Raw genomic sequence first — 72,089 nt, 5'->3', positions numbered from 1 at the left:
CTCTTACCTGTCGGTGCCACTTAATGCGATTGTGTGCCACAACTCCATTGCTTCAATATCTTGCACCTTTTGAGCTTTCAGCAATCTGGGGCTGTCTGGGACCTCTACTGGAAAGGCTGCCAGTTAACAATCAGTGCTTTACTGGTGGAGCACCTCTTGGGCCACTGCAGCTCTCAGGGAGCTTGTGATTTCGCAGAGGGACCACGAGTGCTGTGTCCCTACCCCTTTGTGTGCCCCTCCATCCCTTTGAAGGTGCCGTGCACTTCTTGGGGCCACTCATACCCTCCTACTATGCAATGACAGCAATCATCCTAGAGTCTGGCTGCTCTGTCACTGCACGTCTGCCTGTCAAAGGAGGAGAGCTGCTCCCTCTGCTCACCAGCACCCCCAGGATATCAAAGAGGGTAGTTTTCATAAACTTCAGGGCATCCATCTTGAGGGATGCTGAGGGATTCCGAGTATGTGAACTTGAGCCTTTTAAAATGTGGCCATCTTTCTTGCAACTCACCACGGCTCCACACAGGCTGGGACTATAAAGACACAAGCCGCTATTCCACACTGAGCAAACTTGTGTCAGTTCTGTGATTCTCTGGTCGCACACAGACATCTGCAATGATCGCATTAGCCAAGTGAGGTTTCATAAGGTAAAGGGGCACATTTCCCACTGATTAGTTTGACTTGCATTTATTTTTCATTTAACACATGAAAGTTATTTTGTATGCAGTTACCTGAAGATGAAAAAATAACAAATTAGTTGCAGAATATTTTTCTATTTAGCCATACCTTTGACCTTGGCACGCACTCACTGACCCTAATCACAGGATGGCAGTTCATGCACTTTTTTGGTTTGGGCACTTCAACTGCTGTTTGTAAATGAGGACAGCCTGGATACGCCAAATAAACAAAGTTGTGCTTCTGGGCCATCTTTGCACTGACCAGGAAATGAAGCTATGGACCGCCTCGGAGGGCACACGCCACAGTTTGAAGATCTTTGGGATAATTATTGTTGTAACCTATTGTCAAATTGCAAATGAGTGACATATTTCACTTTTTTTTGTAATAAGTATAATTCTTCTACAAGACATATTTGGAAGTAGGACAAGTTCATTCATTTTAAAGCATTTTGGGCCAAAGACATTGATCAAAAGATGAAAACATTACCATAGAAAAAGAATCTCATTACAAATTTCTTTAAAGATTCTGAAAAATCATGTCCTTTGAAGGACTTTGACAAGCAGCATTGCTGAAAGCAGGAAAACATTTAAATACAGGTTTATAAGCATAAGATGATGGTTTTTCTCATGGACATTTTGGAAAAAAAGTAACATATATTGCATTTTGAAGCTGGTCCACTTACTTAGGTAGGAGAGGATTTAAATTTAACTTTACTCTGGATTTGAGGTTTCTCTCTTAATTTACAACAAATTGTGCATGTAAGCTCTATTTATAACCTGTATGTCATAATGTAATTAAAGAGGATTAATAGACTAGTATTGCAGCTCACTGGTCAAATGCATCACATGCAACTATCTATGTTTCACTCCATGGCCACTTGTTTAAATATTGGCTAGTCCAGTCAGCTTCCATTCTAATGAAGTAGATCACGAGTACCATTGTGTTTGTTAACAAATATCTTTTTTTATGTCAGTTGTTCTAGTACCCCTCAGGCTGAATGTATTCTTTAAAAAACATTCTTTACAAATGGACTTGTAAAACTATGTAACAGTATGTTATATTAACACGGCTGCATTGTTTATACTGAGGTGAGTGAACAGAGCTAGCGTCTGAGTCATGTTAAGAGCTTCACCCAAACTCAGTTGTTATCTTTGAAGCACTCAGTTTGGAATCTGAGACTCATATTCAACTTCTTTCCATTAAGAGCAATGGGCCTAATTTATATGTCGGTGGAGAGGGACCTCTCTTGCAATGGTGACAGTTTTTACTACCTGCCAATATAGTAGTACCCTACACAACTTGAATACTGGCGGACCATAGGTCTACTCAAAGCAGAGACTACTCTGTCTTTGCTTTGATTAAACCTTTCCAACACATATGTGGAGTAAGGGCTGTCAGAGACAGACTTCTAATTGAGCCAAATTAATTTAAATGGGCAGTCTTAGAGGTCAGTTTTCACTGCCTGTCAGTAAAAACTGCTAAATTCTCCCCTTGTCATGGGAGAGAACTCCCATGGTGAGGGAAGCATTTTTTGATTATTTTCAAAACGAAAATCGCACATTGAGATTTTCTTTTGAAAAAACAAAACAAAAAAGAAAACAGTTTGATGCAAGGCTCCTTCATATTGACGGGGAGCCCCATGGCTCTGTCATATTGCCAGAGTCCTGCACCAAACTGTAAAAAACATTGACAGGACCCACAGTGACAGCAGTTCTTGACAATGTTTTAGAAATAACCCCCAGCATAGTGGTCATTTCTAAATTAGGCAAGCGACATCAGTGTCAGGGTGGCAGAGTAATTTAGTACATGGCTTTGGTGGAGAAACAGGCCACCCATCTGAATATAACTGAGGCCCAAAGTCTGAAAAATCCCAGCTTGTGACCTAGCTGGAATTGACCTCAGACATAAGAAGAGTTGCCAGTGGTGGCTGAAAACAGCTGAGATGAGAATGCCACATGATTTACTACACAGCAGCATGATTCATGCTAAAAGCTTGCTCCAAACTGTCATCCTGCTGTACAGAATATGAACTGGCTATGCTGAGCACAACCATCCAAATCTCATATTAGCTCAGTTTCCACAGGGATGAGACGTAACCGGACATTTTACTAGCATATGATATTCTACCATGTGACTTTTCGTAGTCTTACAAGAGCACTGAAATCTAGTAACTATAAACATAGTAAGAGACTCTTGAAGGTGAGCCAGATTGTATTAGAAGGAGAGAATAAAGCATGTGCATAGTTTGAGTCATTTGCACAGATGGGCACCTCAATTTACATACAAAACAAAGAAACATGCACTGTATTGTAAAATACAATATCTGGCACTGATACTCTTATTCAGGGTTGAGGTCTTTTTTAGGATCATATTGTTTAAACGGGGCCGTAACCTTGCTTGTGGTGAGGCCCATGTCCCATTCCAAGTCCATGGTTTACCAATGCTCATGGCTCTGTCTTCATAATCTACAATCTATGTCCCCATGTGAGTAGTCTGTAATCAGCATGATTTTGCACACTCCATGCCAGATTTATCAAGCGTTTTTGCATCACTCAAGGTGACACAAGGCAACATCAGGGCTTAGGTCAGATTTATTAAGCTATGCAAAGCCACCATGACTCTATGTGGTTTAGTAAATTTGGGGTAACACAATTCAGTATAAGCCACTGCCATGTTTTACTCTGTGTTCGGAAGGTTTTCCATAGAGCAGGTGCATTCCCACACATCCACCCATGGATTTTGGTGCATTTCTAGATTTACAAACACTAGGTTAAAAAGGAATGTGTATATATATATTGAACAAAATGGGAGACAGAAGTGAGCCTTGTTGGCCACTAGCATGCTTATTAAAAAAAAAAAAAAAAAGTATCTATTTGGAACTGTTCACAGTGATTGGCTAACAAAGAATGAGACCATGGTGCAGTTACATCTAAGGCCCCTTGGGTGGGGTAGTCCACTGTGGCAGATGTGGACAGAGCTCAAGAAGCTCAAGAAGAATACAAAATGCCCATTCATTGATTAAAACTAGTATTTGATACCAGAACCCTAAGAGTGCAGCCTTAGTCCCAAAATGAATGTGAAACTAGATTTAGCTGTAAATGGCATGCAGGAATCTTTTGAAGCATTGTGACCTAGGATCTAACAAGAGATTTTGCAAATCCATGTCATCAGAGAGGAGAGAGATCCTTTTTTACTGTCAGCAATGTAGAATGTTGCAGCCATTGCTGACATAGCTTCCCTGTGTTGTAAGTAGTGACAATCCCTGTGTGCGGTGACTGGATATAGCAAGGGTCCATTCTGCTAGCTTTAAAACCCTGCCAAGAGTTTACAAAATATGCATGACAACCATCTATTTCCTCTGGCCACAATAACCACCCACTGGTGTAGAGCTGAATGTACCATTCTGAACCACATCATTGAAATGTTCATCGATGCAATTTACTTAATGTTGCAAGTTGTCAAATTGAGCAATTGAGGGAATGCTAGGCACATTCATTTCTTTAATTTTTGCTAGACCTAGGCAAGTAGTCTGCTGCACTGTGTCATTTAGGAAAATCATCTGCAGAGGGATTAGACAGACTTTAAATAAGGCATCCATGCCCTACACATCCCAGTCTTTTGTTCCCCAAACTAATTTTAGATCCATCATAACTTTAATCGCTAGTTGATAAATTTATTTTTGTGTTGGTCACCATGTTTTTCCTTGCCTTTGAAGGGCTTATTTTAAAATAATAAGACACAGGATCTGAAGTATCATGCCCAGAAAAACATGGGAATTTGTCAAAATATGTTTTTGAACTACCCATTGGTGGAGCTGGGCAATATTCCTATCATGTATAATTGATAATTGCATATGGAGGTCTAGCTCTATGTAGGGAATGGTGTGCACAATGATGATAACAAAACATTCCACCATAATTGGCTGAATTCATTTACATATCCTTAGTCTCAAATACAGTATAATATTCAAGCTCAGAAAACATTTAACAAACTATATTTATATTTCAATCATCAGACACAACACCTGTGTTATAACATTGTCCATCGAAACCTTAAAAACATGTAGGATTTCAATAGTTTCTGTTGGACCAAAATATATCATAAGTCTCTTTTGAATGTGAAATCCTGCTTTGGCCAGGCCCCAGACACTCACCAGGGGGTTGAAGTTGGCATTTTCTAAGGGCAGGCACAGCCCTTTCAGGCGTGAGTGACCACTCCTCCCCTCCCTCCTAGCACAGATGGCTCATCAAGATATGCAGGCTACACCCCAGCTCCCTTTCTGCCACGGTCTAGTGTGAGGTGCAACCAGCCCCACTGTTAAACTGACCCAGACAGGGAATCCACAAACAGGCAGAGTCACAGAAATGGTATAAGCAAGAAAATGCTCACTTTCTAAAAGTGGCATTTTCAAACACACAATCTTAAAATCAACTTTAATAAAAAATGTATTTTTAAATTGTGAGCTCAGAGACCCCAAACTCCACATGTCCATCCGCTCCCAAAGGGAATCTACACTTTAATCAGATTTAAAGGTAGCCCCCATGTTAACCTATGAGAGGGACAGGCCTTGCAACAGTGAAAAACAAATTTAGTAATATTTCACTGTCAGAACATATAAAACACATTACTATATGTCCTACCTTAACCATACACTGCGCCCTGCCCTTGGGGCTACCTAGGGCCTACCTTAGGGATGTCTGACATGTAGGAAAAGGGAAGGTTTAGGCCTGGCAAGTGGGTACACTGGTACACTTGCCAAGTCGACTTTACAGTTAAAACTGCAAACACAGACACTGCAGTGGCAATTCTGTGACATAATTATAGAGCTACTTATATGAGTGGCACAACCAGTGCTGCAGGCCCACTAGTAGCATTTGATTTACAGGCTCTGGGCATCTCTAGTGCACTGTACTAGGGACTTACTACTAAATCAAATGTGCCAATCATGGATGAGCCAATTACATACACATTTTGTAAAGGAGCACTTGCACTTTAGCACTGGTTAGCAGTGGTAAAGTGCCCAGAGTAACAAAAACAGCAAATTCAGAGTCCAGGACACGTCAACAACCTGGGGAACAGAGGCAAAAGGTTAAGGGAGACCACGCCAAGGATGAAAGGTCAAACACTACGTCTTCCCCAAGAGGGAGAGCTCGATCAATTTTCAGAGGCTTTCCTTCACAGCCAAGCGAACGTTGTAACTAGGTGTTAGGATTTCCTAGAACATTTCTTAAATTGTGTGTTTTGTGTCTCTCCAATCTGTATATTTAATTTATACAGTCTGTCTGGAGTGGCAACTTGTTGACGTCAGTGTAGATGTTAGTTGCTTTCATATCCAGAAACTCTTGAAGATCCTGTCAAACTATTGTGACTTCGACTGCACTGTCTAGCAGCGTCTCTGCCTATATCCTATTCTGAAGTAATGTTCTTAGTAAGTGCTGCATATTTTGCTGAAATTGCCACACTCTCCTGTTTTTAAATTTAGGTTTTTGTTGTGGAAGTTTCTCTTCCTTTTTTCTGATGTCAGACGAGCTTTGTGAGTCCTTCTTCAGTTTCACATACTCTTCCTGTCTGCATTTTGACTGCCCCGCTCTCTTAGCTAATTTGTCAGATGAGTCCTGAAAGGAACAAGAAGCACATGTTCAGTGTACTGATACCTGTCAGGTTGTTTCAAGGTATCACGGTTATGTAAATTATAACATTTTTCAGAGCTCTCCGGCTGCAGAGATTCTCACTGTGATATGTTTTTTTTCTTTATTATTCCTTTGTTTATCCCAACATTCTTTAGAAGACTCTGGTGCTTGCTTGGTAATATCCTTTTCAGGATTACCTTGAAACTGTGGCCCCTAGATTATTGCAACCTATAGATTATAGGCTTCAACAGTATTTTTTGGTAATTTACAATCTTGATCTATTTATGTACTTTGGTTGTTGAACTACCAGAGATGCTGCTTTCGCCTTTAATATTTCCTAAAATAATTGAGGCGATTGTGGCAAAATTTGAGGTCCTGTATAGGTAAACACTGCTTCAAGCTGGTTTGCTTTTTGAGCAACCCAAAAGAGAATTTCCTCCCGTCTGGTTGGTACTTTACCATAACACCATTATTGTCTGTGGGTTAATCCCAGGTGCAGCCAATTGTGGTTGGATGCCCTGAGCAGCCCTCGCTGAGGCAATTGTTAAGGTGCCCATAATAAACTGTGTTAAGTATCTGTATAATTTGCCTAAGTGATTATATAAAGGGCGTAAATCACCCACAGGTAAATGTTGTATATTTCGATATAGCGTATAGTCAGCTATAACTGTCCATGTAACCCTGTCGTTGTTGAGGGGACCCAATCTAGCATTGCCTACAATGTGTGGTAGGGTGCCTTGGAACCAATTGTTGTGTTCCTGATATGCTAGAGGCATTTCTAAATGTTGACATGCTCTTTATTGGCCTGGTACATTGGCCACTGCGTATATATAAAATGTATTTGTATTTTCACCGCCTGCAGGAAAAATGACCCAAAAGTAGAAAACTTTAGTTTTGTACAGATCGTGTGCCTCAACTACAAAGGTAACATCTCCAACCCCATTAGCTAGCCCAACTTGGAGTAAATGTAACATGCAGGCCTGCAATTTACAGGAATATTAAATGCATTCGCCATTTTAAAAATGGAATTCAGAGAAGGAAAGTACTAAAGTGGAGAATCTGTTAAAGGTTAAGCTTGAACAACATACAGACAGATATAGGTGCTTCCTATACTGCTGAGGAGGATATAATCCCTAACACCTCGGATGTCTCCATTTTAAGGTGAATAGGGCACTTTGGGCACACAAGAGAAAACTACTTAGCAGACTTGTTAAATAAGTACCTGACCTATGAACATTGGTGTTGCAACATTAAACGGTTCATACTAAGACAATAGGACTGTGTATTTAGGGCTGCAGAACTTCAGAATGTGGGGAACTGGGTCCTTCCACACCATTAGAAACTTTCAGCCCAATTCCTGAGTAACTCACAGTGCCTCACTTACATCCCAAACCATGCCACAGTGAGAAGTGAATATGGTAACCTGAACATGACACTCTGACTCCCCAGTGAAGTCGTGGAAACAGATCTCACCCTTTCATTGTGTTACTCATGCATGCCCAGGTGGAACACAAGAAAGATGTGAGGTAACTTTTCTATATATATTTAGTGAAACAACCATATTCTTGTATAAAGAAAATGAGCTGCGATCTTTAGTCAGATGTGACAAAGCAAAGTCACCAGCATAATGAACATGGTAAAGATAATGAAAAATTCAACCATCATAATTGAGTTCTAGAGGTTCCTACCTAACCCTAAAGCTTTGCTAAGAGCATAGCGGGTGTACCCTTCTGCCTGCCCAATCAATGGCCCCCTACAAAGCCAGCTTGTGTTTGTGAATTAATTTGTGGGGGCATGACCCGCTTGCTTCCTTACTGCATGGTATTTAACAAAGACATTGAATGGAGGTGAGCAAGGGATAGAGGGGTTGTATTTTACCTCTCTTCTAGCAGTTCTAAAAACTTCTTGGCAGTTGTAAACGATTACAAAAAAGGACAACAGCTCTACAATAGTGCACTATTACAAATTTTGACTGTACCTGTGGTATCTTTTACGCCATGTCAGCATAAATTAAGATGAAATACTGCAGTGTAAAGGATATAACAACATGGTGCACTATGGGAAATGTAGTTGGTGATTATCAAGTCACATGGGTTACAAGTTAAAAGCACTAGCTTTATGGACACCTGTAACTACTTACCTATGATTAAGGCATTCCAGCCGAAACGTGTCAGGAGGATTCTGTGGGAGCCACTTTTTACAGGTGAATAAATGCTTGGGTGTTCTCTGAACTGGTGCTTCAGCATTTGTATTGTTTGATGTTAAACTGAATGCTTCTCCTAAGAGGTGATGCTGCCCTGCAGGGTCGGTGGCCCCCTAGGAAGCCAGCTTGTGTTTGTGAATTCATTTGTGGGGGCATGACCTTCTTGCTTCCTCACAGCATGGCATTTAACCAAGACATTGAATGGAGGTGAGCAAGAGATGGAGGGGATGTGTTTTACCTCTCTTCTAGCAGTTCTAAAAACTTCTTGGCAGTTGTAAACGATTACAAAAAAGGACCACAGCTCTACAATGGTGCACGATTACGAATTTTGACTGTACCTTTTGTATCTTTTACGCCATGTCAGCATAAATTAAGATTAAGTACTGCGGTGTAAAGGATATAACAACATGGTGCACTATGGGAAATGTGGTTGGTGATTATCAAGTCAAATGGGTTACAAGTTAAAAGCACTGGCTTTATGGGCACCTGTAACTGCTTACCTTTGATTTAGGCATTCCAGACGAAACACGTCAGGAGGATTCTGTGGGAGCTGCTTTTTACAATGTGAATAAATGCTTGGATGTTCTCTGAACTGGTGCCTCAGCATTTGTACTGTTTGATGTTAAACTGTATGCTTCTCCTAAGAGGTGAGGCTGCCCTGCAGGGTCGGTGGCCCCCTACAAAGCCAGCTTGTGTTTGTGAATTCATTTGTGGGGGCATGACCTGCTTGCTTCCTTACTGCATGGCATTTAACCAAGACATTGAATGGAGGTGAGCAAGGGATGGAGGCGATGTATTTTACCTCTCTTCTAGCAATTCTAAAAACTTCTTGGCAGTTGTAAACGATTACAAAAAAGGACAACAGCTCTACAATAGTGTGCAATTACGAACTTTGACTGTACCTTTGGTATCTTTTACGCCATGTCAGCTTAAATTAAGATTAAGTACTGCGGTGTAAAGGATATAACATGGTACACTATGGGAAATGTAGTTGGTAATTATCAAGTCACATGGATTACAAGTTAAAAGCACTGGCTTTATGGGCACCTGTAACTACTTACCTTTGATTAAGGTATTCCAGACGAAACACGTCAGGGGGATTCTGTGGGAGCTGCTTTTTACACTGTGAATAAATGCTTGGATGTTCTATGAACTGGTGCCTCAGCATTTGTACTGTTTGATGATAAACTGGATGCTTCTCCTAAGAGGTGAGGCTGCCCTGCAGGGTCGGTGGCCATCTACGAAGCCAGCTTGTGTTTGTGAATTCATTTGTGGGGGCATGACCTGCTTGCTTCCTTACTGCATGGCATTTAACCAAGACATTGAATGGAGTTGAGCAAGGGATGGAGGGGATTAATTTTACCTCTCTTCTAGCAGTTCTAAAAACTTCTTGGCAGTTGTAAGTGATTACAAAAAAGGACAACAGCTCTACAATAATGCACGATTACGGACTGTACCTTTGGTATCTTTTACACCATGTCAGCATAAATTAAGATTAATTACTGCAGTGTAAAGGATATAACAATATGGTGCACTATGGGAAATGTAGTTGGTGATTTTCAAGTCACATGGGTTACAAGTTAAAAGCACTGGCTTTATGGGCACCTGTAACTACTTACCTTTGATTAAGGCATTCCAGATGAAACACGTCAGGAGGATTCTGTGGGAGCTGCTTTTTACACTGTGAATAAATACTTGGATGTTCTCTGAACTGGTGCCTCAGCATTTGTACTGTTTGATGTTTAACTGGATGCTTCTTCTAAGGGCTGAGGCTGCCCTGCAGGGTCGGTGGCCCCCTACAAAGTCAGCTTCTGTATGTGAAAAAAAAAATATATATATATACATACATATATGTATTTATTTATATATTTATATATATATAGAGAGAGAGAGAAAAAGAGAGAGAAAGAGAGAGAGAGAATTAGCATCAGGGCCCAAGGTTTTGCTCAGAAGCCACGGTTGGAGTTACAAATACTAGGGTGCCCATTACCAAAGTTGTGCAGTCTTGATTCCACCACATGCCTCTTTAATTCCCAACCAGATACTCCCTGCCTCTTTAACTCATGCTTACAAAATCTTATTCAACCCTTCCTACTCCCTGTCCCGACCCTACTCTCTCATGCTACAGCACGCTCATGTGCAATGCTACAGTGCAATGGGAGGTGCTTGTAATATTCATGAATTAAGGTATGCATGCGTTTGATGGATTCATGACATTGTGTTTCTTCGTGGTGCCCTTTAGTACTAGGGTGTAGCGATTTATGGTTCACTTTGTTTGAGATGTTAAAGCACAGTCAGTTGACCCAAATTATGTGAAAGAACATTGTTTTGTGTTCTAAGTAATCACCAAGTGCTATGAGCATCTGGCATGATGACTCATCCCTAGGTACACAGCAGCAAAGTGGAAGAAAACATGACTCATCCTTGATTAATCACCACCACATGCTATGCATATATTGCAAAAACATGATGACTCATCCTTGATTAATAATCACCACCTGTTATGTAGATACTGCAAAAACAATATGACTCATCCCTAGGTACACAAGCAATTAAGCCGCTCACAAGGAAAACCACAAATGATGACTCACACCCCCAACATGACTATTAAAGCCAAGCAATTGTGCCCGTGCTTAGCCTCATCTCTACTCCTTACCTGAATTTCCAGCCTCCTGTAGCCTGGCAACAGACTCTTCCTTCTTCGACCTGTGTTCCGCTCTTGAGCATCGGTTCCCTGGGCGAGGCGTCTCCTGGCAACAATCCTCTACGCATCCTCAGTTCTACTTCTCCTGATCTGCACCAAAAAGGAGACGGGACAACAACTTGGTTGTAACAAATACGTGGACTCACATTGTGCTAGGCTTGTTGAACAAATACCCAGCACGAACACGGTATGGCTTATTTGATCCTTTATAGGAAAAAACGATTGACTGCATAAAGGACAATAATCTTTTGGTGAAGTTCATGCAAGAAAGACTGGGTAGTACCAGAAACCCGGGGTGTTTTAACTTACTGTTTTGTGTTGTTTGCAAACAATTGACTCGTGAACAGTTCCTGACTTTACAGAAAAAAGAGAGGGGCAGCAGTGGTCTAACATGTACACCACTTTCCTAGAGTAGGTAAATGTGTACAGACAAACAGCTCCACAGATGAAAAGCACTATCCTACCAAAAAAGTGCCAAAAGAATGTGAGAAAAAATCCCACATCGAACATGAGCAAAAGGTACACCAGAGCAGTTACAGTTAGTCCCCCAATAGTAAAGGACCATCTAGGGAGGCCAGTAAATACATGAGTCCAATTTTATCAAAATCTTTTTATTCCAGTGAAAGTAGGTAGCCAAAATGTGTTTCTTAAATTGACTATTTCAAGGCTGTAAAAGTACAGCATTAAAATAATATACATGAACAAAGCATGGTAGAACACTGTTCTAAGAACAAATATACATCCCACACCAAAAACATCTCAGATTTGTAAAGCCAAGCAGAGACTACTAATACTTAGACATATACCAAAGAGAATGCGTCACAGTGAATATGATTAAATTACCACTGTCCAAAAGCAATATAAATCCGGTGGTGTAAGACGCACATTACAGATCCAGAAAAATAGTGTTGAAGCCATGAGCCTATGAAATGGGACACAAATAGGCCAGGCCGCTTGGGCCCTCAATCTGTGGACCCACAAGTGTATAATTGGCTGCAAACTACAATTTGTGCTCAGATTTGTATTCTGACTCAAGCATTAATTCATTCTCCATTGGGTTTCTACACACATTACTTTTGCCAGGTAAACCTTCCACAAAGTTTTCATATATCAGAAAGCAGAAAATAGGAACAAATAACACATTATCCTCCAGTCTGTTACCCTCAACTTGAATCATGTGCAGAGTATTCCTGTTCGTAGTACCATGCCAGGTGATGTCCATGAACGGCAATTCACTGAAAGGCCAGGGGTAGCGGAAGTGACATCACACCCAATTTGACCGATACAGTCACTCAACCACTGATACTTACACATTAACGCACGATCGCACATTCACACACTCTTTCCCACATATACACACTCTCACCTGCATGCAACCACACAACATACATTTGAGAGCATTTTTCTTTCTTACCTCAAGTACCAGGGAGGGTTATAATCTAGCTAATTGTACTCCAATTTTATATTACACTGATAGTGAATAATGTAGTGTTATTCACTATTAGAATAATAAAAATAAAATGGCAAAAAACAAGGAGATTGGCGCACCAAGCGATGTCCATAAGAAGGAGGTGCCACTGTGTGTCTGCCACTGATCCAGGGGTCGCAAATGAGGTGACAGGGGTCGCAAGGGGCAAGGTAGGGGTTGTAGCTGCGCCCCCTGGCGACCCCTAAATGACGTCCATAGTGATGTCGCTAATTAATTAGTGCGCAGCGTGCACCCCGAAAAAGAGAGGACTACAGGCGGGGCGGAAACTGCACAGGAAACGAGGTAAAACTAGCTGCGCGAGCAAATAATGACTGTTATGCACAATAAAACCATATTTGTTTCTTTGGAGCCTGGTACACGTTCCCATAATCTGACTTGTGAGTATAATGATCAAAGACATATCTAATTGTTGAGCAGCATCTGCAATTCAGCACAAAAGTCAATAGCACCAGAGTACCGTGCTTCAAAACCCCTGTATTCTGTGACTGGAACAAGACGTGCGCACTTTCTTCATAAACTACTTCATCTGTAGGGGCATTACTCATTATGATCCACTTACAGTAAAAATAATCTATTCCGTTCAGGATCCATGAATTTCAGCGCGCGCCTGTCATTAATATGAATTGCGTGTATTCTCATTTAAATCCTCGCTTCCGATCCCCAGGGCTTAATCTTGGCAGAGAAGGATACTCGAAAATCAACTGTTTGCATTCAAACTACAAATATTTCAATAAAACGAGGAAAAGGTGATGGTGCGTAATCAGCGAGGGGAAGGAGAAAATGTTGACTGCTAAGAAAGCGGTTAAAGTTGGATGGTCGATGAGGAGCTGCTAGAGCAGAACATTTTCACAGCGGCGTGGGAGAAAGGGTGATTTGGAAGGGTGAGTGTTGTAATCACTGTGCTTTTTCTTTCCTTCCAGGAGCCATTCATTTCTGTACGAAATACGTTAGACAATCACAAACTGCCTACACATGATTACTTTGAATGCACACTCTTGAATGTTGCTTAGTTCTGACATGTACCATGCAAATGTGATAGTTAAGCTGATGCCAATGTACTCATGTTATTTACTCGTCTGCTGTTCTTTATGAACTGTTTTTTCAAGGTTAGAGAGTGCCTGTTCAACCTTTTATCAATTGAGAACACAGCCTAACAACTCAGAAAGTTGAAAGGGCATTTTGCCAGTTCAGATGAATTGTTTATTTTGAAGGCTTTAAACAAGACCTCTGGCTAAACTTGATAAAAACTCGGGTATCAGGCTAGACCTTAGAGAGAAGCTCCGCACGAGGGCCAGGAAGAAAGGGCCTGTAATATATAAGCACCCATATTAATAGAAGGTTGCTGTGAGGACGGTGGCCCTCACTGGACACTGTTTATTCTTAGCTCCGCACAGCTATGATAGGAATAACATAGTCACATCAGATGTCATTGTTCCTAAACAGGTATGCGAGGCACACTACTTTGGAAACTCAGAATTAGACATTTTATTTATTACTTCTCTAGAAAAGCATAGGGTTTGGAAGTAGCAAATTAGGGCGTTAAGGAACTCAATCACAATATTAGAATTTTGCGAGTTGTTTTCATCATTCAAAAGCTGCCTTTCTATCTGTGTTATTACTATTCATATCATGTGTACAAGGTGAGGATTTTAGAATATACATTTTCAATGCAGTTCTGTTTCATAGTTCGTTTTATAGTGTGTTATTCATTTACAAAAGAGGGTTTGGATGTTAGTTAATTGTCCCTGACATCTTATAGGACTCATCATTACCAGAAACACTTCTTATGCTAACATTGATCAGTGGGTAATATATTGGTTTCATCCAACTGGATTTCTGATTTGGGTTAGCACATTGCCAGAGTCGTTGATGTCAGAGGGTCAGAAAGATGAACCTTCCAACTCTTGGAAGCCCTAGAGACCATATCAGGAAGAGTGGCATGGAATGATGCTGTCAGAGCATGATCATTGTAAGATACCATCATGCCCTTTGCATCGCAGGATCACTTTGACCATGGTGGTAATGGGAAAACATGGCCACTGCAGGTGTTTAGTCCCATGACCTTATGAAGCATGCCACAGCAGTTTGGAGGGCAGCAAGGAGATTGCCACTGGCCATTACAAGACACCCTGTAATGCAGGAGAATGTAGAAGGCCATGAAGAGCAGCATCCGATGGTGTGCAGGCTGCTATCCTAGCCTCTAGCTTCTCTCAAAGGAGGGCAAGGAAAGTAGTGGTAGGATGGAGAAGTTAGCCACCCCCTGGAGTTGGGAAGGGTGTGACAGATGGCTGAAGAGTGGGTCCCTGCACAGACAATGGAGACAAGAAGAGAACAAGGTCACCACTCACCACAAAAAGCACAAGGAGGAGAGAGGGAACTTTGGCCACATAGACATGATGCACCTATGAGCTGAGGAAATGAGGAGGCCCCAGGAGGACAGAAAGAAGCACCACTGGGCCAGCCTCAGGAGGCAGAAATCCTGGTGTGGGTGCCCTCTTGTGGACATTGAAGTGGTCCACGCCAACTGCAGGAGACAGCGCAATGCAGATGGGCAGCATGCAGACAGTCAGGACACAGAGGTCAATGGAAGACTGTGGAAGCCAGAAGCAGAATGAGCAGGCAGAGATGGACCCCTTGTCATAGCCCACTGAGAGGAGTCTTAAAATTGGTGGAGGGGCAATAAATATTGGGGAAGCCCTGTGGCAGTGCGACCTGCGCATAGCAGCCAGATGGTAAAGGAAGCTGCAGGGGCAGCCCTGGACCTGGCTGTGGCCCTTGCATGACCAGACTGAAATACAAGGGACAGCTGACACAATGATGTGACTACTGGGTGGTTCTGGTTCAAGCTTCCCATCTTCAAGGGAAAGTTGACTTTTGCAAGCCCCCTGAAGCAAGAACAAGGGTGGGGCCGCAGACGATGACCATCAACGAGTCACCTGAAGCTACAACAGAGGGATCAGACAGAAATGTAAGTGGAGGAAACAGCAACAGGTACTTGAACATCTGAACTTTGCCTGCAGGGTGGTGAAACCCAGTAGAATGTTTTATAAGCAGTTAGTTTTCATCATGAAGGGACTGCAAAACATCTCCACAGGGTAAGATTTACAGAGAGAGTGAGACAAGACCTACATATATGACTGAGAATCTTGGAACATAACAGGCTGATGTTATGATTACAGTATGATCCAATGACATGGACGGGAAATCCTCTGCCTCTTCTGGCAGAGGCGATTTTGGAGTTTACTGGAAAGTACAGAGGTGTGTGGGCGGTGGCCACAAAGATTGGGAAAACAAATGGGACAGCATAGACTCTCTAGAATTCTTTCTGGTGGTACTGGGAATTAGATTGCGAGGAGGGCACTTGAAGGACAGAAATGTGCCATTTGAGATCGATAACAACAGTGCGGTATGTGTGATCAACAGGATGACAACAAAGAATGGATATCTGTTACATCTGCTGACAGACCTGGCCCTAATGTATTTAAAGGGGATTTTTATAGGGTGAGGCTGTTGTGGGTACACTAGCACATCCAAGAGTTTGATTACAGTAAGATGCTTTTGCTTGCAACATTCAACTTATTTGGGTATATTCATTACATCCTTGAAGATCAGATTTGCAGTAACCAATGCTTGTTAAATGTCTCATTTATTATAACCAATGCTTGTTGATTGTGCAAATTGTATTCCATCTGCTCCAAATGTAACTGGCAACACATGTGCTCTTTACAATGTGATCTGTATTGAACATGTGCCACAATCAGGAGGCTAATTGCTCATTTCCTTAACAAGCAACCAACTGCCAAAAGGCACATTTGCACATTTGATTATTTAAGGATGCTTGTGAGTCTGAGGCCTTGCTTTACTTCGTACCTATTGCTCTGCTCACCTGTTTCCAGTCAAGTCAAGTTCCTTGTCCTCCAGCCTGCCTCCAGTCAAGCTCCAGTGCAAGTCAAGTTCCTTGTTCTCCAGCCTGCTTCCAGATGAGTTCCAGTGTTTCTCTTTCTCCCACTAGCTTTCAGTTGAGTTCCAGCATTTCTCGCCCTCTGGACAGCCTCCAGTTGAGTTTCGATGATCCTCGCCCTCCGGTCCGCATCGTGCAGAGTCCCGACTCTTCTCTTCCATCTTCTGGCGACAATCCTGTATTTTCGATGAAAGAGAGAAAATAAGAAAGGTGAAAAAACCCAGTTTGGGTTCTTCTGAAAATTGCAAGCAAGTAACTTCGTTACAAGGTAAAGAAAGATTAAACACTGAAAAAAAAAAAATACAGAGATCTGTCTTTTAAATAAATTATGACAGTAAGAACTAGTGTGATTTATCGTTTGGGTGGAAATCCAAGATACCGCTAAACAGACATTAAGGAAAGACGTATTTCCGCTAACAAGTGCTCCCCTGAGAATTAGGAGATTGGAAATAGAGCAAGTTTATCAAAACTATTATTGGCAGGAGATTATGCCAGGACACAAAAAAAAACTTTAGTTAAGTTGATTGTTTTTGAGTTTGGACATTGCTTCAGAGACTCTGAAAGTATTGTAAAAAGAGGAAAAGACTTGTTCAGCCTTATAGAAACGTATGCACAATATGTCACCAATAACTGACATTATGCAATATATAATTTTGCAATAGTTTATGCAACTTCAATATATTTATGAAGTCATTATTTTGCAGCCCAGGATCCTAAAAACCAAGAACCCTGCATTTTGAGTATGCAGAAGTCCTGATACCCAACACAACATGCAGTCCTGGTTCCAGCAGTCCGATTCTGCAATCCACGAAGCAGAAGCTGATATTTTCTCTTTTTCTCTTCCCAAAACCCCCTTCCCCTTGAGGACTTCCGAGATGGCAATGTACTGTTCAACGTGGTAGCGTTAGTCCTCACCTGGATTGGGAAATTTTCAGGGCCCCATCGGAATGCCTGGAATTCAGGTGAGTGGCCCGCACAGAACAGAGGCAGATAGCAGACCTGGACAACACGGTGGATGACATGTGATCTCAGTCAAAGTGGTGATATTCCATAATTTGCCCCCAAAGTAGATGAGAGATGCCTATAAGTACCTAAGGACTGTGACAGCCATGTATCTATTAAAATAATCTACAGACATAGCTTGGTGGAAATTTGAAACTTGGGAGTGAAGCAAAGGGATCCTTCAGGAAGAGGTTAGAAACAAGAAGGAATGATGTGCTCAATTTTGTGTTGGGACAGATTGAAAATGGCTTGGTATGAGTGACTATTGGGTGGAATGTTTTATGAGAAACGTTTTGGCGATATAGTTCTGTAGGGGGAAGCTGAGTAGCAAATTGTTGGGAGGATAATCCAGAGAGAGGGGAAGAAGTGTAGAATCCTTGCCCCACATGAGAATTGCATGTGCTCCACCTGGTGGAGGGTGCTGTTTGGGACAATTTTTATGGGTCAGTTTTCTGGGGCATTCAGGGTATCCAAACTGTTGGGGCTAAAGTTTTGCTGGTTTACAGACATAGGATATGTTGAAGAATGGGAAGGAATAGACTTTCACATTCTTAGATGTTAGGTGGCCTGCTTAAAAGGTCAGGGAAATATTTGATTTGACCGGTATAGAAGTTAGACTGGTTCCTTCGAATGAGGGGTATATTCCCAGGGCCACTCTTCCAGCATGCAAATTGAGTCAAGGTGATGAATAGGCAAGTGTGAGGTTAAGGAGGATGTGCTCGAGGCAAACAGAGTGGAAGGAGAGGGACTTTGGAATTTACTCATTCAGGATAGTGGAGGGACAGAAAGGTTTCAAGTTGATTTGATTAAGAGCAGATTGAAAGTACTGGACAGATGGATTTCATATGGGTTTATGTGAGTACAGAAAGTGTGGAGGCCACTAATGGCTGTGCTTACAGCTTGCAAGTAAGGGCAGAAAGAAGGGTAAGATGAGAGAGATTTTGGTATGTGGGCATTCAAATTTGAAGTGGGCTGGGGATAATGCGGAAAAGTAGTTCTGCTGACAACACATAGGAATGGATTTTGAATGAGTAGTGGTATATTGGTATGGACTCGGGGCCTGGGGAGGTGTGAGATTGGGCCTGTTGATGCTGACAATGTAGGAATTAAGAGAAAAATCTCCAAGGCTGGGAGAGAATGACCTCATACAATTCATAGGACTGGAGTTATTAAAAATGATGAAGAGGTGTTGAATCTTGGTCCAAGATGGTGGCAGATATGTAGTCCAAGTATCTAAGTGTCTGATGTGCCGTCATTACGAAAGTCATCCTTGTGCTGACCCACAGCCTTCCCCAGTAGTAATGTCATTGAAACCACACAGAATGAAATGACGGCCCTACTGTTTCAAGATAACTGCTGGATAGATACTTGAAGAGGGCTTTTCATGCCTTGAGCCAGTCACCACACACAGGCAGAGCAATGCTGAGCAAAGACCTGGGGGTGACAGAGCAACCATTAGCCTCCAGGCCGAGACTCCAACTGATGGTGTCCTACGCTCAGAAGAATTGTGTACAGAGGAGTCCAACGGTAGTCCCGGAGGCTTACTGCATGACAGAGCCAAAACGGAGCAGCTTCTGTGGACTCGTAAAACAGTTTGGCCAGTGACTGAAAAGTGGAGTCATAATTTCCACATGCCGCTGCGCCTGAATCAGTGCATTTTGGCCAAAAATGGGTAAGAAGGAATTTGGAGGGGCTTTTCATTCACAAGGTCACAGACGCTCGTGGTAAGACAGAGATTGAAGGGCAACTGAGCAGTCATTAGTCTCCAGGCAGAGACTCTGATGGTCTATTTCTCTCATAACGATGGTATAGAGAAGGGACTGCTGGTGGTCCTGGAGACCCACCTGGTGCCAGAACCATATGAAGTGTGATAGCCCTAAACCACAGACAGTGTGGAGGAGCAGACCACAACCGCCCAATGTGGGCTTATGGATGCACATGATGCCCTCCATGCTTCTCAAAGTAAATGGGTTCACACTTCCTTTTTGGGCCCTAAAGACTGGTCACTGAGAGACTGGTCTTTCAGAGTCACGCACATACTTAAGAGTTATAGGGTGCAGGACTCACTTCTGTGCTAATTGTAGCTGCAACATGGCAAGAAGCAGAAACAAGAAATACCTCAATATAAAGGACTTAGTTCAAGAGTGACCTACCAATATGGTCAAAGGATCAGCATGCACATCAGACACAGAAAAGGCAATGCAACTATAAAGGATGTTCTGGAGCATGATGATGATGATGAAAATAAATCACTAAAACCCTCATGATAAAATTCTTTCAGCACATTAAAGCAGAAATGGGGACTATGCGAGACAATATAATTCAGCCCGAGAAATAAATCAGAAAAACATGGAGGAGATGGGAAATAGAGTTAACTCCTGGAAACTTCCCAAAATAAAACCCTGAACATGGAAGTATAAAGAGCCTAAATTGTGACACTGGTTGAAAAAGTAATTTTATTGCAAGAAAAACAAGAGGCCTAAGAGAACCGAAAGACATGTTGCAATATTATCAGAGATGTACCAGCATGAAGAAAGGATCAAACATCAAAAAATACATGCAAGACCACCTCAGTGAGTTACTTGATAGGAAGACGAATATGTCCATCCAGAGAGAGCCCACAGAGCTTGGCAGTAGGGATCCAAAAGCACTCTGAACATTGTGACATACCTGCTTCATTATGAAGACAAAGTGAAGGTGATGGCTGTCATATGTAAGGAAGGGTCAATCTTTTACAATGTTTCAGACCTCCAAATACTCAAGATAGATATCTATTTATGTTGTCAGAAGAGGCCAGAATTCAAAGTGTTAAACTTCTTGAAATGAAAAGACATTCGATTAAGTGTGGATATCTTTTCAGCATCACTTTCCACTGGAATGAGAAAAAAAGAGCAACCAATCCCTTGACAGTAGCTTGTGAGACCCTGAGAAAGAAGAGACTCGGCCCAGAAAAAAAGGCACACCAAAATGTCAACCTTCTATGCTCATGGAGCCCTGAACAGCACTAGGGGGATCATTCCAAGACTGGCGGTCTTGAGACCGCCAGACTCGGGGTGGCCATCGGGCCGCACCGGTAGTGGCAGTTCGATCCGCCAAATTCTGACCGCAGCCGAAACGCTGCAGTAATACCGCCGACACTGCCAGGCTGGAGCCTCCAGCCTGGTGGTCCCGGCAGTCCCGGTGGTCCCGGCAGTTGTAATGCATCAGGGCAGCACTGCAAGCAGTGCTGCCCGCCGGAATACGAGTTCCATTCCGCCAGCCTTTACATGGCGGTTCACACCGCTGTGGAAAAGCCGGCGGAATGGGGGTGCCAGGGGCCCCCAGGGGGCCCCTGCACTGCCCATGCATTTGTTTGCAGATGTACGCCAGGCCAAACCAACATCAACAGAGGCAGAACAATTACAATTTAATTGATTCACTTAAAGATGGATTAGGAGTCCCTAGCCTACTGCATTATTATTACACTACCCACCTCATCTTCCTTATTGCCAGGACTAGGAGAGACAGAGAGAGATAAGAGGTGTTAGATGATACATCACACTTTGAACAGCAGCCCCCTGATGGAAATCCCATGGTCCCCAAGGACACAAAGAAATCCTATGCACCATGTTCCACAAGAAACTGGGGCAAATTACGAGTTTGTGACAGAATAGGACAGAAGGGCCAGACTTCCTTCCCTTTCATACCACTCTAGGAGAATAAGAACTTTACCTCCAGCCAATTTATACAACATTTCAACTAGTGGGGGGAGGCGGGTTGTAAAACTTTAAGGGGCATATTTGAGAACAGAGTGGTGAAATTGTTTGATCTGTTTAGAGACAAGTTCTCCTTACGCAAGACAGAGAGCAAGTTCACTAACTTCTGTTGAGACATTGAGTGTTACAGCCTCATGCAAAGAGCAGTGTAATAAGAGAACTGACCCTCTTTGAGAAGATGCTCCTCAGCTATGACAACAAGGACATAATATACCCAGGATTTATCGACTTCTCCATGAAGTTGCCTGAAACATAAAATTTACCTTCCAAATGACTTGGGAGAGGATGCATGAGATAGCAATTGATTCACACTCATGTAAAGACATCAAGATGAGAACAAAAATGTCATAAATCATGCAGGACGGAAAATAAACTATAGGTGGCATTATCCACCTGCAAGACTGGGGGCCATTGGCCATGCAGGTGGTCCTTTGTATTGAAAATAATCTATTTATACTGTTTCCCTAACATACATTCTGAGGGTCTGACTACTGTTGAAGGAGCTTTGGCATTGGGTGATAGATGCAACTATTGAAGCTGCAGGATCCTATTTAGCTGAATGTCATGGTTCTCAGGTCAGTCCACCAGAAGAGATTTACACACTACATAGCAGAAAAGGCAAAACCTGCATCCCACAATCGTGAGGGGTGAATGGATTGTTCCTCCTAAAAAACTATGGAAAACAATTGTGGAGTTATGCCATGAAGGACATTTTGGCATAGTAAAAACAAAGGGGCATATTTATACTCCGTTTGCGCCGAATTTGCGTCATTTTTTTCGACGCAAAACTAACTCCATATTTATACTTTGGCGTTAGAAGCGTCTAGCGCCAAAGTTCATGGAGTTAGCGTCATTTTTTTGCGTGAACACCTTCCTTGCGTTAATGATATGCAAGGTAGGCGTTCCCGTCTTAAAAAATGACTCCGATGCATATGCCTCGTATTTATACTCCCGGGCAAAAATGACGCCCGGGAGTGGGCGGGTCTAAAAAACCCCCATTAGCGCCGGATTTTAGCGCCTGGGTCAGGGCAGGCGTTAAGGGACCTGTGGGCTCAGAATGAGCCCAGAGGTGCCCTCCCTTGCCCCCAGGGACACCGACTGCCACCCTTGCCCACCCCAGGAGGACACCCAAGGATGGAGGGACCTGTCCCAGGGACATTAAGGTAAGTCCAGGTAAGTATTTTTTTGTATTTTTTTTTGTGGCATAGGGGGGCCTGATTTGTGCCCCCCTACATGCCACTATGCCCAATGACCATGCCCAGGGGACAGAAGTCCCCTGGGCATGGCCATTGGGCAAGGGGGCATGACTCCTGTCTTTGCTAAGACAGGAGTCATTTCAATGGGGGATGGGCGTCGTAAAAAAATGGCGCAAATCGGGTTGTGGCGATTTTTTTGCCTCAGCCTGACTTGCACCATTTGTGGACGCCCATACGCCATTTTCCCCCTACGCCGGCGCTGCCTGGTGTACGTCGTTTTTTTTAACACACACCAGACAGCGCCGGCGGCTAACGCCGGCTAACGTCATTGAATAAATACGGCGCCCGCATGGTGCTTCAGAATGGCGTTAGCCGGCGCAAATTTTTTTGGCGCAAAACTGCGTTAGCGTAGTTTTGCGTCAAAAAGTATAAATATGGCCCAAAAGGTTTAGTAAGGAGTTTATTCTGGTGGCCAAATGTGGATGTTGAAGTGAAAAGGTACGTGAGAGATTGTTCTAAATATTCTAGTGCTGATGAAACTTTAAAACTCAGAGGCCACCAATGTGTGAGTTTTTCTTACCAAAACAACTGTGAGAAATAGTAGAGATAGATTTTGTTGGACCAATTGGTGAAGGACAAAAATATGTAATTGTTTTGATGTATTTGTTTTCCAGGTGTCCTGTTTTAGAAGTTGTGGAAAGGGCAATAAGGTCTTTGTATCTAAAGGTTTACCCAAGGCAGTTTTGCGTGACAATGGGGTTAAATTTTTGTCAAATGTGTCATAAGACTATTTTTAAAAGGTTGGTGTGAAGCATGAAACTACAATCCCTTTATAATCCTAGTTGCAATGGCATGGTGGAAAGGTGGAAAGGGAATTATTCAGTCAGCCTTTGCGAGTGGTATGGATTGGGAGATACAGGTGCATATGGCAGTATGGGCATATAGAGTAATGAAGAATGTGGTCACAGAGTTGCCCCCATTTGTAATGATGAGGGGACAAGAATACAGGTAAAAGTATAATCTAAATTAGTTGCATCAGCCTAATAGAGTGCATTGGTCTCTGGAGTCAGTTAAGAACAGGATGAAAGAAAAGCATTCTGTAATTAAAAAGTGTTATGGCGAGCTTCATTGGGTTAAACTAGCCAACATTGTAGTTGGAGATTGGATTTGTGTTTAAAAAAATGGGTAAGGAGATTAAAGGACACAATCAATTTCATGAAACAGAGGAAGTTATAGAAGTATTGAATAATGCAGTTAGAGTGAGCAGTGGGAAGGTTTGGAACCTAAAGCATATGGCAAAGGCATTTAATGATGTAAGAAAAGATAGCTCTTCAATTGAGGATTTTCATTGATTGGAGGTGGAAGTTGATGATGCTACAAGTAACAAAGTTAGCTTTAGTGAAAATAAGGAGAATGGGAATGGTGGTGAAGTGAATGAGAATGTTGAAGGAGGTGAAGCATGTACGGATGCAGAAGTATTGGATGGAGCGAGCGTAAGCAAACCGCCCAGTTGGCTTAAAGATTTTGTGTGCAGAGAAAGTTTTCCTGGAACAAGAGTAAGAATAGTTTTCTTGTGTTGTTGTACACAAGATAATACGTAGTAAGGTATGGTGGAAATATAATTAGAGTAATTTGAATTATTATCCATAAGTTTTTTAAACCTAGTTAAGTATGTATATAATGTGTTAGGGATGTTATGTATTGGTTTTTAATCTTGTTATTCTCTTTCTTTTATGTATTTCAAAAAGAAAGGTGATGTGTTATGTTTGTTATTAAATGTGTTCTACCGTTGCTATGATGGTATGGAACACGGGGAAGAATAACGGAGGACCACACTGGAGAGGGCATGTAAGCGTTGGCTCCAGACAATAAAGTAGTGTAGTTCACAAATTGTGTGTGTATTATTAACACAACAGCTGCTCCCTTTCCTCCTGAAGGAATATACTTACTTTGAACAATCATGTGGGAGAGTATTCATGTCCTCATTTTGGTGAAGACTAAGAGCAGGAGCAGCTGGGAGGATTTTGGAGGAATCCAGCTGTTCGTGTGCAAACCACCGGTAACAAAACATCACCAGGTTTTGTTCTGCTCTTTACTGACGGCTCTTCCTGGTGGTACATTATTGAGAAGCAATTTGGGAAAATCTCTTTGGCAGCGGTCAGCTCGAGCAAGCAGGCCAGTCATGTGGGAATCCTTGAGTGCTTAGTGTGTCACTGCTGACTTTTGCCTTGCGCAAGAATTTCCTACCACACAGCCTAAAAAAACGTGCAGTGTGGATGCAACCAGCAACGTCATGTGCGGTGCCTGTTTTAAGGCGGACCCAATCAGGGTTGAGAGCATACTATTTGTGAGCCAGTGCACGGGGATGTGCACATCATTTAAAAGCATATCTACAGTGCTATGATCACCATCAAGTTAATTACAGTAGCGTAAAGTGACACGCACACCAATTTGAAGCATAGTGTTTGTGAGCGAGTGCACTGCGCTGTGCACATTATTTAAAAGCATATTTACAGTGATATGCTCTGCATCAAATGAATTACAGTAGCATACACAAAGACATATTGCGGTAATGTGCTCTTTATTGGTTTAATGCACACAAGAGTGTACATTCTGTGATATGCTCACCATCATCAAAGTATATTTACAGTGATATTCTCACCATTATATTACTGTTAACAAGAACATATTGAAACGAATCTCACCATTAGGTTGATGCACAAAGTAGTGTCTACACAGAAAAACACTTCCCATTATTCTTCAGCTGCAGATTCTTAGTTTGCAGTGCATAGTTTGGACCTAGCATTATCATTGGTTAACATCCATGCTGAATTAGTATAGTGTGGGGCTGTTGTCACTCTTGCATTAACAAGTTACTTGCTATTTATTGTAGTTACTCAGTCAGACTCTTTTTCAATCAAATATGTGTAGCATTACTCCTTCACCTTCGTTTTTACAAACTAAGGCCCGAATTTATACTTTTTGGTGCAAAACTGCGGGAACGCAGTTTTGCACCAAAAAGTACAGCGCCGGCTTGCATCATTCCTGAGCGCCAGTCGGGTGACATATTGAAGGAATGGCATAGCTGGTGCTAAACTTGGGCTAGCGTCTTCATAAAAGACGCTAGCTGGGTGGGGATGGGGGTAGGGAAGGAGGGGGTTTGTGCGTCAAAAAATGACGCCAGCCTGATTAGAGGCAAAAAAATCCCTCTAACCACTAGCGCCATTTCCTGGCGCACAACCACCAAAAGCATGACTTTTGTCTTAGGAAAGACAGGAGTCATGCCCACCACACCAATAGCCAGCACAGGGGACAAGTGTCCTCTGGGCATGGCCATTGCACCCTGTGCCATGCTGGGGGCCCCAAGTTAGGGCCCTCAATGGCAAATAAAATATAACAAAAATACTTACCTAATCTTACCGTACTTACCTGGGATAGGGTCCCCCATCCTCTGGTGTCCCTCAGTGGGGGTAGAGGTGTTCCTGGGGCTTGGGGAGGGAACCTGTGGACCCATTCCATGGTGTTTAAACATGTAAATGGGTCTACGGGTCCCCTAATGCTTGGTCTGACCAAGACGTTAAATAATGGTGCAAAGGAAGCTTTGCACCATTATTCATCCCCTCCTCCGACCCATGCATCATTTTAGCACAGAGGGATTAATATGGGGCTATGGGGATAGCACTATTTTTCAGATGGGAATGCCTACCTTGCTTCTCATTGGCTCAAGGTAAGTGCATGCATCTAAAAAATGCTGGAAACTCCTATATTTTGATGTTAGACATGTCTAACGTCAAAATATAAATATAGAGTTAGATTTGCGCCTAATTTGCGTGAAAAAAAAATACACAAATTTGGTGCAAACAAGGGTATAAATATGCCCCTGAGAGTGATCCTCCAATGTGGTGGGAACTCTGCTTTCCTATGTTTTTAGCCTATGTCATTATTTTGGAAGGGGACGAATGTACTCCTCAAAGGAAATTAGAGTTATTAAAGCATACATTAGATGGTGTGGGTCTCAAAGAATTCCCGGTGATTTAGATTTGTTTGATTATGCTGTGAAACAACTGTCCAATAGATATAGAAAAAAATAATACCATAAGAGAAAGATTCAAGTTTTATTCAAGAGTGCAAATAGAAGAAGTAAACATAAAGGAGTATATATTGACTATTAGAGCATTAGCATCCTAATGTGCATTTGAGACCATAACAGCTAAGAAGGTGCAAGAAAGCCTCTAGTGGGAAATTGCATGTCATTGAGTGCTATTGCCAGTATCAGCAGTCAGCAATCAGAAACGTTTGTGCAGGAGATTAGAGGATGTAATGGCAATGATAATGGAGATTGGAAGATGCCTGAGTCTGTTACAGGTGTCAGTGCTATTAAAAATTACAAAGAATTAGAAAATGTTCCAAGAAAAAAAAGTGTGTACAAATTGTTACAGATGTGGCAGTAGTTTTCCCCTTGGAAATTTTAAAGGATGTCCTGCCGTTGAGAAATCGAGTAATCGGTGCAGGAAGAAGGGGCATTTTGGGAAAGTGTGCAAAAGCAAACCTGAAACAAGTATCAACTGTGTGGTGAATGAAGATGCGCATATGTTAAATCCTAATGCAATATTGTGGGTTTGCGATGGAGTGGTAAATAGCTTACCAAAGCTTGTGATCGACATATATTGGGAAAAGTATAGAAGTCATGGTGGATTCTTATGCTTGGTATAGTATCACCAGCAAAGCTTTATGGGAAGCAAATTGCCAGAATGGAAAATTGATGAAGCCGGATGTGCGTCCAGGTGGCTATACTGGTCACAGAATTTACCTACTTACTTCTGGGCTAACATTTCTTTTAAGGAAAGGAGACTCATGGGGAAGTGTATGTTGCTACCAAGGGTGATTCAATTTTGGGTTGGCCTCATCAGCAAGTAGCAAATATGAAATTAGACCCTAATGCCATTCCACCTGTTTATGCTAAGAGAAATTCAAACAATGATATGTGCGGGAATGATGTAAAATCAGAATTTCCTGAGGTTTTTTTGTGACAAATTGGGAACATTTGTTGGGTTAAAACACAAAATAATTTTGTTGGAAAATACGGTGCCAGTCAGGCATAAGGTTCATAATGCTCCTCTTGCCAATAGAGTGCAATTGAAAGAAATGCTGCAGGATTTATGCAAGTAGGAAGTAATTCAGCAGATAGAATCATCACCATGGGTTTCTCCAATGATTATTGCTTCAAAGTATTCAGGAGAGCTCTGATTATGCCTGGACCTTAGAGGTCTGAACAACGAAATATGGATTGGCATCTATTGCCTAATTTACATGAACTGGTTTCTACACTGACAGGGGCAACATTTTTCTCCATCTTAGACCTTGCCAGTGCTTACCATCAATTTTACAAAAGTCTCTCCATCTGACTACATTTGTTACACTGGAAAAAATGTTTAAATTCTGTAGAATGCCTTTTGGCCTGGCCAGTGTGTTGTCTCTAATCCAGAGGTTAATGAAGGACACGTTGGAAGGTAGCCAAGAGGTCATAGCATTCCAAGATGACATTTGCAATTTGAAATGTGAGGAGGTGGAATATTTTAGGCATAGTATCACTAAAAATGGTGTTAAACCGACGCGATATCATGTTAAGGCTGTGGAGTTTGCTCCTGTCCCAAAACAAAGGAACAGTTGCTATTTGTTTTAGGTCTGACAGTTTTACTCTAAATTTATTGACAACTATGCTACTAAAGTTTAGTTTTAATATAAACTGTTAAGAAAGAAAAATGAATTTTTGTGGGGGTTGAACAGAAAGATGCTTTTGTAGATCTCAAAAAAGAGCTGGCCAATGCCCCTTTCCTTAAGTCATTTGAATTAGGTAGGAAGTGCATAGTTTCTGTGGAAGCCAGTAATTATGGGTTGGGGGCCACTTTGTTGCAGAGAGAAAAGACTGAGGAATATGTCTTGTTGTGTTCATCTCAACCATTTTAGAGATTTCGACAGAGACTATGCAGTGATCGAAAAAGAGCTATTGGCATGCACTTGGGTAGAACTCAGTTTGTGAAAAGAACTGTTCACAAACCCCTTGTCTATGTTCTTTCTCCAGGTGGGGGGCAGGTGTTTGATGGCCAGGCTGGCTCGATTGGCTGCAAAATTGCAATCTTACAAATTTAAGATTGAGTATGTTTCAGGTAGATAGAATGCTCATGCAAATTTCTTGCTACGTTTACCTTTAAGTGTGATTTCAACTGATAACGAAGCAATGGATGATTGTGAAGTGGCAAACCGAGTATAAATTTGGGCCCAAGTTGGCTCAGTGGTAGTTGAAAGGTTGTAGTGGGGAGTCAAAGATGTGCATTGCCTGTAAGAAAATCAGGGAATGTGTGCAAGGGTATTTAGAAAAAATGAGGAACGAGATGAATAAGAACAGGGGGAAGCCTTCTGATGTTACAATTTATCAGGGTGACTGGGTGTGGATTAGGAAGTCGATAGTATGTTGAAAAGAGTTACTCAAATAGTTGGATCCGACTAAGGTCATACAGTTTTATGACAAAGCTGTAAAAGTCCAAAGAGGTGAAATGTGGAATATGAGCAGAGTTTCTTTTTGCTGAGTCAATTGATGTTGAGCAGTTTTCTATGAAGGTGAGTGAAAGTAATGTTTTCTTGGATGCCCCATGTTGAAACGGTGGTGTGGTATTGAGTGAAACTGAAAATGTCCGTGAAAATAGAATATATTCTAAAGGTGTCAAAGATGTATTAATAAGAAATTCAAGAACCAAATGATTTCCTGCAAAATGTTTAGAATATGTTAAATATTGAATACTTGTGACAGATGTGGGTGATGCACTGTATTAGTTATTTATTATTTTCTATTTTGTTCAAGATGTAAAGTTGTAATATTATGATGTAAGATGTAATATATATATATAGTTAATTGTAGATGTTCTAATTGTATTAAATCTTAGGAATATTATTATTGTTCATGTGTGTTTTATATATTGTTTGTCAAAGAGCATGTGTTATATCCTACCTCTTAGAACCTGGGTGGGGGACAGGATGGAATGGTGTATGTGAAATGCTAGTCATAGTAGGTTGTGGGGGTTCTAGGAATAACAGTTAGATGGAGATAGAGACCTCCGTTGCTGGCTGTGCTGTGAGCTGCTTCTTTTGTGAAGTAATACCTTGAACCATCTTGTCGGAGAGTATTCATTTCCACATAAACTACACACTCTCCAGCAGCCAATAAGAATACGCATGTTTACCAGTTACAATTGATACATTTTAATTTTTGGAATATTTGCACATGCTAATTTGATGAGCCTAAACAACTAAAGAGCAAATTGATGCCCTCAGACAAAATTGTATATCGATTTACAAACAACAATGAAATGCAAAAAAGTAGATTTGTTCATCCATGCCTATGTAAGTACTAATCAGGCATTTCTATCTGTGGGACACTAAACACAAACCCTAATCCAGAACAGATACAGAGACAATTGAATGGATTACATGATAGAATCAAGTGTTCACTTGGTGTAAGTAGGCACAGCATAATGTACGAGGGACCACTGCTCTTTCAGATTCTCAGGAAATGCAAACAGTAGGTTCTTCTCAGCCTTCTAGAAAATGTCTATCATCAGTCACTAATAAACCATATTTGTTGAAACGTTTGGTCTGTGTTATACTCTAACCTGCTTCTGTTTAATGTTGCAGACATCATAAGAAATTAATGTGACAGATGGAAATTGTGCAGAGCTCGGAAAACTGCCTTTAAGTAACTCATGGAAGGAAAGATATAGAGGTTTGGAGGAGAAAGTACATCTAAGTGACCTGCAGAATATTTAAGACCCCATGCTTGATGCTATCTATGTGTCAGGCTGTACAGTGGAATGTTGAGTCTCTGCTGTAAGTTACTTTCTTAATGGAAAGTCAATTTTGCTAATCTAGACAATAGCTCTTCTTCATGGCACAAATTCACATGCAGATTTGGCCTTGGTATATATTGGGTGATCTTTCTTACTACATTAAGCCAGTTCTCCCTTCTTATGCAGCTATTGCAAAGAGATTAGTGTTTAGAAGCGTACAATATGGAGGGATAATGAAATTCCCAATTGAACGCCTAGGCTAGTGCCTAGGATGGGTATCCCTACAGTGGGGAATTACCCATCCCACCCACTGAGGCCAAACAAACCAATCCACACATCATATACCAAATACATCCCTGACTTACAGAGGTCTTGTGTCTGGGCTTGGAACATGCACCCCTAGCATTTATTTGTTTGTATTTATACAATTTTGATATTGCACTAGTATACCTAAAAATTGTAGCAAAACACTGTGCAGTCTCGTATGAAGGTTGCAAATAGATAAGCACTGTCTGTTATGAAGGTTGCAAACAAATAAGTATAATGGATATAAAAGTTGGGCATTGTGCATAGAACTTTTGTAGTATAAAGGTACAGGAGTCAAAATAAAAGGCAAACAAAATACACATGTTCATATCAGTAAAGATAAGTTGTTGCCAGCGGCAAACAAAACTGGTGGAGCGAATACTGATCCTACTAACAGGCACTGGAAAAAAAAAAAAGAACAGGGCCTTTAGGCTCAACACCAAAGCTCTCAATCAGGGCCCGTGTTAAACAGGGTTAACAATGGGCCACAATTGAGAGCTCTGGAGTTGATGTTGAAGGCATGGTGAGGTTCTCACAGTTCCTGGCAGTGAAGGAAATCAAAATAAAAAAAAACAAATAAAGATTTACTTGCCCACTGCTCCTCTTCTTCTTGTCAGTCAGTGGTTCCTCCAGCACAGGCAGCGGGCTCCCAGAGTCTCATCCAACTCCCCTCTACCAATCCTGGCACTGCTCTCATGCTGCATAGGCAGCATGAGAGCAGTGCCAGGATTGGACTTAGGCAGCTCGAGAGAAGCACCAGGATTGGCAGGAGCACACTGGTTCGACATTCCTTCAGGCCCTGGAGGCCTTTGCTTGCTCTCCACTCAGCCATCTAAGACAGCTCGGGTTGGAGTGTTTAAAATGCTCGTGTCCAGGCTGGACTTCTCGAGACAGCCCACCAAAGTGACATGTTCACTTTAAACAAATGCACATTATTCTTTCATGCTGCCGGCCACCCACTCAGTCTAGGCTTCTGCCAGAATGAAAAATGAAATGGTAAAAAATGTGTTTATCACCGTTATATTTTTCATGTTTCCTTTCCTCGCAGCGGAGGGGCGACACTCCTCTGCCCTCACGGAGTCACCACCACTGGTAAACATATAGGAACGGTGCAGTTTTGTGGAAGGTATCATTATCACAGAAAGAGCATATGGGGTTTCGATTCAGGGTTCTGTGGCAAACAGGGGTTCCTGGGCCCCACTGCTATCAATTGGTTCTGTTTATCTGTATTGTCCTGGCACCTTTCTACTGTGAGATCCAGAACTGAGCTCCAAGTGCACCCTTTTAGTGCTTGACACTGAAAGTGGGGAGGCAGTGTAGTTCAAGGTATATTCAGGGAGGTGGTATGAGATAATGACTCTGAATCCGTGTAGGAAAGTACCATCTTGCCTGGCATGTTACCCCCATATTTCACTGTATATATGTTGTTTTAGTTGTATGTGTCACTGGGACCCTGCCAGCCAGGGCCCCAGTGATCATAAGTGTGCCCGTTATGTGTTCCCTGTGTGATGACTAACTGTCTCACTGAGGCTCTGCTAACCAGAACCTCAGTGGTTAAGCTCTCTCTTTGCTTTCCAAATTGTCACTAACAGGCTAGTGACCAATTTCACCAATTCACATTGGCATACTGGAACACCCTTATAATTCCCTAGTATATGGTACTGAGGTACCCAGGGTATTGGGGTTCCAGGAGATCCCTATGGGCTGCAGCATTTCTTTTGCCACCCATAGGGAGCTCTGACAATTCTTACACAGGCCTGCCACTGCAGCCTGAGTGAAATAACATCCACGTTATTTCACAGCCATTTACCACTGCACTTAAGTAACTTATAAGTCACCTATATGTCTAACCTTTACCTGGTAAAGGTTGGGTGCTAAGTTACTTAGTGTGTGGGCACCCTGGCACTAGCCAAGGTGCCCCCACATTGTTCAGGGCAAATTCCCTGGACTTTGTGAGTGCGGGGACACCATTACACGCGTGCACTATACATAGGTCACTACCTATGTATAGCGTCACAATGGTAACTCCGAACATGGCCATGTAACATGTCTAAGATCATGGAATTGCCACCCCAATGCCATCATGGCATTGGGGAGACAATTCCATGATCCCCCGGGTCTCTAGCACAGACCCGGGTACTGCCAAACTACCTTTCCCGGGGTTTCACTGCAGCGGCTGCTGCTGCCAACCCCTCAGACAGGTTTCTGCCCTCCTGGGGTCCAGCCAGGCCTGGCCCAGGAAGGCAGAACAAAGGACTTCCTCAGAGAGAGGGTGTTACACCCTCTCCCTTTGGAAAAAGGTGTCAGGGCTTGGGAGGAGTAGCCTCCCCCAGCCTCTGGAAATGCTTTGATGGGCACAGATGGTGCCCATCTCTGCATAAGCCAGTCTACACCGTTTCAGGGATCCCCCAGCCCTGCTCTGGTGCGAAACTGGACAAAGGAAAGGGGAGTGACCACTCCCCTGACCTGCACCTCCCAGGGGAGGTTGCCAGAGCTCCTCCAGTGTGCTCCAGACTTCTGCCATCTTGGAAACAGAGGTGCTGCTGGCACACTGGACTGCTCTGAGTGGCCAGTGCCAGCAGGTGACGTCAGAGACTCCTCCTGATAGGCTCTTACCTGTGTTGCTAGCCTATCCTCCTTCCTAGGTAGCCAAACCTCCTTTTCTGGCTATTTAGGGTCTCTGCTTTGGGGAATTCTTTAGATAACGAATGCAAGAGCTCATCAGAGTTCCTCTGCATCTCTCTCTTCACCTTCTGCCACGGAATCGACTGCTCACTGCTCAGGACTCCTGCAAAACCGCAACACAGTAGCAAAGACGACTACTGCAACCTTGTATCGCTGATCCTGCCACCTTCTCGACTGTTTTCCTGGTGGTGCATGCTGTGGGGGTAGTCTGCCTCCTCTCTGCACTAGAAGCTCCGAAGAAATCTCCTGTGGGTCGATGGAATCTTCCCTCTGCAACCGCAGGAAACAAAAGACTGCATCACCGGTCCTCTGGGTCCCCTCTCAGCACGACGAGCGTGGTCCCTGGAACTCAGCAACTCTGTCCAAGTGACTCCCACAGTCCAGTGACTCTTCAGTCTAAGTTTGGTGGAGGTAAGTCCTTGCCTCCCCACGCTAGACTGCATTGCTGGGTACCGCGTGATTTGCAGCTGCTCCGGCTCCTGTGCACTCTTCCAGGATTTCCTTTGTGCACAGCCAAGCCTGGGTCCCTGACACTCTAACCTGCAGTGCACAACCTCCTGAGTTGTCCTCCGGCGTCGTGGGATCTTCTTTTGTGACTTAGGGTGAGCTCCGGTTCACTCCTCTTCGTAGTGCCTGTTCCAGAATTCTGCGGGTGCTGCCTGCTTCTGAGAGGGCTCCTTGTCTTGCTGGGCGCCCCCTCTGTCTCCTCACGCAATTGGCGACATCCTGGTCCCTCCTGGGTCACGCAGCATCCAAAAACCCTAACCGCGACCCTTGCAGCTAGCAATGCTTGTTTGTGGTCTTTCTGCGTGGGAACACCTCTGCAAGCTTCTTCACGACGTGGGACATCCATCCTCCAAAGGGGAAGTTCCTAGTCCTCTTCGTTCTTGCAGAATCCACAGCTAATACCATCCAGTGGCAGCTTCTTTGCACCCTCAGCTGGCATTTCCTGGGCATCTGCCCAATCTCGACTTTGTCGCGACTCTTGGACTTGGTCCTCTTGTTCCACAGGTACTCTCGTCCGGAAATCCACTTTGGGTGCATTGCTGGTGTTGTTCTTTCTTGCAGAATTCCCCTATCACGACTTCTGTGCTCTCTGGGGAATATAGGTGCACTTTACACCTACTTTTCAGGGTCTTGGGGTGGGCTATTTTTCTAACCCTCAGTGTTTTCTTACAGTCCCAGCGACCCTCTACAAGCTCACATAGGTTTGGGGTCCATACGTTATTCGCATTCCACTTTTGGAGTATATGGTTTGTGTTGCCCCTATACCTATGTGCTCTCATTGCAATCTATTGTGACTGTACATTGCTTGCATTGCTATTACTGCATATTTTTGGTATTGTGTACATATATCTTGTGTATATTTGCTATCCTCACACTGAGGGTACTCACTGAGATACTTTTGGCATATTGTCATAAAAATAAAGTACCTTTATTTTTAGTATATCTGTGTATTGTGTTTTCTTATGATATTGTGCATATGACACCAGTGGTATAGTAGGAGCTTTGCATGTCTCCTAGTTCAGCCTAAGCTGCTCTGCTAAGCTACCTTTTCTATCAGCCTAAGCTGCTAGACACCTCTTCTACACTAATAAGGGATAACTGGACCTGGTACAAAGTGTAATTACCCCTTGGTACCCACTACAAGTCAGGCCAGCCTCCTACAATCCGATAACACACAGAATAATGATTAACCCGTTTAGTGCAGGCCTCACTGGTACCACTACCTCTCTGATACGGGTCACGACCAGTGGCCGTCACAAGGGAGGGTGTTAAAAATCCTCGGGTGTGATTCATTTTTTTTTTAAATCCCCGGGAGACACGGAAGATCTCTCGCGTCTCCCCCTGCACCCCCACACCGCCCCGTCACAGTGTTGTTTTCCACATCAGAGCAGGAAGCGGCTGGGGAAAACGGTACAAACGGCGTTCCCGGCATTTGGGAAGGCCTCGAGTGAAAGGGGAGACTCTCCCCTTTCACACAAGGCCTTCATGAACGTGTTTCCTGGCCCTCGATCGCAGCACCGCTGCGATCGGGGGCCAGGAAACACCACTAGACACCAGGGATTTCACTTGGGGGGGTCGGCCCCCTCGGAAAACGGACCAGCCCCCCCCAGGGGTATATTCTTTTTACGTAAAAGTAGGTGGCCCACCAGGGGCTAAAGATTTTTTTTTTTTAAATAAAGAAATTGACAGGCAGTCACCCATGGGCAGGGCGACCCACTGTGGTGGCAATACCTTTTTAAGTAGTTGTAGGGTTTCCCTGGGGGCCATTTTGGCCCCCAAGGAAACCATATAACTACAAAAAAAACTATAGATCTATATGTATGTATATATATATATATATATATATATATAGATCTATATATATAGATATATCTATGTAGATATATATGTCTATCTACATAGATATATCTATAGATAGAGGTTGATCTATATATATATAGATCTATATATAGATATATCTATGTAGATAGATATATCTATATATATATATATATATATATATATATATATATATATATATCACTTTTGTCAATGCATGTGTGGTTTCCCTGGGGGCTGTGATCGGCCCCCAGGAAAACCAGACCCACATATAAAAGTGATCTCTCTCTCTCTCTCTATATATATATATATATATACATAAATATATATATTTATATATATTTGCCACTAGTTGTCTTGCAGTTGCAGCTTGCGTCTTTAAAGCAATGCACATAATTCAACTGATGCGTTTCAACTGTAGCTTTTAGGCAGCAATAAAAAAGTCAAGTAAGTCTTGTGTTTATGGCCCTCATTACAACCCTGGCGGACGGTGTTAAAGCGGCGGTAAGACCGCCAACAGGCCAGCGGTAAAAAATTTGCAATTACGACCGTGGCGGAAACCGCCAGCAAAGTCAGCCACTTTAACACTCCGACTGCCACGGCGGTACAAACAAACAGTGCGGCGGTCACCGCCAACAGACAGGCGGGAGACAATGTACCGCCCACACTATTATGACAGGCCAATCCGCCACCTTTTCTGGGGCGGATTCACCGCGGATAAAAACACAGCGGAAACAGGAATTCCGAAGGGAAAACGCTCACCTCATCACACTCCACGAGGAACGAGGACACCATGGAGCCAGAACTCCAAATTCTACCTGCGATAGTCTTCCCGCTCTTGTACCAGGAGCACGAACGCCGTCGGCGAAGACCATGGTGAGTACTGCACCTATGACACAGGGGAGGGGGGAGGCAAAAAACAGGGACACACACACGCAACACCCCCACCATCACCCACTACAACACACACACTAATACATGTTGATACATTACAGTTACACCCCCCAAAATCCCCGGAAGAATGCAAAGACCAAAGGAAATGATTGTAACTATTGTAATCTATTAAAATACAGTACTCTAAAATATATATACACTATAAACAAATATATACACCAATAATACAAGTCCAGGTATTGCACCATTTATAGTCCGTGGACCACTGGGCCCAAAATGCATGGGCGAGGCCCACACTCGATACCAGATCAAAACAGAGAGAACACGGCAGGGGCATCAGATAGAAATACAATAGGCACCTCAGGGGGAAGGGAAGGGGGGGCACCTCAGCCGGATGCGGATGAGTGCACGACGCCAGATCCACGAAGGGGCTCAATGCCCACTGTTCAATCCTGGGGAGTGCAAAGCCACAGTCTCTCAAGTCTCTCAAGTCTCTCCAGTGGGTGGGTTGCCCACTGTTCAATCCTGGGGAGTGCAAAGCCACAGTCTCTCAAGTCTCTCCAGTGGGTGGGTTGCCCACTGTTCAATCCTGGGGAGTGCAAAGCCACAGTCTCTCAAGTCTCTACAGTGGGTGGTTTGCCCACTGTTCAATCCTGGGGAGTGCAAAGCCACAGTCTCTCAAGTCTCTACAGTGGGTGGTTTGCCCACTGTTCAATCCTGGGGAGTGCAAAGCCACAGTCTCTCAAGTGGATAACAGTCTCCACTGGTTCTGGAGGGGGACTGGTGCCCAGAGTGCTTCATCCTGTGAAGGACAGAGGTAGTGGATGGATCCCTCCACTGGTTCTGGAGGGGGACTGGTGAGCAGAATGCTTCATCCTGTGAAGGACAGAGGTAGTGGATGGATCTCTCCACTGGTTCTGGAGGGGGACTGGTGCCCAGAGTGCATCACTCACCCCATGACGGACCCAGTTGCATCAGTGCCCCTGCTGCTCATGGGCTAGCGGTGCTTGATTTGGCGGTGCCCTCTTCAGCGGTGCTTGAGTTGGTGGTGCCCTGTTCAGCGGTGCTTGAGTTGGCGGTGCCCTGTTCAGCGGTGCTAGATTTGGCGGTGCCCTGTTCAGCGGTGCTTGAGTTGGCGGTGCCCTGTTCAGCGGTGCTTGAGTTGGCGGTGCCCTGTTCAGCGGTGCTTGAGTTGGCGGTGCCCTGTTCAGCGGTGCTAGATTTGGCGGTGCCCTGTTCAGCGGTGCTTGAGTTGGCGGTGCCCTGTTCAGCGGGGCTTGAGTTGGCGGTCCTTCATGGCCCAGCGGGGCTTGTGCTGGCGGTCCTTCATGGCCCAGCGGGTCTTGTGCTAGCGGTCCTTCATGGCCCAGCGGGGCTTGTGCTGGCAGTCCTTCATGGTCCAGCTGGTGTTGTGCTGGCGGTGGCCTCCTGGGCAGCTGGGCTGGGGCTGGCGGGGCCCTCCTGGGCAGCTGGGATGGGGCTGCCGGGGCCCTCCTGGGCAGCTGGGATGGGGCTGGCGGTGGCCCCTGGGCAGCTGGGATGGGGCTGGCGGTGGCCCCCTGGGCAGCGGGGATGATGGCTGTCTTCTCCGCCGTGCTGCCCTTCCCAGACTTGCCGGGTTTCTTGTGGCCCTTCCCCACCTTGGGAGGTGTAACAGCTGACTCCACACTCCCAATGGGACCCCTGGGAGCGGCTTTGATGGCTGGAGTCTTCCCCCTCTCCCGCCGGGCACTGGCCAACATCTGATGCTTCACAGCGGGGGGACTGGCTGTGCTGTGGCTCCGTGCCACACTGGCTGTCCTGGTGGCCGGTGCACTCCACATACCTGTGACTACAGGCACCACTGGTCCGGAGATGTTGTGGCTGAGGTGCTACTTCGGGACCTATGAGATGGACGGGGTGGGGGGAGGTGTGGGAAAAAGGTCAAGGCTGGACAGGAAAATTCTTTTGGACACACTGGGACGGGTAGCTGGAGGGGGTTTGGGAGTGGAGGAAGAGGTGGTGGTAGTAGGAGGTGTACGTTTGGTGACTTTGGGTGCAGGTGCATGCGCTGGAGGCTGTCCTGAGGTGGATGGCTGTTGGATGGGTGTGTGCCTGCATTTGTGTATCTTCAGAGGGGGCGTCACAGGCACACTGGGAAAGGACACAGGGGACGTGTGGATGGTAGTGGGGTGGTGACTGCACGTGAGCGGGGTGTGCTGGTGGGTGTGCTGATGAGGGACGTAGTGGCTGTAGAGGTAGTGCATGCATGTGTGTGTGGAGACGAGACTGGGAGGGAGGAGGGAGATGAGGAGGAGGGGGACACAGTGGAGGCAGTGGATGTTGGTGTGTCTGCATGTGTGTGATGCTTGCGTGAGTGCCTGTGGGATGTGTGATGCTTATGTTTGCCTGAGCTTCCCTTGTGTGGTGAGGTGTGTGCAGGCTGGTCTGATGGTGTGCTTGGGATAGGCAGAGGTACAGGGGATTGGGTCTGGGTGGAGGAAGTTGGAGGGGGGAGGATAGACACAGGGACAATGGCTGCCATCAGTGCTGAGGCCAGAGTTTGAAAAGCTCGGTGAAGGGCCGCCTGACCAGAATGAATGCCCTCCAGGAATGCATTTGTTTGTTGCAACTGCCTTTCTACACCCTGGATGGCATTCAAAATGATAGACTGCCCAACAGTGAGTGACCTGAGGAGGTCAATGGCCTCCTCACTGAGGGCAGCAGGGGTGACTGGGGCAGGGCCTGAGGTGCCTGGGCCGAAGGTGATGCCCACCCTCCTGGGTGAGCGGGCACAGGGTGAAGGCTGAGGGGCTTCTGGGAGGGCGGTGCTCGTAGGGGGGTGGCGGCTGTACCTGTAGATGCGGGGGGCACAGATGTTGCCGCCACCACAAGGGAGCTCCCATCAGAGGACGAGTCCGTGTCGCTGGTCTCAGCTCCTGTCCCTGGCGTGGAGCTCCCCTCGCCCTCTGTCCCACTGGTGAATTCAGAGTCCGTAGTGTGGCCCTCCATGGCCATGTGGGATGCAGCTCCCTCGTGCTCCGGTGCCACTGCTCCTCCGCCTGATGATGCTAATGCACACAAGAACAGGTAGACCACAAAAAGGGGGGGGACATAATAAAGACATGTTGAGTGCATGGATTACCGCTACCGTTGGCTGACAAGACAGACACAGAAGCCCCCTGCACTACGCCGCGCTCTTGGGCTCTACATTGCAATTCCTGGGAAATGGCCTACAAGGCTATGGACGACATCTGCACACATAGATGACACAGGGGCATGACTAGGTGTACTTGGCACTCTACAGAGGTGGGGTGGGGGGCCACAGGGCCATGCCTTACGGAGGGGCCTAGCCTACGGAACTCGCCCTGGCCTAGGGAAACCCAAAGCCCTCCTCCCCCACCCAGACAACTCCACTGCGCGCAAAGTCAGCTGAATGAGAGTGTATTCACCCCCTTGTGTCTGCTGTGATGCCCTCAAGCGCCCATCCAACTCCAGGTAGGCCACCGCCAGGATCCTGAACATCAGGGGGGTCATGGTTCGACGGGCACCCCTCCCACGTTGGGAGGCCATCCCCAGCTGAGCCTCCGCCGTCTTCTTGCTCCAGCGGCGAATGTCCTCCCATCTTTTCCGGCAGTGGGTGCTCCGTCTGTGGTAGACCCCCAGGGTCCGGACGTCCTTGGCGATGGCACGCCAAATATCTTTCTTCTGGTGGGCACTGACCTACATGAAATGTACAGGGGAAGAAGAGAAGTCATTACCAACTGCACCGTCAAAGTGAGTGGCCCCCATCCCTACCCTTGCCATGTGGCACATGCACCCACCGTCTTTCATGCACGCAGCACTCTGCCTCCTTCCTTCTTACATCCAGCCCTCTCCACACAGGCATAGCCCATACAACATGCTCCCTGTGTACTTACCTGTTTGTCTGGAGGACCGTAGAGTAGCGTGTACTGGGGGAGGACCCCATCAACGAGCTTCTCCAACTCCTCCGATGTGAAGGCAGGGGCCCTTTCCCCAGACGCACGAGCCATTGTCTCTTCCAGACTGAGGTCACAGCAGCACTTGCAGTGTAGGTCCTCTCCTGTCGAAGATCAGGTATCGAGTAATTGAACAGATAGAAAATGCCGGTCACGTCCGCGGCGGTGACGTCCGCAGCGGTGCGTACCATCACCGCCGGCGTACATCGTCATTGGATCCAGGGACCCATAGGGTCCAATGTTAGCCAATGCAGCATCGCGCCGCGGTCTCTGACCGCCTACTGCGACGGTGTACAATGCCAGCGCAGTTACCTCACATCCCATTGTCCCACTTTAGAGATCAGGCAGCCGCCATTTCAGGGGCCCACATGGCCTCATTTTATACTGCGTCACACATACCTAGGCCTAGTCTCAACACACATACAGGCCACCTTTTGTGTATGATTGGTGTTCTGTGTAAACTGTGGGTACGTACCTCTGAGTTGTTTGACTATGTGGTCGCTGTTGTCCTTCATAGGCACCGTCCGCTGGGTCATGTGAGGAGATGGCGGCATCCTCCGGTGTACCGACCGTTGGTGGACCTGTCGACAATGGAGGAGAGACATTTGATAATCACCTACAGGTTTGACCGTGCCACAATCCAGGAACTGTGTACCCAGTTGGAGCCAGACCTGATGTCAGCAATCCGCCATCCCACAGGATTCCCCCCACAAGTGCAGGTGCTGTCAGTGCTCCATTTCCTTGCAAGTGGGTCTTTTCAAATAACTGTGGCCATGGCATCAGGGATGTCCCAGCCTATATTTTCCAACGTATTGTCCAGAGTGTTGTGTGCCCTTCTGAAACAAATGCGGAGCTACATCGTTTTCCCTCAGGTGGAGGATTTGCCTACAGTGAAAGGTGATTTCTATGCCCTGGGACATATCCCCAACATCATAGGTGCCATTGATGGGACCCATGTGGCTTTGGTCCCACTCCACAGGAGTGAACAGGTGTACAGAAACCGGAAGAGTTATCATTCTATGAATGTACAGATGGTATGTTTGGCAGACCACTACATCTCCCATGTGAATGCCTTGTTCCATGGCTCAGTGCATGATGCCTACATCCTGCGGAATAGCAGCATCCCTTATGTGATGGGTCAACTCCAGAGGCACCGTGTGTGGCTATTAGGTGAGCCCCTGGAAGCAAGACAGTGGGAATGGTTGTCTGGGGTTATCCCTACAGGTTAGTGTGTGTCTAACAGTTGTCCCTCGCCATTTGCAGGTGACTCTGGGTACCCCAACCTGTCATGCCTACTGACCCCAGTGAGGAATCCCAGGACCAGGGCAGAGGATCGCTACAATGAGGCCCATGGGCAAACTAGGAGGGTGATCGAGCGGACCTTCGGCCTCCTGAAGGCCAGGTTCAGGTGCCTGCATATGACAGGTGGATCCCTATTCTACTCACCAAAGAAGGTGTGCCAGATCATCGTGGCCTGCTGTATGCTTCACAACTTGGCTTTGCGACGACAGGTGCCTTTTCTGCAGGAGGATGGTCCAGATGGCGGTGTTGTGGCAGCTGTGGAGCCTGTGGACAGTGATGAGGATGAAGCAGAGGAAGAAGACATGCAGAACAGGGACTCAGTGATCCAGCAATATTTCCAGTGAAACACAGGTGAGAATACATTCCTGCCTACTACAAGTACTTTTACACTACTACCTCTATCCTGTCTGTCGTTTTCACCCAGTGTATGGTCACTGAGTTGTCACTTTCCCTTACTGTTTCACAGATGTGGGTCCCAACGTGTGTCATGTGCTTACATTCCTCATGGACTAGAACTGTGTGACATAGGTATGTTGACATTACTATTTCAAGAAAATGTTGTCACTGTAATTGCAAATACACTATTTCGAAATCACAGACAGACTCCAGATAATTTTGTGCTTTAGGTGTGTTTATTTAAATGCAAAATATTGGAGGGGGAAGTTAAATGGTGAGGGGTGATGGCGGAGGAGTGTCCATGGCAGAGTCCAGTCTGTTAGTCTCACAGGTGCATTGCCCATATGGGCATAGGAAGTGGAGCTGGGGCAGTTTAATTATGGACAGGGTGACAAAGTGGGACAGTGGGATGACAATCAGGGTGGTCTCATTTCTTGGCGGGGGTCTTGGCAATGTTCTCTGTCTTGTTCCTGGATCTCAGGGACCATTTGCGGGGTGGTTCTCCCTCTGCAGGGGGTGGGGTGCTGGTGTGGTGGTCCTGTGGCGGGTGTCCTATCCACTAGCGCCGGCAGAGGTGGTGGACAGTTCATCGTCCATGCTAGTGTCAGGTGCCCCTTGGAGTGCCACGGTGTCCCTCCTGGAATTGAGTAGTTCCTTCAGCACCCCTACGATGGTGCCCAGGGTGGAGCTGATTGTTCTGAGTTCCTCCATGAAGCCCATATACTGTTCCAACTGCATGCGCTGGGTCTCCTGAAACTTGGCCAGTACCGTTGCCATCGTCTCCTGGGAGTGGTGGTATGCTCCCATGATGGAGGAGAGGGCCTTGTGGAGAGTGTGTTCCCTTGGCCTGTCCGCCCCCTGTCGCACGGCAGCCCTCCCAGTTCCCCTGTGTTCCTGGGCCTCCGTCCCCTGTACCGTGTGCCCACTGCCCCCAGGTCCCTGTTGTTGTTGGGGTGGTGGGTTATCCTGGGTTCCCTGTAGTGGTGGACACACAGCTGATTGACGTGTCCTGGGGACGGAGGTATGGGCCCGCTGGGTGGGTGCTGTGCTGGTGTTTCCAGAGGGGGGAAGGTCTGTGGTGGCCTGTTCCTGTGTGAGGGGAACCGACTGTCCCGAGGCCCCCGATGGGCCGGGCTGGTCATCTAGATCCAGTTGGACAAAGCTGCTGTCATCACTGTGGGCCTCTTCTGTGGGTGGAGTGGACATGTCTGGACCCTCCTGTCTGGTGACGTTGGGTGGGGGTCCTGCAGGGGTGGAAAGGCATGATTATTGCATCTGTGTGTGGCATGGTGTGCAATGGGTGGGTGACCGTGTACCCCAGTGCTGGCATTCCTGTGTGGGACCTTGTGTGATGATGGTTTAGGGGGGTGTATGACTATGTGCATGTGTAGTGAATCTGTCATCCAATGTAGAGATTCAGGTTGACACTTGTAGTTGATTGAATGTACGTTTATTTCCAGTTTGATGCATAAAAGAAACTTCATCCATCCACAAGTAAAGATCCTCCAATCTCCCCTCATCTCCTTCCCAGCCTCCCCAGCATTCCAAATTCCAGAGAGTCTATGAGCCTAAAGGAAGGCAGGGGAAGCATTGGGATAAACCAACTAAGAGAAATACATAACTAAAAGAAACACAATACATACAAAGAGAAACCATGCTGAGATAAACACAATAAAGAAATAGTGATAACACCACACTATCTTCCCCCTAAATTATAAATAAATACATATATACATTTTTTTTTTTTTTTTTTACATCTTCACAACTCAATTCAAATTCCAAATACGCCCATCATCCACTTTAATAGCACCTTTAAACACTTTGATAACTTTAAAGATTTTACTATAATGAGAAAATGTTGCACAATTTCTTTTCGGCAACTTAATCTTAACAGAATCACCGACTGCAACAACTAGAGGTTTGACTGCTTTACGACGATCATATGTCAATTTCCTTTTTTCCTGTAAAATCTCATCTCTGGTCACAGCTAGTTCTTTAATTTTCTCATGGTTCAACTCTTTACTAACATATTTATTCACCCATGAAGGATTTATGCTTGTGTTAGGCACTCTTTTCTTGAACAAAACAAATGGAGATTGGCCAGTACTGGAATGTGGTGTATACCTATAACTCTCAACTTTAGATTTAACAGCTTCCATCCAATTACATCCTGTTAATCTTGCTACTTGAATAGTTTCCTTTAATGTCCTGTTAAAGCGCTCAACCATACCATTAGTTTCAGGATGATATAGAGCACTTTTCTTATGCAATATGCCTCTAGATGCTAAAAACTCAGACATGTGTTTAGAGGTGAATTGAACCCCATTATCTGTTATGATGCATTTGGGATATCCTTCTCTAGAAAATACCCCTGAAAGAAAATTAGTAATTGACTGAGAAGTTATGTCAGAGGTAATCAAAATTTCTGGCCAACGAGACAACATGTCTATTACAACAACAATATACTTAGAAGTTGAACCACACACAACAGGACCCATAATATCCATTGCAACATCCTCCCACACTTCATTAGGAATTTTCCTGATTTCTAATGGACGTGACCTACACTTGAAAGTTTTATCTGCAAATTTGCATTCCACACAGTCGCGAACAACTCTTTCCAACGCTAAATCCATTCTCGGCCACCAATAAAATTCTCTCAACCGTTCTTTTGTCTTGCAAATACCATGGTGACCCAAATGAGCTAAATGTAATAATCTTTCTCGCAAACCAGATGGAGGTACTAATCTTCCACTCCTAAAAACCAAACCATTCTCAACTGAAAGTTCATTCCAAATTTTTTTATACACATTCTCTTCATCACAGTCAGCAGGAACACAATTAGATTCGATCAAATCCTTTACCCGTTTCAAGCTAGTATCATTACTAAACTCCGTTAACCACTCATCTTCCGTGATACAACCATCAGTCAAAATGCACACTTTCACATCCTCATCAACCCACCATGTGCTACAATCCGTATCTTGGTCCCAGCTAAAAGATCTTAACCTTGACAAACAGTCAGCTGTGCGGTTCTCACATCCAGGGACATATCTGACAGAAAATTGAAAGTCTTGAAGACCAACAATCCACTTGCAAATACGTGATGAAATACAGTCTAGCCCCTTCTTATCAAAAATCTCTTTTAAAGGCTTATGATCAGATTGCACAACAAACCTAGATCCCCACAAAAACTGTTTAAACTTCTTTATAGCCCAGTAGATAGCCAGTGCTTCCTTTTCAATGGTGGAATACCTCGACTCCGCTCCCCTTAACGCTCTGGAAGCAAATGCAATCGTAACATCCTTACCATCATATTTTTGCTTAAGAACACTACCTAAACCTTTATCTGAGGCATCAGTTATAATACAACAGGGAAACCCTGGGCGAAAGCTGTTGAGACATTGAGCAGAAGATAGTGCATTCTTTAGATCCTCAAATTCTTTCTTGCAAGCTTCTGACCATACGAAATCAACACCTTTCTTAAGTAACTCTCTAATGCAGCAAGACCTACTGGCAAAATTGGGAACAAATTTGGAATAAAATTCCGCCATGCCTAAGAAAACTTGTACATCTTCTCTTTTAACAGGATTTGCAAAATTAACTACAGTTTTAACTAGATCCTCTTTCGGTTTAACACCTTGAGAAGAAATTACATGTCCTAAATACGTGATATCTGAACATGCAAACTTGCATTTTTCTCCCTTGAGTGTGATTCCCTTACTGCGAAAGATTTTTAAGACTTCTCTAACTTTGGAAAGATGTTGTTCAAGAGTGTTAGAAAAAATGAGAACATCATCTTGAAAAAATCTAACACCATCAGTTTTCCCAAGAATATGATACATTAGTCTTTGAAATACAGAAGCAGCAGAGCACAAACCAAATGGCATCCTATTAAACTTAAACACACCAAAGGGAGTGATGAAAGATGTCAGCAATTTTGATTCTTCACACAATTGAACTTGGTGATAGGCTGAACTCAAATCTAATGTCATAAAATATTTAGCCTCTCCTAAAAGACTGACCATTTCATTTATGTTAGGTAAAGGAAATTTGTCTTCAATCACAGCTTTGTTGAGATGTCTAAGGTCCACACAAAGTCTAATATCTCCCGATTTCTTCACTGCAACAACAATGGGGGCGACCCATTGTGCAGCCTCGACTTCTTCAATGATGCCTTCAGATTGTAACCTTTGCAATTCAGATTTAACCTTGTCTTGTAAAGTGAAAGGAATGTTCCTTACTTTGCACGCTACAGGGCTGACACCCTCCTTAAGACAAATACGATGTTTGTATCCTGTAATACACCCTACTTTAGAAGTAAATACATCAGAAAATTCACCTATGATGTCGTCTTTGATGCTGCAAACATTTTGAACTAATACTTGAGGAATAGAATTGGGATTTAATATAATCCAAGCATCTTCTGATGTGGCCAACTCAGAATTGTGTCACCAATAACTGGAACATATATTTTCCCTGAAATTGTGTTCCCTATAAAGGTTATGGCGGCTTCAAAGTAACCCTTGAGCTCAATAGGTTTACCGCCATAACTGTAGGGAATGATATCAGGATCCAGTAAAGAAACTCTTCCCATAAAATGCTTATTGAAATCCGAAATTGATATTAAGGAAAGTTTCGCGCCCGAATCCATCATCATAGAAATAGATGTTCCGTTGACATCCACAAAATCTGAAGGGTACTGACAAGTATCATTGGCGACACAATTAACATCATAAATAACCTGAAGAACAAAATCTCGATCATCATTACAATCAATTTCCTGAACTTTGACTTTAGACTTAGAAAAAGATTTGCAACACTTAGCAAAATGTCCTCTCTTAGAACATTTGTTACAAAAACATGAATAGCAGGACAATCTTTCCTATTAGCTAAATGAGTTGTAGAACCACACCTAAAACACATCAGTTTTGCTCTAATGTTTGCTTGAAACTTGTTATTAATTTTTGTATTTATAGCTTGGACCTCCATAGAAATACCTTTGGATTTCCTCAAATTATCAATACAAGCCATCGAATATTCAACTTGCTTAGCAATGATTAACAATTCATCTAGTGATGGATCACTTTTGACACATAATGCTTCTCTTACTTTGTTGCATTTACATTCAAGCATGAATTGGTCTCTAATACGTTCTTCTAGATTTTCTCCGAAGTTACATGATGAAGCTAGTTTGCGTAATGCTGTGACAAAATCTTCAATAGATTCATCATCCATCTGCTTACGTTTCCCAAAATAGTAACGTTGTAAAATGATAGAAACTTTTGGAAGAAAGTGATTGTCCAGTCTAAGTAAAGTAGAATCAAATTCATTCAAAGAGTTGTCACCTTCCGCACCATCTGATGTTGTTATTGCAGGTAAAGTTTCCAAGATTTCTTGACCCTCCGCACCAAGACAATGTTGTAAAACAGAAGTCTTTCTTTCAGAGGATAGGTTGCTGCCACAGACGCGCATGTAAGTCAGGAAAACCTTTTTCCATTTTTGCCACGGTATAGGAGGTTCTCCAGGAAGAGCAAGGAAAAATGGTGGAGGTGTAATGTTCTGCATAATCACTTCTTATTGCAGAGAAAAAAACAAATGTAACACAGAAAAAATGAAGTGCCACTTAAAAGAAATAAAATATCCAGGAGAAAAAAAAAATTAAACCACAACAATGACCAGAGTAGGGCAGGCCAACATTGTTTCCAAAAATAAACGTAATAAAATAGTAGTTTTAAACTGACAATTTGGAGTTAAACTCTGTTTAATAGTTCAATAACACGAGTTGAAAAACGAATTGTCGTATCCCCTGTGGAGCGTGTTTCTCTTGAATACGGCAGGGTAAATAAACAGCGCGTGTAAATCAAGAGAGCGCGGCCGGGAAAGAAAGGCACGCGTTCACGTTGCCATGGCAACAAACTCAACAGCAGGTAAACAAACAGCGCGTGTTTCTCTAGAGAGCGCGGCCGGGAAAGAAAGGCACGCGTTCACGTTGCTTTGGCAACAAAATCAACAGCGTGCGTCTCCAGAGGCACGAGAAAGGAGACAGTTGAAAGACGCGTCTATTAAATTTATAAATAGACACGAAAAGGATTACTATGTGGCTCAAAACAGGTTCAAAAAGAAACAAAAAAAATATGAGCCACAGAAAACGGAGGAAAAAAAAAATTACAGTACCTTTTTTTTTTCCTTAACGTTAGAAACTGAATAAATGAAGATGTTGAAGTTTCCAATTTACAGTTTCAGACGTCACGAACCACCTTCGTCGCCAAAATGTAGTGAATCTGTCATCCAATGTAGAGATTCAAGTTGACACTTGTAGTTGATTGAATGTACGTTTATTTCCAGTTTGATGCATAAAAGAAACTTCATCCATCCACAAGTAAAGATCCTCCAATCTCCCCTCATCTCCTTCCCAGCCTCCCCAGCATTCCAAATTACAGAGAGTCTATGAGCCTAAAGGAAGGCAGGGGAAGCATTGGGATAAACCAACTAAGAGAAATACATAACTAAAAGAAACACAATACATACAAAGAGAAACCATGCTGAGATAAACACAATAAAGAAATAGTGATAACACCACAGCATGCTTTGGTGATGGGTGTCCATGCTTTGTTGTTGCATGCAGGGCTTGGTGTTGGGATGGCTGGTTTATGATATTGGTACATTTGTGTGGAGTTGGAGTGATAGGGGTGAGGGGAAGGGTGGGGGTATGTGATAGCATGCAGGTAGGGTGGGGGATGTAATAGTTTAGATTTGACTTACCAGAGTCCATTCCTCCACCTACTCCTGTGAGGCCCTCAGGATGCAGAATCGCCAAGACCTGCCCCTTCCATGTTGTTAGTTGTGGGTGAGGAGGTGGGGGTCCGCCGCCAGTCCGCTGAACCGCCGGGTGGTGTCTTGAGACCACGGAACGCACCTTCCCCCGTAGGTCGTTCCACCTTTTCCTGATGTCGTCCCGATTTCTTGGGTGCTGTCCCACTGCGTTGACCCTGTCCACTATTCTTCGCCATAGCTCCATCTTCCTTGCAATTGAGGTGTGCTGCACCTGTGATCCAAATAGCTGTGGCTCTACCCGGACGATTTCCTCCACCATGACCCTGAGCTCCTCCTCCGAGAACCTGGGGTGTCTTTGCTGTGCCATGGGGTGGTGTGGGAGATGTGTGGGGTGGTATGTGTGATGATAAGTGTGGTGATATGTAGTGGTGTGTTGTGTGAGGTGCGTGGAAGTTGTGTGGGTGATGATGTTATGTGCCTGTGGATGCTGTTGTACTTGCTGGTGGTGTCTCTCTCTGTGCTTCATTCTCAATTTTTGTCGTAGGGGTTTGTGGGTGATGTGGGTGTGTGTTCTATATTGTATTGGGTGTGTGGGAGTGGTGTGTGTATGTGTCTCAGGTGTGTGTATTTCGAATTGTCCAATGTGGTAGAGTTTTGTAAATGTGTGTGTATTTTGAGCGCGGCGGTGTGTACCGCCAATGGAATACCGCGGTTGAAAGACCGCCGCGTGGATTCGTGTGTCGTGATAGTGTGGGCGTATTTCTGTTGGCATGACAGTGGAAGTTTTGTTTTCGCCAGTTTATCACTGACCTTTGGTGTGCGGACTTGTGTGGGTGTCTGAATTTTGGCGGGTTCCGAGATGTGGGTCATAATAGCTGTGGTGGAATTCCGCAGCCGCAGCGGTATGTTGGCAGTCTTCTGCGCGGCGGTAAGCGGCTTTTACCGCCAAAGTTGTAATGACCCCATATGTTTCTGCTACAAAAGGATCAGACTTTTGTCTAGTGGCAGTTTTAGTGCCATAAAGAAGCACAGAAGGTTTATATGCCTACTGCAAAGAGGAAATCTGTATTCTATGTTAATAGCTGAGTACATTAGTAAAGTCAGTCATTACCTGTGCTATAATACAAATGAAATGTATGTGCGGGGTGGGAGCGGCTATGGAGGGATGAAGGGCACTTTTGCTGGGTGGTAATGAGGGAATCCGAAGAGGAGGACATGGGAGTGGGAGCACTATTAATGATTGCTGGATTGGGCACAGGAGGTGCTAAAGACTGTGACGAATGGTATGTGACAAGGTGTTTTTTGAGTGTCTTTAAAGAACATGCTGATTGAGGGAAGAAGCGCAAGTAAGGTGACCTTTACTGTTGCACGTATCACACACATACCAGCAATTTTGTGACTGTCTAAGTAGGCTAGTGTTTTAGAGCAACGGTTTAGCCAGTTGCAGAGATGGCATCTCATTGGATGACTGCTGCCCACGCCCTCACTCGGGTTATAGAGGACAGCTCTGACATAGGATCAGAGACTGAGACAGCAGATACTGAGACAGCATCTGAGGGATAGGACAATGGCGCAGGGACTGGGAGTGATTTTTCAGTCGGGGAAGTACCATTCGATAACTCCTCTTCCAGTAATTATGAGGGAGGTGATGAGGAGAAGTCCTGCTATCCCTTCGCAAGCACAGTCTGTGCAACGGGGCAATAGCGGGTTAGCCCAACCCAGAGAGCAGGTGATTGCGGCGGCAAGCACAGAGAGAGAGTGCTCTCTTGGGAGCTCCCTTATTTAGTTCAGCCCCAAATTCCACCGCCCAAATCGTATTGTGGAGACATCAAAATTATCTATCACACAACAAACTGGTTATGTAAGGCAGGCACCTGTGTTTTTGGTCCTGGGCTCGGCAGCCATATAGGGAAACATACTACAGCCAGACATTTCTGGAAACTATACATCCGGAGGAGTCCACAGAGGTGTGACTTGTGTGAATTCCCCATAGTTTTCTTACCCAGAATACTCTGCAAAGCTGAAATGTTGAATAAAAACTCTATTTTTCTTGCATTTCTGTCACACAAACTACAGGAATATGCTGGGATCCACAAAATTCCTACCACCCAGTGATTCCTTACCTGTCCCGATAAAAACACTACCCCACTTGAGTGCCTGTACCTAGAGCCTGCGTCAGGAATGGATCAATCCAGGGTCAACAGTTGCCTCATGTAAGGACCAACATTGACCGTTGTGTGATCTATTACTGTCACGGGCACAAGGCCTACCCACACAGGTGAGGTACCATTTTTATCAGGAGACTTGGGGGAATGCTGGGTGGAAGGAAATTTGTGGCTCCTCTCAGATTCTAGAACTTTCTATCACCGAAATGTGAGGAAAAAGTGTTTTTTATTTCGAATATTGAGGTTTGCAAAGGTTTCTGGGTAACAGAACCTGGTGAGAGCCCCACAAGTCACCCCATCTTGGATTCCCCTAGGTGTCTAGTTTTCAGAAATGCACAGGTGTGGTAGGTTTCCCTAGGTGCTGGCTGAGCTAGAGGCCAAAATTTACAGCTAGGCACTTTGCAAAAAACAGCTCTGTTTTTTTAGGAAAATGTGATGTGTCCACGTTGTGTTTTGTGGCATTTCCTGTCACAGGCGCTAGGCCTACCCACACAAGTGAGGTACCATTTTTATCAGGAGACTTGGGGAAATGCTGGGTCAAAGGAAATTTGTGGCTCCTCTCAGATTCCAGAACTTTCTATTACCGAAATGTGAGGAAAAAGTGTTTTGTTGCCAAATATTGAGGTTTGCAAAGGATTCTGGGTAACAGAACCTGCTGAGAGCCCCACAGGTCACCCCATCTTGGATTCCCCTAGGTGTCTAGTTTTAAAAAATGTGCAGGTTTGGTATTTTTCCCTAGATGCTGGCTGAGTTAGAGGCCAAAATCTCCAGCTAGGCACTTTGCAAAAAACAAGTCAGATTTCAATGTAAAAATGTGATGTGTCCATGTTGCCTTTCCTGTCGTGAGCATTAGGCCTACCCACGCAAGTGAGGTACCATTTTTATCAGGAGACTTGGGGAAACACAGAATAGCACAACAAGTATTATTGCCCCTTGTCTTTCTCTACATTTTTTCCTTCCAAATGTAAGACAGTTGTAAAAAATACATTTATTTGAGAAACGGCCTGTAATTCACATGCTAGTATGGACACCCCGGAATTCAGAGATGTGCAAATAACCACTGCTTCTCAACACCTTATCTTATTCCCATTTTTGAAATACAAAGGTTTTCTTGATAGCTATTTTTCACTCTTTATATTTCACCAACTGAATTGCTGTATACCCGGTACAGAATGAAAACCCATTGCATGCTGCAGCTCATTTATTGGCTCTGGGTACCTAGGGATCTTGATGAACCTACAAGCCCCATATTTTCCTGCAACCAGAAGAGTCCAGCAGACGTAATAGTATATTGCTTTAAAACATCTGACATTGCAAGAAAAAGTTACAGAGTAAAACGTGGAGACAAATGGCTGTTTTTGTTCAGCTCAGTTTCAATATGTTTTTATTTCAGCTGTTATTTTCTGTAGGAAAACCTTGTAGGATCTACACAAATGACCCCTTGCTGAATTCAGAATTTTGTATACTTTTCTGAAATGCTTAGCTTTCTGGGATCCAGTATTGGTTTTATACCCATTCTCGTCACTAACTGGAAGGAGGCTGAAAGCACCAAAAATAGTAAAAATGGGGTATGTCCCAGTAAAATGCCAAAATTGTGTTGAAAACTGTGGTTTTCTGATTCAAGTCTGCCTGTTCCTGAAAGCTGGGAAGATGGTGATTTTAGCACCACAAATCCTTTGTTGGTGCCATTTTCAGGGAAAAAAACTAAACCTTCTTCGGCACCCCATTTTTCCCATTTAAAAAAAAAAAAAAAAGTTTAGCTGTATTTTGGCTAATTTCTTGGTCTTCTCTAGGGTAACCTACGAACTCTGGGTACCTTTAGAATCCCTAGGATGTTGGAAAAAATGGACGCAAATTTGGCATGGATTGCTTGTGTGGACAAAAAGTTATGAAGGCCTAAGAGCGAACTACCCCAAATAGCCAAACAAGGGCTCAGCACGGGGGGAAAAGGCCCAGCAGCTAAGAGGTTAATTAGTCATTGTCCAAATGCTGTTTTTATCTTATAATAAAAAAAAGTAATTTATTCTGATCACACAGCTAAGTGCTAGTCAGAAAGAGGGAATGGCACTGATAACTAAATCAGTGTTCACAAGGGTCAGACAGGTAATGGTATACAGTAGTATCAAAATAGCAAGGGCTCCTATTGCCTAACTTGGAATCTATGTGCATGTGCTGTTCAGGCTGACTGGGATCAGCTTCAAGAGACAGCTTCTTAGCTGAACTCTGGGCACAGTAGGCTTTGCCTCATAACCCCATCTGATGAATTGGCAGAAGCCCAAAGTTTTCAGGCTACCCATTAACTTATTGTAGCTCCCTTGGCTACTCCTCTTTATTGGCTGCTCTCATTAGAGCCATTCTGAAGCCAGGAATAGCTGTGGTCCAGTGCACCAGATGTTCAGTCGTCCTTGGGCTAAATACCAATCTTTGCATGGAAACGGAACATCGCCACCCTGGAGCACGGTCACATGAAGACTCCACTGGAAGGTGAAACAGGACTCCAGAGGGGGCTACAGTTCTCCCTGAAACCTACACTCTAGGACGCCCCAGTCATAGAGTAGACCATTTTAAAAAGGAAAGATGGAATTACACTTTTGTGCAGACAACATGTAAAAAGGCCTTTCCCCCAGGCATATGTAATCACTTCCACCACACTCTTTCCTCTACAGCCCAGTGAGATGAAGGTAGACATGTTCAGAAAAGGGGGGTGAACATGGTGCGCACCTCCAGACCACAAAACCTAGCTATGTGTTTCAATCCATTTCCATGCAGGCAGTCAGTCTATATAAATGATCGCTGGATGCGCTAAGGCCAAAAATCAAAAATATCCAGTGACATGCCACATGGGATGCTTATGCCTGGGATTCACATTCTGCAGAGGCATTTAGGTGCACTATAAGAGAGTCTCAACTGTGCATTATAAGAGAGTGTGGACGAACTAGACAAAAATGACAGCATGCGCATCTTAGAAAGGTAAGAGCCGTGAAAGATTAGCAGCATTACGTTATAGGAGATTTACGCTGTATTGAAATTCGACAACTGAAGAAAGTAATGTTTTAGTTTAGATTTCAAGACTGAATAAAATAGTGAGTCTTCGAGCCAAATGTATTGCATTGCATACTCTATGGACATTCCCATAGAAGTAACATTTTAGGTATGGTGTCCTTTTGAACTGTTGGTAATTGAGGTGGAGTGAGTTCAAGCTTCTTAAGGTTTTTTTTCCCCAGAAAGTTCATGTTTTTACAGTGGAAGGGCAGAATTGAAGTTAGTACTTTATACGTTGTTGAGATGAAATAGATAGATTGAACTTTGAAAGCTGCCACATTAGAGAGTTGAGTTCATCTCTCAAAATGTTCTGCTCAGCTGATCAGACTGCCTCGGACTGAAGAATGGTTTTGAAAAGTGTTAGTTGATATTTAGGAAGACCAGTCAGTAGAGTTACCATATTGAATGCAAGCTATCACAAGGATGTATGTTGGTTTTTAAAGTATTTAAACTGTTCAAAACTTTCAAACCTCCTCATAAACGTATTCAAATATTTGGAAAATACAGGCCCTCATTATGACCATGGCAGTCTTCTGACCGCCAGGGTTAATGTGGCGGTATTACCGCCAACAGGCTCATGGTACATACCGCCACATTATGAGATTGGCAGGCTGGCTGCAGCCAACCCGCTACTTCTCTACTCATACCGCTATGGCGGTATGAGCCACCAGACCGGAGAAGTCTATCTCCAGCCCGGCGGCCGACATAGTAAGCCCATGGCATTATCAGCCAGCCTACCACCATGGTTTACGTGGTGTTAGCAATACCACGAAAAACATGGCAGTAGGCCAGGTGGCTCCCCCACCCCCACAACACTCACCTGACGTCACCCACCTCTCCAATAAACACACTAACCCCCACCCCGATATACAAACTAACCTCCCACCCCCATTGATCTACTCACTCACCCCCTCTGATACATTCACACCACCCACCTCCTATACACGCACACACCCACAGACATGCACACAGACACCCACCACGCATACACCCATTCACTTACACTGGCATACACGTATTCATATACACACTGGCATACACGCATACTTCCAGACATACTCACACACATTCTTACACACAATCACACTGACATGCAGACACGCACTCACTTCACCATTCTTACATGCATTCACTCACACGCATACAACCACGCATACAACATAACACTCACGGACACATTCACACACACACATTTACACATCCATGCACACACTCACACACACACAACAACCCCCACCCTCTCACCCCCCTCCCCTGTCAAACATCTGACTTACCTTGTCAGGCGAGGAGGTCGTCCAGCAGGAAACGGGAAGGGGCACCGCTACTGCCAGCAGCGCCCCGCCAGCAGAACACCATCAGGCCGTATTACTGGTCATATTACGGCTGGCGGCGTTCTACTGGTGTGGCGGTGCTGGTGTTAGCAGCTCCAGATTACTACCTTCCACCACTATGAACACTGCCAGATCTCTGCCCTTATTATGGCGGAAGTCAGGCACCGCTCATAATATGGTGGATGGATGGTAGCCACCATGGCAGTATGTTTGCGGCCGTCACCGTGGTGCTAGGCGGTATTTACTGCCAATGTTATAATAAGGGCAATAGTCCTGATTCAGTCAGTCATTCAGTCTAAGTAAGTTTATTTAGTAATTAAGAGTTTTACTCAGCTGTCCATGATTCTCAATGCAGAGTAGTAGAATGGGCAGCCATCCCAGTGTTTCCTGCCTCCCATTTCCCATCACCAATCCCAAAGGCCTAAAAGCACTCTCAGCAGACACCATTAACCCCTATGAGCTCTACTTCATTGAAGATTACTCCATACTTCCAGACTGCCAAACTGTATTTCGCCCAGGAAGAGCCACAGAATCTGCCCACATCCCATTGTTGATGACCTTAAAAACGCAGTAGACTCGAAGGGGGTTGCTGCCATATCTCTCTAGGACCTCTCAGCTGCCTATGACACAGTTGACCAAAACACCCTCATACAAAGACTCCACGAAGCCAGCATAGACGGGACTGATCAAGACTGGATCACATCCTACCTTCAAAACAGAACAAATGTCATCCTTACTCTCCCTTTCTCATTGTTGGACCTGGCCCTTTTTGCAGGGTCATCCCCAAATTTTTTGCCTCCTTCCTCCTATTTTTCCTGACCTGTTTTTGTTGGCTGTTGAACTCTGAGCACTTTACCACTGCTAACCAGTGCTAAAGTGCATATGCTCTCTGTGTAAATTGTACTGTTGATTGGTTTATCTATGATTGGCATATTTGATTTATTGGTAATTCCCTAGTAAAGTGCACTAGAGGTGCCCAGGGCCTGTAAATCAAATGCTACTAGTGGGCCTGCAGCACTGGTTGTGCCACCCACATACGTAGCCCTGTAATCATGTCTCAGACCTGCCATTGCAGTGTCTGTGTGTGCAGTTTTAAACAGTAAATTTGACTTGGCAAGTGTACCCACTTGCCAGGCCTAATCATTCCCTTTTCCTACATATAAGACACCCCTAAGGTAGGCCCTAGGTAGCCCCATGGGCAGGGTGTAGTGTATGGTTAAGGTAGGACATATACTAATGTGTTTTATATATCCTGACAGTGAAATACTGCCAAATTCGGTTTTCACTGTTGAAAGGACTATCTCTCTCATAGGTTAACCTGGGGGCTGCCTTTAAACATGATTAAAGCGTAGATTCCCTTTGGGAGCAGATAGACATGTGGAGATTGGGACTTCTGAACTCACAATTTAAAAATACATCTTTTAGTAAAGTTGGTTTTGAGATTGTGTGTTTCAAAATGCCACTTTTAGAAAGTGGGCATTTTCTTGCTTGAACCATTTTTGTGACTCTGCCTGTTTGTGGCTTCCCTGTCTGGGTTAGTTTGACAGTTGGGCTGTTTGCACCTCTGTCCAGACAGTGACACAAAGGGGGCTGGGCTGTAGCCTGCATATTCTGATGAGCCATCTGTGCTAGGAGGGAGGGAAGGAGTGGTCACTTGCACCTTAAAGGGCTGTGCCTGCCCTCACACAATGCAGTCTCCAACCTCCTGGTGTGTGTCTGAGGCCTTACCTGGGGAAGACAGGATTTCACAAACAAGTTAGACTTTCCTTTTAAGTAGGCCTACTTCAAAGGCCAAAATGGGTATAAGAAGAGGACCCAAAAGACACTTCTTGGGGTAGACACTCTATCTCACAGACACTTCTGGACAAGAAACCTGCTGGTGAAGAATCCCTGAACCAGACCTGCCAAGAGAAACTGCCTGGCTTCCCAAAGGACTCACTGGGACTGCTTTTCTGACAAGGACTGCTGTCTTGCTGTTGCCCTGCTGCCTTGCTGCTCCCTGGCTGTGCTGAGAAGTGCTCTCCATGGGCATGTATAGAGCGTGCCTCCTATTCCCTGAAGTCTCAGGACAAAAAAGACTTCACTCCTCCAACTGGACTCCTTGTGTGGCGAAAATGTGACACACAGCCTGCTAAAATCGACCCACAGCCTGCCCCGCGGTGAGAAATTCACTGCACGCCGAACCAGAACGACGCAGCCTGACTGTGCAAGGAGAAGGTCGATGCAGTGCCTGAATTGTGACCGGCACTTCGATGCATGGCCCACCGGATAGACGCACAGGCTGACCCAGGACGACGTAGTCCACTTCCAGAGAGGAATCGACGGTGCACATGCCGTACGGGAGAAATTTCCACGCAACGCCCACTGCATCAACGCAGCGCTAGTGACTTTGCTCCGCAAGCCCAGGATTCCACGCACAGTCCCCGGGTGCCAGAAAACCCCGCAACCCGAAGAGCAAACAAGTCCGCGCACCGGAAATCGATGCAAAGCCTTCCCCTGTGTGGAAAATAACGACGCAAGTCAGTGTGCAAAGGGGCAAAACCAACCTCCCCGATTTCCACACATCCCGTCCTCTGCGGTCCCTTACAGAGATTTTGAATGCGAACCAGGTACTTTGTGCTTGCAAGAGACTTCTATTGTTTCTAAGAGACAATTATTTGTTTTGCAAAGACACTTTATATCACTTTTACAGTGATATCTCAACATCTCCTTATTGCATTTCTAAATTGTTTTGACCTGCATCTTATCAGATAAATATTACATATTTTTCTAAACAGTGTGTGGTGTATTTTTGTGGTGCTATATGGTGTTATTGTATGATTTATTGCACAAATACTTTATACATTGCCTTCTAAGTTCAGCCTGACTGCTCAGTGCCAAGCTACCAGAGGGTGGGCACAGGATAATTTGGACTGTGTGTGACTTACCCTGACTAGAGTGAGGGTCCTGGCTTGGACAGGGGGTAACCTGACTGCCAACTAAAGATCCCATTTCTAACACTCATCCAAAACCGTACTTCACAAAAGCAGGATTCCCACAAGGCTCTACCATCTGACACATGCTTCTCAACATCTGCATGAAGTCATTACCAGCAAAGATCAATCAATTAATTTCAGCTCACATGCTACAACTATGCAGATGTCACACAAATACACCTTAAACTGGAAATCCCCGAAGACATTGGAAACTCAAACATCTTTAGTTACCTCAGAGCCGCTGATAAGTGAATGACTGACATAGAGCCATCTCAAATTGAATACTTCCAAACTGGAAATACTCACATGTGGCGATTGGAAAAATGATGACCCACTCGGCGCTTGGCCTGATGATCTGGGACTACCTCCTTAAGTATCTAAGGAAGTAGGCAACCTTGGAATTACCATGGACTTTAAGTAAACAATGAATGCCCAAGTGGACATCCCGCATGGGATTTCCACACAAGGTCCAGGCTACTGTCTCTTTTGTACTGTCTTAACTTAATTACGCCAATGGCATCTACCAGGGAACCTCTCTATCAACTATGAAATGACAACAGAATCTGAACTCTGCTGCCAGGCTGCGCCTACTTGTAAAGCTCCAATCCCACATCTCCCCTGCCTTGTGAACCCTACATTGGTTGCCAGTTGCCAAGTTGCCAGAAGATCCACCTTCGAGCTGCTTTGTATCACCCACAAAGCAATGCATGGAACAGGACCTCTTTTCATCAGGAATGAAATTCCTAAAGACATTCAACAAAGGAACCACCCTCAAGATTGGCTCCCCGCGTCAAAACCCCACCATACAAGAAAAAGACAGTAGGTCTTTCTCTGTTCCAGCAGCCAAACTATGGATTTCATTACCCTCAAAAAAAGATCCACGGATACCTATCTTATCTTAAGAAGACTACTCAAGAGTTGGCACTTTCCTACATAACAACCATCCTCAAACACTAATATACAGCATATCCCTGTGTATGTAAACATTTATAATTTGATTATGTGTGTGCATTTAGACATATGTATTTCTTTGTACAAATATGAATAATAAATATGTTTGTAAAATATATAGATATTCTTTAGGTCTGCTCAACAAATGTATATATAACTTACGGTTAAATATATAACCGTATATATATTACTTATTGGCGGTCGCCACTAGTAGTTATGGGTAGGACCACGTTTATACAAAAAGCATTTTTTTACTTGCCTATATCTTTGGTACCGCCTGACGAATCTTCACTTAACTTTTCAAAAACATTTTCCAGTACCGTCAGCTACTGCCTGTAATGTTTTGGGGTGATCTGTCCGGGATGGGGGGAGGGGGCAAGAAAAAAGCGGGGTCCCAAAACACATTTTCTCCATTCATTTTTCCATAGGGATTTGAACAGCAATGGCACAAAAACTATTGGATGGAATTACACCAAATTTGGCTGGAATGAAGGTCATGGTCCAGAAAGAGTGCTTTTTTTGTTGTTTTAGTGTAATTCCATTCAGTAGTTTATCAAAAATTAAGGGGAAAACAAATGTATCATCTAGGGATGCAAAGGATTCACAAGCCCTTCCGATCTCCCTTCAAAGGGACCCCCCCTGACTAAAAAGCATTTTTTATTTATTTTACGAGTGGAGACGCAGTGGATCCGTGAATCCGCTCGTAAAATTAAAAAAAATGAAGTGTGGGCTCCTGCACTTCATCAGCCTAATGCCCCCTGGTGGACCAAGTCCCGCTGGCTTTAAAAAAAAAAGATGTGGGGCCTCCTGTCCCCGGTCCCCAACCGCTACCCCAGGGAGCACCACCTCCCCAGGGCGATCTCTTAATTAATGCGGGGGCCCTATGGCCCCTCTGCTGCCCCAGGGAGCACCACCCCCTGGGACAACATGTTATTTGGAGCAGGGAGCGCAGGCCCCCCCACTACTTCGGGGACCACACCCCCGGGGCAAATGTTTACAAAAGAAAGGGGGCAATATGGGACCCCTGTGCCCCAGGGCCCACCCCCTCCCTGGGTCAAATGTTTACAAAAAAAGGAGTCCCTATGGAAGCCCCGCACCCTCAAGGACCACCACCTTCCTAGGGCTATGTAAACATTGGAGGAGGGCCGTGGGGCCCCCCTGGAGGTGCCTCTGATGGCCCTGGAGACCTCCAACCCCCAGGGCCAGCTCCTGCTATGTCCCAGTGGATCCCACCCCTGGGACATATCAGTTTGCTGTGGCTTGTCTGTAGTGCTGCAGCTGCAGCCAAGCCACAGCAAAAACTTCAGGTTTTGTCAGTGGGATATTTAAAATAGGCCCACTGTTAAAATCCAAAGTTTCATCTCTGTCCCCTGCATGCATGCAGGGGACAGAGATGAAATGCTTCAGCAAGCACGAATCTGCTGTCAAAGCAGCTCCGTGCTTGCTGAAGCAATGGCACTGCGAGAGAAGCCTTGAGGCTTCCCTTGCAGTGCCAAGTAGCCCGTAAGGGCTTTGTATTAAAAAAAAATAATAAAAAAAGTGGCGTAGCGGGGGAAGCCCTTGAGAGCTCCCTGGTAGTCCCACATAGCCTGCAAAGGGTTTTATAATAATAATGTCAATTAAAATAAGTAAAATGAATAAATAACACAGTAGGGACCATGGAAGAGCCCTTGAGGGCTCCCCCGTGGTTCCTACTTTTTTTATTTTTATTTATTTAATACAAAGCCCACAAAGGGCTGAAAAAAAAAGAAAACCCCCATAGCTTAGTGTGAAGGCACAGACCTTCACACTGAGGTATGGGGTTTCGAGCCCAGCTGGACTTATTTCCTTCTTTTTTTTTTTATAAAAATTATACTTTTTAAATATATTAAATAACATTTTTTGTTAAATCCAACAAAGCTATCTCATTCTAAGCATATGAGATATTAATGCCTAAAAAAACTCTCTCTTTCTTTCTCACTTTCGTTCTCTCTTTCTGTCTCTCTTTCATTCAAGTTTTTACCACTCACACACCCAATTAGACACTTACGCACCCTCTCACAGACCCACTCAGACACTCATGCACCCACTCACAGACCCAGGCACTCCTGCACCCACTCACAGACACACTGACACCTTACTGCAGCCACTCACAGACCCATGCACAGACCGATGCTCCCACTAAAACATTGATGTATGCACTCTCACACCCTGACAGACAATCTGACTGCCAATCTCACCCCCAGATACACAATCTCACACCTATTCTCACAACCAGAGAAGCTGCGGCTAATTCCAGCTGCGCACAGCGAGGGTTTGGGTGGTTTGGGGGTGTTTGCCGCAGGGTCTTGCTGCAGGCCAGTTCTTCAGGCAACCTCCCCTGCACATGGGTGAAGGACATGCACGGTTGGGAGCTTATAGGGGGTTGGCCTCAGGGCCTGGCCGGAGTTGGCAGCTTTGTTGGATTAACATACAGTAATTATAATTACTATTTGTTAAAAAAATCTATAGAAATTCACTGAAAAAAGTAAAGGTTACAGGAACGTTATAATTAGGAAAAATAATTTTTTTTTAAACTTAGAAATTCACTGAAAAAAGTTACATGGACTTTATAGTAAGGCTCTGAATTTACTTGTTCAAAACCATAGAAATTCAGCAGTTATAGTTACCTCAGCTAGCTATAACTGGCGCTCCTGTAATGCACTGCTTATGAGCTCACATATTACATCACTCGTGACATGGTCGGTGACATCACTGATGACATCTCATATGACATCAGAACCTAACTATAACGTCCATGTAGCAAACATGCATCGCTCTATGTAATTATAATCAGGCAATCTCAATTTCATAGCATATCAGCAGAAATCACGACGCGTTTCAACCTCTGTCTTTGTCAAAGTGGTTTTGTCTGTTTTCACATCTGTTAATACATAACGTTTATACATCATCCTAGCATTCTGGGATTCATAGTCCTTTGATGCTTAAATCGATATGGGACAATGCCAATCACATCAATCTTCCCTTAGCACAGTGCCAATATCAGAATGGTTCAAAACTCATTGCGGGCAGATTTAAGAAAAGTGGCGCTGCACCAACTACAGCGCCACTTTTTTTGCACCCCTTACCACCCCTCTACCACCACCCTGTGTGCCGTATTTAAAATACAGTGCACCATGGAGCAGGGTAGGGGCAATAGCATCAAAATTGTTGACGCTATTGATGCACTGCTCTGGTTTAGTGCCAAAATGTTGACGCTAACCCTGAACAGTACAAATGGGCCCATTGTAACCCATGGTGTGCCGCCTTTTAATGGCTGCTCTGAGTAGGAGTTAAAAATGCCACAAAAATGGCGCAAATAAATTTTTAGATTTCTTTGCGCTATTGTTTTGGCCCTTCTAAAGGGGGCATAATGTGGCAGAAGCGGTTACAAAGTGGCAGAATACATGCATTGCACAACTTTGTAAATATGGCGCAACCTTTTTGCCATAATTTTGCCAGTGTCCAAAAAATTATGCTAATGTGGCAATATATGGCCTAAGAGGTTAAATCTGCCTCATTGTCTTATGTCCCTCCAAATGAAAGTGACCAGTTCATATGTTGCAGATAATATACATTGTAGAATGCAAAGTTTGCTCCTCATTCCGAACACTTTGCACTGACTAATCCATCAGTAATAGTCTGCATCTGCATATTTGCCAATTTGTCACTACACATGCACGTACACATATTATTCTATATTATTCTATGTTTAACATATTTATAGGCCACTTCATAGCTTTTTATATAAGTTGTATAATTAGATGCTTATGGGTTCTGTTTTATTTATCTATCATAATATGTAAATATTATCATAACTATTTTATCTACAAGTGCTTCATTATTGAACTATTGAGGAAAAAATAAAATTTAAAAAGGAGTAAAATGCACAAATAAATTAGCTTCAAATACAGCAACACTTGAAGATCTGAGTTTATACAATACAACTTTAAATATCAATATATTAAATTCCTTATACATATGTACCCTTTTTATGTAGTCATGTAGCTACTTATTAATCACTTTACTACTAATGCAGAAAAGAGAAAAGAGCAAAAAATAACGTCCACTCTCTCCACTGCTCTGTTGCATTCTATACCTTTCTCAATATATCCTCTATCTCCACTCTCTGACTCATCCCAAACCTCATTCTACCACTTTGTTCTCCAGTATAACCCATTCTAGACTCTTCCCTCCTCTATCCCTCCTGGCTCACCCCAAACCTCGGTTTACTACTATGATCTTCCAAACAACCCTTTCTAAATGCTTTCCTCATGTATTCCTCCTTTGACTCATCCCCAACCACATTTTACTCCTATGATCTCCCTAATCCATTTCTACAGACTCTTTCCTCCTCCTCCATCTCTCCTTTTTACTTGTCCCAGACCTCATCTTACTAGCATGATCCCCCAAATAACATTTTTTAAACTCTTCTCTCTTCTATCCCTCCATTATTCTATTCAATTCAAGTAAAAGACTCATGCCTACAGCTCAAATTAACTCACATTTACCTATACTAATCCACCACTAATCCTGTTGTGTTCTGGAGTAGCGTGCTACTCACCGAAAAGTGCTTTGATGCCCCATCAGGGGTAGTTAGCGCTATATAAAAACAATCACAATTGCAATTATTGCTTAGCTAAATTGTTCAGGTTATTACACCTTCATGGCATTCTGGGCATTAAACCAGGGGTTAAAAAATCAGCAGACTGGAATATAATGTAATAAATCAGGATAAAAGACAAAAGAAGACCTTCTCTATCTATGGGCCAATGAGCTGGAACAATAATCCGTCCAACATCGAAATGGCATATCTCCTCCAACAATTGAGGAAGAAATTGAAGACTCACCTCTTCAAAGAACCTTGCCTACCCACACAATAGATGTCCACATAAACTTCCTCCTGTAAATAATATTGATTAGATTCAGTGGGCACATGCTTTCTGTTTAGCACTTCGCCACAACTCAGTTAGCACCATACAGATACTAACGTATTCTTACTAGACATGCACTGCTTAATAAACTCCTTTGGCTTCAGGAGTCTTGTCTCCCAAATACAAGGTTCCAAACGTATCTGCATCTGTTTCGGTGCACATCTCTCTTTATCAACATTCCTTTGTCAATAGCCCATGCACTATGTCAATCTCCACAAGTGTTCTTATGCTAGTGCCAATGTGTCACTTTTCCACTTTCAGTGTACCTGGTCCCCACATCTTGGTGTCACTGTTTCAGAATCATTGTCCCTCTTTCAGCATCTATTTCCAATTGCAAATGTCAAAGTCTACATGACACTTTGCATTCAAGTGTCAGTGTCTCAGGCTAAATTCCCTGAAATAAATATCCCCGTGTGTAGGTTTCAGTGTCCAGGACTAGTATCTTAGTATATACCAGTGTCCCAGTGTCAGTCTCCCAGTGCCAGTGTTGCAATGTAATTATGTTGATGTCAGTGTTCTGTTGTCAATGCCAGTGTCTCAGTGTCAATTTCTTCAAGTCTCTCTATTAGCGGCCCATTTGTCAGTGACAGTGTCATGAAGTCATTTGTAGTGTTACCATATCAATCACCACATTTCACAGTGTTAGCTTCTGATTTTCACTGTCCTTGTGTCAGTGTCAATGTGCTTTTTCTGTGCCGCCATGCCTCTGCTACTATCCGTGATTTGGTATTGGAGCTCCTATGTCAGTTTCTAGTGACAGTATTAGTGTTTCAGTTTCCTTAGTTCCATTGCTTCAGTGGTAATGTCTCAGTGCTAATTTGTCTTTCCAGTGTCCATGTTCCCATCACTGTCGTGAGGGTGTAGCCCTGTTGGACTGCCAGTATTCCCATGTCAGCATGAATGTCAATAAGACTAGGTCCCTTTGTCCCAGTGTCAACGTGAAAACTTCAGTGAGCTAAAGTTAATGTCACAGAATCCCACTTCTCATTTACTTTGCCCAGTGTGGTTGTCAATATGTAGCTTGCCAGTGTTAAATTTCATTGGGTGCGTGTTTAGTGCTTATACCCTTTGAAAGTTAAAACGGGGAAAAATAGGGAAAAGCAGTGGGCATAAAAGGGATGGAAGTGCCTGGCCACCTAGAAGATATATATTGTGAATCCCGGGGAAAAGGACTCACAGCATGTGAGGTGAACCTAGGAATGCTTTGTAAAGAACAGTCTTAGCCTCTATTTTCAGACTACTAAAATGATTTTGGTTACCGATAGTAAAAAACATGTGCATTGCCACTTAATTCTGTAGAAAGAATGCATTTGCAAACCAATATAAAATCACATTTTTATAAAAATATGGAAATGTACCCATACTTAAAAATGGTGGATTGCATCATATTTGCATTTAAATAGCGCTTTTCGCCCCAAACGACATTCTGAAGCTCTTGCATAGCATGCATATATTACACTTTTATATGCAGCTCTCTTCCTTTCACCCCACTTCCAATTTGGTAGGTGACTAAGAGCTGAGAAAAAGCTGTTATATTGACACCTATTTACGGGCGGGAAAACCAAAGTTTTGTTTCCTGAATATATGTTTCATAATGATGACCTGTAGAGACAGGTTGGTGTACTTTTTCGGAGGCGACTTATAATTGACCAGCTCCTGATCTTTTCAAATGACAATCTCCTGAGCTTTCAGGATTAACTTAAGTCAAATACATTTTGAAGGGCACAAACAAAAATATAGTTTGGTCTGGCATCCCATTCCCTTCTTGGCTACAGGCCTGGAGGCCTGTATTCTAGTTAATCAAATGCAACTTGTATTTAATAAAGAGCTGCACTGAAAAAAATCAATACACAGTATTAAAGTTTTGAAAAGCTTGCAGTAGCTAAGTGGTGCAAACACGCAGCACCTTTTTATTGTAATGTATTGTACTTCTGTATCTCTTGTCGAGGCCTCAATGTGCTTCCCAACTAGGGCACCAGATGGGACGCAATCTTTCAGTGCATGGATGAAAAAGTATGTTGGTTGCGGTGTTAAAAAAGGTGCAAACCTTTCATGGCGTGCGTGATGCCCGTAGATAGTGCTGCACGCTTGTAGCAGTGAGCAATGTCATCTTAAGGATTTTATGGTCCCCAGGTAGGAAATATGTTGGCTGCCCCTATTTGGAATAAACTTTGAATTTTATTGACCATTTTTCAAGCCTCTTTATGTTGCCAAATAATACTAAACTATATGTTAAAGATTAAGATACAAAATTGAAACGAAGTGAGCTAGAAAGTTCACTTTTCCATGGGACCCCTTGGATGGTGGGAGCCCTGGGAATTTGTCCCTTTTGCCCATGAATTACAGGGCATTGGACGGTGTGTAGCAACACTGTATGCAGAAAGAGGTTGGCTACAAAGAATGTGTCAGGGATAGCTTCACTGGTAACATGTACAAATCAGTGCCATTTGACGTCATCAGAGGCACATTTTAGGGGCGCCCAAATCTTTTTGGTGACCTGAATACTGGCAGCTTTGATTATCATAATTCTTCACAAAAGCAAGTTTAGGGTTTGTACGGCAGGTAAGGGAGGTGCTCCACCTAAGGGACTATGATGAAAGTTCATCAATCTGAAGGCCTTGTTAAACCAAAAGTAAAAATCTATAAAGAAGCTCCTGTCAAGGGCATTATTAAACCATACATAAACCTCCATGGAGTACACCGAAGAGTGACAGTAGCCCAAACTCTGTAGGCACTTAGACCAAAAGTAAATCACTATGTTGAGTCTCCTCATTTTGAGGTCTAGAGTGACTTTGGGAGAAGAAGAGACTTAGAGGAGAGATTCCAGATTCTGTCATTGGGCTCATACTCCCTAACTGAGAGCCTGATGTTTTGCTGATCGATTGTTGACCTGAGGACGAAGACTGATTCTGTTTGCTGACCCATACCGTGGATAGGTAGATATGACAATGTGACTGTAATGCATTTTTATGCCTTTTCTCTTTAGGTACCAACTGCGCTGTTTTGATAGATCCATAGTTAGATGCTTTTCTAAATTTGTATCTCTAAATTGTTTTTGCATGAAGCCCAACATGCTGATGCTAATCTGACATTAGTTGAGGGCATTCACATAAAGGACTGACAAATTACAGGGACTAATGTTTGACAAGTTATCTTACTGAATTCTAATTACATTATTACTTCATTGCAGCTGACTCTGCTGTTTATATGCACAGTAACCTTAGAATGTGTTGTGATTCAAGCTTTGATTAGATTGTGTTCCTTTCGCAGATTTGGACAACCAGTTATGTTCTTATATGTGTTTCATTTGATTTTGAAATTAATCTACATGACTTTAGCATTGTTCTTATAAGGGAAATAAACTTACTAAACGTTTTCTAAAGGTGTGGTTATTCATAGCTGAAAGGTCATGGTGCGTGACATTTACTGACTCCATTGATTATTGATTTTATCGATTACTAATGATTGTTGATTATTGTGAATTTATTATTGGTTCATGTACTGTAGCTATGGTGAGAACTTCTTAAACGAGTCAAAAGGTTCATCGACCTATTCGCATCCCCTTGTAAGTTCACTTAATAAAGTCTGACGCGCTAACAGATATGGTAGCAGACTGATGGTTTGTCTCTTTAAGAGCTTGCCATAGGTGTCCGGTTCAGAGTAACCGGTATTAACAGTTGGGGTAGAGAGACCGATGGTTAGTCTCTTTAAGAGCTTGTTGTAGATGACTGGTACAAAGTGACAAGTGCCCCCAGTTATGGTAACAGTTTGAAGTTGGTCCTTTTGAAGATTCAGTATTTTTGAAATTTGGATTTGTTTTTTAATAATGATGATTGAAGAGAAAATGATGTTCCCTAAGCTCAGAAATGACTTTCCCAGATCCTGGATCCTGGATCCTGCTAGTGGTGTTGAGTACGTTTCTGGCGTTCTAGTGATAGAGTGAGTGAAATAGGTTTCGCTTGCACAGCTCATGCGGATCACAGATGAACTGAGAGGTTTATCAGTATTTTAGGGGGAGTTTGCGTGCTCCAAATGAAGTTTTAGTAGGAGTGTGCAATACTCCGCAGTGTGAGAGCAGTGAAGTCATCGAACTTCACATGTGTGTTGTGCTTTGTGCTCCAACGTTGTCCACATGGTTGTTGGTGTACGGACTCTGCGTAGTCTAACACTCCGGAGTATATTGAAAAGTGTATGAGACACTTGGTTATATGTTGTAATTTGTCTGGTAGAGTAGGTTGATTGGGCGTGGTCAACAAGTCAGTGTGTGAGTTAAAGTGGGCGAGAGTAAAATTTTGACAGAGTTGGCGAGTCCTATGCGCACTAGGGCAGACCCATTGATCAGTTAAGAGTAAAATTTGAGGGTCGAATTTTGCTTGCAAATCTGGGAGACCGAGAAAGAGGAATAGCTGCGTGCGCGAAACAGCCATCAGTGAAAATCCGTAAGGTTTCAGAAGCAATTGTATTACCTTTCCTGTAGTAAACCAGCAGATTTGTTTTGGTTTTTGGTTTATGATTAGTGCTCGCAATATTCTGCATTAGTTTAGTGTGAATTGAAGTTTAGGAGGACGAGCAGCAAGACTTTGTCAACCACAGTACATGTAAGTGTGACGTAATTGGAGCCGCGCTGGGATAGGTTGGTTAGTGAGAAAGGTCGCGCACGGATTGGCAGCCGTCCATGAGAGACAATTGGTAGAGAACGCGGGTGAAAGGAATCTTGGGATTAAAAGTAATTTCCTGATTTGATTTGAATAAACAAAAGTAGAAAATATGAAATTTTTCAAGGCGTTGAGAAGTGCCATATGGAGAGATACGTACATTACAGAGAGTGTAGGAGAGCCTACCCTGCCAGAGAATACACGGCTTACATTGTAATGGAAGAAAGCGGTGTCGCGCCATACCTTTGGTTAAAGCAAGTGTATAAGTGACAGAGAAAAATGGGAGCTTAGCTTTTCCTGTGAATGGAACTTTCAATTTGAGGATTTCGTAGCAATTGCGGATGGCGCTGTATGAATTTAAGCCCCTTCTAAGACCAGCACAGTTTGAGGCATTAGCAGTTTGGGAGTTGGTAGCTAGACAGCAACAGCAATTAAAATTCAAGAAAAAAATAAGAAAGGTAGAAAAGACTTTAGCTGAAACGAGATGGGATTGAGAACAAAAGAAATGGAGATCAGTGGCTTCGCAGGATGTTATGTTGTTTTCGGCTCTTACACAGGAGGATGAGACGGAAGGAAAGAAAGTGACTAGAAAGTCTAATAAAAGTCCATCTGAGAATAAGGAAGCTAGAAGGTCTTCTGTAGTGGAGGAGGAATCAGATGCTGAAAATCTTGTTACACAAATACTGAGAGACCGACCACCACCGTATATGGTGCATGAGAGTGGTCCGAGTACTAGTGCTGATCCAACAGCCCCAGCACAGGCAACGGTGACAGTGAGTCCGGTACAGTTTAATGTCAACCTGACAAAGAATGCAGTGCAAGGTAGTTCTAATGCACTGACTACTCCTGTAGCTCAGACACAGATGCAGCCGCCACAGATACAGAGAATTTATGTTGATGTGCCTATATTAGAGATGACTTCGAACTTAGTGGTGCCTACAGAGCAAGTGGTTCTGAGACCAATGCTGGTCTAGACTGAGCCGACACCGATTTTGATGCTCCAAGTGCAGCCGCAGGTATTGCCAAGATTACGTCAATGACAGGGACACAGTCAGAATTGACACTGGTAATGAATCAGAGTATGGGAGTTGCTCTCCCACAGTGCAGGTACTAGAGCAGCCCCGGATGCAATATCACTGCTGATTACTGTTGGTCCAGCGGTACCATTATTTGCACAAAAGAAGCCGATTGTGAGTGAACAGGGAGAAATGAATCAGAGTCTAATGAGAAGAGGACATAATGAACAAGTTCAGGTAGATTCTTCCATGGGTCAGACGTTTGATGGATCAAGATCATTGTTAGATCTTAGTTCACTTGTTGCACTTCCAGATGCTGTGACTGGACCAAATACAGGTCAGAGCTTGAAATTATTGACACTGCAAATTCCGAGTGCAGTGGAACAGCAGGTGCCACAGGTTCAAGCGAGTAACATCTTGTTACAGGGACTGACAGCTCAGCAGTTAACTGAATGTTTAGACAAGCTGAATATTCCACAGAATACCTCTAAGGGAGAGGAGCAATTGAATTGTGTCAGACTACGCATGGAAGTGGGCAAATTAGTTGAGGGAACAATGGGGGTGAATAGATTAAAGTCTTACACAGAGGCAGAATTGAGATACTTGTGCCCAAGGATTACGAGAGAGGTGAGCAAGGTACATCAGAGAATAGCAGATTTGGCAGAAAATCATGGCATAGAAATTGAGAAACTGAAGCATTTGAAGAGAAGTTACAGATTAGATTTTAAGGCAAAGGATTTTGAACACATGAGCTCCGCTGGAATGAAGGCACACCTTAAATAATTACTGCAGAGTGCTCAGGTTTGGAGAACATTAGAGTAGGGGGAAGGCAGATGAGATGGGTGAAGAAAAGAGACAAAAGGAAAAGAGATTCTCTAGAAGTGACTGAGAATGTACCGCAGGAAAAAGATCCGGTGAAGATTTTACCAATGAGGGAAATTCCAGCGGGAAATCTTGTTCATGTCCCTTGGAGTAGGAGTGATATTCTATCATTTACAAATGATTATTTGAAATTGAGAGAGAAGCACGGTAATGACATTAATTAATTTCAGAATGTGAGATGACCGCGACTAAGGGGTCCCAAACCAGATTTTCAGAATAACGAACAGGTGCAAATGCCCCGTGCACATGTGTCACAGTTGCAGCCGATGCAGCAGCAGGATACCATGGTACCTAGACAGCAAATGCAGATACCTCAAGCCCTGATGGAGTAGCAACAGATGATGTGTTTTCAACAGGTCACAGGTCAGAGACAAGACAGAAGTAGTAACACAGTGCACCAATTTCTGATACACAGTGAGAATTAAATAAATGGTGAATGGACGAGTGATAGCTCCGATGAGGAGCCATGTGTGCTTGTGACTTCTTTAGAGGTAGATCAGAGAGGACCCTATGTGAGGGGAAAGGTAATGGGTCACAGAGTTTCATTCTAGGTGGACACAGGAGCTACACGCTCTACAGTGAGAAGTGCAGAAGTACCAAATTTGTCCCTTTCAGGTAGAACAGTTCAGGTTGTGGGGGTAGCAAATCAGTATTTGACAAACCTGATTACAGATCCAGTGCAAGTTGAGACTGGCAATTTCCAGGGACTGCATAAATTTGTGGTCTGAGATTCGAGTCCCATATCCCTATTGGGAAGGGACTTGTTGTGTAAGACAAAATGTTTGATTACTTGCTCAAATAATGGAACTGAGATCCAGACAAATAGCGATGATAGGAAGACCAAACTCAAGAAACAGATGTGAAACTACACATGAGGAGTACCCCTTGATTGAGTTTTTCCCGATGTTCACAATGAAAGAGCTCCATTCTGATTTGCAGGGAACACTTTAAGAGAACATGTGGGATTTGACAGGAAAGGAAGAAGGTCTAATCAAAGGAGTGGAGCCAATTAAGGTTACT

This window comes from Pleurodeles waltl, chromosome 7 (genome assembly GCF_031143425.1).
Source record: "Pleurodeles waltl isolate 20211129_DDA chromosome 7, aPleWal1.hap1.20221129, whole genome shotgun sequence".
NCBI lineage: Eukaryota > Metazoa > Chordata > Amphibia > Caudata > Salamandridae > Pleurodeles > Pleurodeles waltl.
This window is presented reverse-complemented; position numbering follows the sequence as displayed.